The sequence below is a fragment of the Electrophorus electricus genome, chromosome 3, assembly GCF_013358815.1.
Source record: "Electrophorus electricus isolate fEleEle1 chromosome 3, fEleEle1.pri, whole genome shotgun sequence".
In the NCBI taxonomy this organism is placed as follows: Eukaryota; Metazoa; Chordata; class Actinopteri; order Gymnotiformes; family Gymnotidae; genus Electrophorus; species Electrophorus electricus.
Window position 1 is genome coordinate 11,901,373 of NC_049537.1, and position 72,089 is coordinate 11,973,461.

The 72,089-nt window shown below is 38.5% G+C and overlaps 4 protein-coding genes across 9 annotated transcripts; 1 reads left to right on the top strand and 3 right to left on the bottom strand.

Annotated features, from left to right (window-relative positions):
• The first annotated feature begins 385 nt into the window (after positions 1–385).
• On the top strand, positions 386–23,477 carry camk1a (calcium/calmodulin-dependent protein kinase Ia). Of its 3 annotated transcripts, XM_027010973.2 has the most exons (13): positions 386–513; positions 2,240–2,353; positions 8,628–8,759; positions 10,278–10,352; positions 10,478–10,616; positions 10,714–10,840; positions 11,162–11,237; positions 11,420–11,532; positions 11,705–11,783; positions 11,952–12,039; positions 12,461–12,620; positions 15,618–15,716; positions 17,535–17,750. In XM_027010973.2, the coding sequence occupies exons 2-12, from the start codon at positions 2,271–2,273 to the stop codon at positions 15,710–15,712; spliced, it is 1,167 nt and encodes a 388-aa protein (XP_026866774.2). In that variant the 5' UTR covers positions 386–513; positions 2,240–2,270; the 3' UTR covers positions 15,713–15,716; positions 17,535–17,750. The 3 variants fall into 3 exon arrangements, with proteins under 3 accessions (XP_026866774.2, XP_026866775.1, XP_026866773.2); XM_027010974.2 differs by lacking the exons at positions 15,618–15,716; positions 17,535–17,750 and adding an exon at positions 20,901–23,477; XM_027010972.2 differs by lacking the exon at positions 17,535–17,750 and having other exon boundaries at positions 15,618–15,771.
• Positions 23,478–23,769: 292 nt separating this feature from the next.
• LOC113577978 (protein FAM107B) lies at positions 23,770–29,946 on the bottom strand. The gene is given in 7 exon segments (XM_035524101.1): positions 23,770–23,893; positions 24,321–24,366; positions 24,369–24,451; positions 25,566–25,770; positions 25,957–26,014; positions 29,802–29,842; positions 29,925–29,946. Coding segments are annotated over 7 exon segments (579 nt in total).
• A 393-nt stretch (positions 29,947–30,339) lies between these two features.
• On the bottom strand, positions 30,340–33,679 carry si:dkeyp-67f1.2 (uncharacterized protein LOC556106 homolog). Its single transcript, XM_027010934.2, has 7 exons — positions 33,619–33,679; positions 31,922–32,045; positions 31,767–31,825; positions 31,555–31,605; positions 31,368–31,443; positions 31,072–31,198; positions 30,340–30,685 (listed from the first exon to the last, which is right to left on the bottom strand). The coding sequence occupies exons 1-7, from the start codon at positions 33,677–33,679 to the stop codon at positions 30,599–30,601; spliced, it is 585 nt and encodes a 194-aa protein (XP_026866735.2). The 3' UTR covers positions 30,340–30,598.
• A 3,673-nt stretch (positions 33,680–37,352) lies between these two features.
• cfap20dc (CFAP20 domain containing) lies at positions 37,353–60,271 on the bottom strand. Of its 4 annotated transcripts, XM_027010967.2 has the most exons (19): positions 60,207–60,271; positions 59,760–59,808; positions 59,576–59,665; positions 59,162–59,255; positions 58,621–58,693; positions 58,074–58,188; positions 57,780–57,933; positions 57,375–57,518; positions 55,583–55,762; positions 55,005–55,118; positions 53,275–53,406; positions 50,789–50,887; positions 50,550–50,686; positions 44,734–45,096; positions 43,376–43,546; positions 40,046–40,117; positions 39,332–39,393; positions 37,915–37,993; positions 37,353–37,641 (listed from the first exon to the last, which is right to left on the bottom strand). In XM_027010967.2, exons 2-19 carry the CDS (start codon positions 59,778–59,780, stop codon positions 37,534–37,536), a joined length of 2,208 nt encoding a protein of 735 aa, XP_026866768.2. In that variant the 5' UTR covers positions 59,781–59,808; positions 60,207–60,271; the 3' UTR covers positions 37,353–37,533. The 4 variants fall into 4 exon arrangements, with proteins under 4 accessions (XP_026866768.2, XP_026866770.2, XP_026866767.2 ...); XM_027010969.2 differs by lacking the exon at positions 60,207–60,271 and having other exon boundaries at positions 37,920–37,993; positions 59,760–59,860; XM_027010966.2 differs by lacking the exons at positions 59,760–59,808; positions 60,207–60,271 and having other exon boundaries at positions 37,920–37,993; positions 50,550–50,887; positions 59,576–59,674.
• Between the last annotated feature and the right edge of the window lie 11,818 nt (positions 60,272–72,089).

The window sequence follows — 72,089 nt, forward strand, 5'->3', positions numbered from 1 at the left end:
TATACCTTTCATTCCACCTTCAGTAATGACTCTTAAGACAGCAGAAAACTACAGCATTTATCCAACAGTGAGAAAGAAAACTACATGCCTTATGAATGTATTGTTTCTATTTATAGATCATCTCCTACCTAAAGCAAATTGAAAACATATTTTTATGATTTTTATAAAATGCAATAGAATTTGAGATTATCTGTGGAGTGTATGGTGCTGAGACGTTTATTTAAAAGGGCATTTATTTCAAAAGCGCACCCTTAAGATACATCGTTCAAATTGCTCAATTTCAGAATTGCATTAATGCATTAATAAGAACCTTTAAATTGCTTCAAAACATCTCGCTACGCAGAACATTACTCGCTCGTTACAGAACTCCAGCCACCTCAACCTACAGTGGATTCCTGACGTCAGGGCAGGTCTAGTAGAAACAGAACGCCACAACTATTGCATCGAACGTGAAATTGTGGAATCGAGTACGAGCCACGGCAGCAAAATTTGGCTCCAAGAGCAGGCGCACAGGTAAGCTTTTTTTTTTTTTTTTTGACGTTTTCCGCTCAGAAGAGCGGATGAATTTGTAGAGAACGGATTTTCTGATTATACTGCTATTTTTCTCCTGCAACGCAAGCCTGCATAAGTTATGTTATTAACATTCCATACGCAGAACGCAATATAATTATGGTTACAAACATTTCTACATTCGGCACTTGAAACAAATTGATATTTATCATATCAGTTTCGCGCCACTGAAAATCGTCCGTTGAATTTATTGCATGAACGCATTAGACACATGAGGGTCAACCAGGATTAGCGCATTGACCAGAATCTTGCTGGATCTTTTAAAGCATCATTTAAACATGGTTATCATTATTGCCTTAATGTCCCTATTATATACTAACACTTTCGTTACCAATGAACGCATTTCATGTGTAATTATTTAATTTTATGTTATTGCACCTCTGCAAATGAAGTATCCTTGCAGACGTCAGGGCAGGTACACCCACGCGTGCATGTCATTTAATATGGAGGAACAATGTAAAACCGTTAAAAGTCACACGTCAAAATGTGTAGATAGTGGCTGCTATTTTAAGTACTGCAACTCTAGACAGAAAGTTCTTTATTTGTTTAATTGGTAACCAGAATTTTAAAATTATTTTAATGAGTGCAGTACTTGCACGTCATTAGATACCCCATATGGAAAGTGCTATTATTAATTGGAAACTGAGGAAAGTGACTAAACTGGGCTGACGTGGTGTTCTGAACCACATCTACTTCAGCCTCATTCCATCAACTGATTCACTTTGAAGTGCACCAGTCATGCTGAGGATTCTATGCATCATTAACCTATAGGTGCTTAGAATTCTGACCTAATATTTCCATAGGCTCTCCTGGGAGCTAAGGCTTTGTTTAACAGATATAACAGATGACATTAAGATATTTAGACAATGGTGAAGAAATCATACAAATGGTGTATATGTGTATGTAGTTCATTCAATGTTTTTAAAGCTGTAAGTGTCAAATTGCATATTTATCCAATGTATGGTTTATGCATCTGAAGTTACCATTTATATTAGAATTTCAAATTATATTGATTGCACAACCGTCTTGGGTCTTTTTGGCTGCCCTCTTCTATTTCACACTTCTCCTGCCAGACTCTTTGAGCCATGTTCACTGCCCTGCATTGTGCTTATGTGCATCTTCAACCAGTATTTTACATAAATCCCATTAAGGAGGAACAAAATAAGTGACCACAAAAGTGTTACTTTAATAATGAACTGGTGACTGTACATGACAAAGTACTCAAAGACCTTAGGAACTACTAGAACAAATTTAACTATACATTCAGTATCTATTGCATGGATTACATCCAATTTGTGAAATCAAAAATAGTGAAATAAGGCTTGTGAGATTACCTAGCATAATTTTATGTTTCTAGCAAGATAAAGTTTAATTTGGGATTTGACAGAACAGTGACCCAGCAAGCATAAGGTTAGATGTTAGACCCAGAGGTGCTAATATCTAGATTTTTTAGTATCAGAGCCAGTACAGTTGGAACGGAAACCTGAATCCTATCTGTAGGAAGTAACTTTGGCCTTACAAGCATCACTTTTAGTGTCTGTGAAATGATTATATGTGAAGCAATATCCTAAATGTTTAGTGTGGTGATGTTTGTGTTCCCCCTGCCTCTCCCTTGCTCGGGCTAACTGGTTGCCTTTGGGATGTCTGTGTTCACTTGTTCACGCTACAGCTCCCCAGTGGTGGACCAGCCCATCTGTACAATGCCCTTGGAAGATGGAAATGGATGGAAAAAGAAGACAACCGATATCAAGGAAAACTATGACTTCAAGGAGGTCTTGGGGACGTGAGTGTTTGGAAAAATTAATTGCTGTGAAATTCTGTTGCTGGCCAGAGATATAATTCTTCAGACATCACTCCAAATAACTCCTTCTTCCCCTTTGATTATCTTGATTTTAGCAAATGAAATCATGAATGATTGCATTCAGTAGCCTCAGCTGAGGAGTGCACCCTGAAGTTCTTACATCCACTCCCGTCCTGACGAGTGCTTGTGTGTGAGAGTGGATTTATGATCACAATCTGATATGGTGGTACTAAGATAGTGATTTGATGAAAGAGATATCTGATTTTCTCCCCAGCTCTACGCAGTGAACCATGCTCAGGAGCATGTCATGCCTATCAGAAATTCAGCAGTGTGAAAGCATCATCATGCTTCACCCTCAGAAACAGAAAGATTAGTGAGTAGTTTCTTTGATTTTTTTTGGAGAATAGCAGAAGTAAATGGCTCAAGCTGAGAAAGTAAAGGCTCATCCTGTGCTTTTATCCCAACCTTTTTGTTAATTGATTTTTTAATTGGTTTAAGCCATCGTATAAAATAAATAGTAAAACTAAGCATTGTGCAAAGTCATGGTAAAGCACTTTTACATTTTGAACTTCACCTTTCACACCTACAGAGAATAGGAAATAAAGATGTTTTAATCTTTCACTTCTGGAGAATAGGAAATGAAATGGTCTTGATACTAAAGAAATTAAGAACAGTTGTATGTTTCAAGGCATACATAGTGGAATGGATTTTTGGTTTTGTATGTATTTTTTAAATAGAATTCATGATTATGTCTCTTTTGTAAGATTTGTCTCATTCTGGGCTGTGGAGAAAGTTGTCTCACTGCAGCTTTTGATCAGTGAATCTGAAGCAGCCTTTAGCTAAACTCAGCACACTGTCACTCGACAATGGATGTGATGTGTGTGTGTTTCTCCTGAGTGCTGTACTGGCCCTCAATTGCTTCAGCTAAATTTATACTGCAAAGTGTGTGGGTGTGTATTCATTTTCTCTCACTTTGTGTCTGCACTTTGAGTGTGAGTGTGTGCACGTGTGTGTATTTGTGTGTGTGTGTGTGTGTGTTTGCACAAGTGTGTTTGTGTAGGAGAGAGAGTGATGGATGAGAACATAAGAGACAGAGCAAGGTTTTGTGTGTGTGTGTGCACTCTGTCTGAGCATGTGTCCGTATCTGTGTGTGTGTGTGTGTGTGTGTGTGTGTGTGTGTGTGTGTGTGTGTGTGTGTGTGTGTGTGTGTGTGTTTTCATGCCACGTCAGGTCTTTCTGGCACTCACCCATGTCCTTAGAGAAGAATAAGTTGAAAGGTTGAGGATGGCTCAGTGTGGATTGTACTGTGTACCTTTGTCTCATGGGCAAAACTGGAGCAGTAGTGTAAAGCTACACACGCACACACACACAAACACACACACACAATGGCTGCTCTGTCATACTGCAGAGCTTTATCATTTAGGCACTGTTTCTCTTCCCCATTTATGCCGATGTATTGCTTTGTCATGTGTGTTGGTCCCCACACATGTCCACCATACCTGTTCATAGCCTCTGTACTCTAACTAGACTTTACCTCGGTGCTGCTATCACAAGCATTCTGTTTGGTTATGCTGTAGACCCCTCAGGGCTACAGCATAATAGCCAGTGTTGAGAGTATTCATCAGTTTTGCAGTGGTGCATCTGGTGCATTTCTGTTGCTGGGGAACCCAGTGAACCATGCAGACAGGTAAAGGAACAAAGTGCATGGTTTTTGGTGTCATAGTTACATAGTCAGCTAGCGTCAAGACTGGGATGAATCTGCTCTGTCAGCAGAACTAGAAAGACAGAGAGATGTGAAGAGGGTATGAGAGAGATGATGTGCTGCTGTTTGAACCATTCAACAGAAAGTGGAAGAGAAAAGAATCATTTTTATTGTTAAATTGGGTTCAATTGGGTTGTCAGTTACTATTGTAGCAAAGAGAGAAGCAGATAGATTGGACATTTGTTTTTGGTATATATAAATGCTTCGGTCCTTTAAGCTAACCATTGGTTGCAAAGGGTTCTCCCTTTTTGACCAACTATATCTGCACTCTGTCCACTTTTCTCTGCTGATTTAGAGAGGTCTCGTTGTGTGTATTGGCACATCTAGACTCACATTAGGCATAAAGCAAAACATTTCTCTCCATAATCTCTAAAGCTGCACCTTGCTATGTCCTTCCCCGCTGAGGATAACCCAGAGATATCACTGTTACGGCTTTCCCAGAATCCCTTCTTGGACACATTCAGAGGATTTCTCCCAATTGTATGTGTTGACAGAAAGCTTCTTAGTTTTCTAAAGAAGCTTACCAAATTGGTTTAGCCATGAATTCAGCAAGTGGTGTCAATTGCTTTATTCTAGAAATATTTCATTCTCCATCAGCTAATCAAAGTGTTTGATTTTTTGTTTTTAATATGCCAAAAGATAGCTAATAATAAATGGCAGTCCATCATGTCTTTGTCTTAGCTGATAGATCCACTGTATATGAGCTAGGTAGTGAAGAAACCTCGGTGTAAGGCGTTGTGATCAATTTGAGATAATGGTGATATATGGATGTGATGATATGAATCATTTTAAAGTTGAACAGTTTTAAACATTTTATTTTCAGGAAAACATATTGTTTCTTTATTTCACATTCATGTAACATAGTGACATGATTGGCCTCTACATAAACTATTTACTTAGCACAGCACTTTCTCTGTGAAGAACATTTTAGGAAAGGGGTGAACTGTTTATTTTTGAGATCGTGCAAAGCTCTCAGATTTCGGATAGGTTTGACGTCATTGTTTTATCCTGCTGAACCAATCACAGGACTGGGTTTGTTTACAGAATGATTATCATTAGGTCATAGAGGACATGTTTCCTTGGTGACAGGAGGACAGATTTCTCATAGGGCAATAATATTTTGTTTGTTATTAGAGGGCTAGGTAGTGATCAACGAGATGTCTTTGCTAATATGGTCTGCAAGACCCAATTGTCTGCCATGTGCTTTAAGAAAGACTTCATAATATGATTTTCAGCTATTCTAAAACCATACACATAGGTAATGAAGTCAAATAAATATCAATAGGTTTCTTATTTACAGTTGATCCATAACAGGTTAGTTCACTGGAATGTTTGTCCAGGCATTGACAGGGAAAAGACTGCTTCATCAGTTACAATGAATGAAGTCAGTCTTTCTGTCACGGGACGCTCCCCCCCCCCCCCCCCCCAAGTCACGTGATACGGCCTGCCGCGTGCAGGGGGGTTCACCCATGTTTGTAGCCACACCCCCATGAAGGCACGCACCTGTATGGGGTTACATGTTAATGTATGTCTATTTAAACCCCCATCAGTACGTGCCTCACCATTGGTCATTGTTTGTTCGCTGATGTATTTTAGTGTGTGTATAGTCATTTGTTACATGCGATTGTAGTTTGTGTTTAGTTAAATGTATAAGTCATGTCTGTCGTTAGTGTTGTGTGTGAGTGCCATTGTTCTACATGTTTTATGTTAATAAATGTTTCACTTCGAGGGAGTCTGTGCGTCCTGCTCCACACCCACTGGCACTCGGGCCAGCGACAATGTTACACTTTCAACATGTGTTTTCATCGTCTAGCCTTCTATTGACCCCACCAGTGAAGTAGTCTAGCCAGCAATGGGTGAAAAGTATTTTGTGTAATCACAGGAATGTTAAAATACTTTGCTTGATAAATGCAACAGACAGACAGATAGATAGATGAGTGTGGGTGTAAGAGGAAAAAAGAATACAAACAAAACATACAAAAAGAATGAGTATTGACTGAGCCTTAACATAACAACCAATTATGAGTCATCTCTGCATACTTTGCAAAATGCATAAGATGAGTAGTCAGCTGGAGTCAACTGTAAGAATTAAAATAAAGTTAAATAAAAAGGTAATTTTAAATTTAAATTCAGATTTGTAATGCTCTTTAAGTGCAGGAACAGGGCTTGGATTTACATAATTATAAATAAGCAAAAAGTTGAATTAGTTAAATCAATGCAGCACAATACAACAAATACACACGACAGAATGAGATAAATAGTACAACATAAAAAGTTTGCAAGCAGTGCCAAAGTATCAATGTTGGTGTTTTTACTTACAAATCAGTCAAACTCATTCATGTAGTATAATTCAAATTGGAATACTTCAGTTTGGAGTTTCAATTGCTACTTGGAAAATATTTGCTCCGTGAAATAAATGATAAATTATATATATAAATGGAAATTGAAACCAGAAGAGAAAGCTACTATATATCATAAATAGACCAGAATTAAGGATTCTATCCCTGTTCTGTAATCCCCAGATTTTCCCTCAATTTTTTTCTCATTCACGTAAGAGTGGAACCACATGCAAACTCTTTTATTATAATGTCTCATGGCAACAGCTGAACTTACTCTTTCTCTTTCACTCACACACACACACACACACACACACACACACACACACACACACACACACACACACACACACACACACAAAAACAAACAAACAAACAAACAACTTTGCCATTATATTAATTTAAATTTAGCTAAGGTTAGGCTGTCACCAGAACAAGTAAATAGAATTTTAATTGAACCAAAACAGAGTCACCTGTATATGGAATTTGATGTTCAAACACATGCTCATCTAATCATTACATCACATCTATACAGGTCACAATTAAGAAGGTACACAAAACAGTTAATTTACTGGTAAATCCAGTAAACCTTTGATACTAATAGTTTGACCTGTCATTTAAAAGTTTGCAGTTTAAATTGGTTTTATAAAACACTCTGAGTGGTAAAGCAAACAGTAGAAGCAGTTTTTGAATCAGTGCACCAAAGTTTGTTTAAATAGAGAACAAATCACATGAATTTCAAGTTAGAGATTATTTGCTTTTGCTAGTTGTCAATGGTATTCTTTTATCCTTTTTTATTATGCTCTTATGTCAGAGATTATCGCCATCAGCTTTATTGAGCTGTGCTGTAATGAAAGAGATCCATTTTGATTAGGGTTTACTACCTGCTGTTAATATAAAATGAACTTGAAGGTCATGCAAATTTGATAATATCTCAAGAACTCAATAGCTGAGTATAACTTAAGGAAAATATCTTGCACCACCATGCAATATCATTAAACAAACAAATAAATAACGCAAGCCATACATAGATGAGTATGGGAGTAACAGGGCTGTGTGACTCATGAGATCTCCATATGGTGATCGATGGCCCCAATTAGCTGTGCTGGTAAACAAGAGAATACTTCTTCATTTACAGTGCTGTCATTGTGTCAGTGTGTATATGGAGTGTTTTGCCTTGAATCTGCTCAGAACATTTTGTTGTCATTGTACATTTAAGTGTAAATGCTGAATCGCATTGAAAATCGGAGTGTGTCCCTTTATTAGAGATCCTCCCTTTGGGATAACAACAAATGTGTATGCTGTTAATGTGCATAATGGTATATATTACATGGGCAGTGATAGCTCAGTGGTTAAGGTACTTCACTTGTAATCAGAAGGTTCCTGGTTCAAGTTGTCACTGTGGGGCCCCTGAGTAGGGCCCTTAACCCTCAATTGTTCAAGTTGTACTCAGTCATAATTGTAAGTTGCTTTGGATAAAATCGTCAGCTAAATATTATGTTGTATGTTTTCATATTTGTTCGATCTTTTTTTTTCTTGGCTACATAGTGATCTGATAAGATGAATTCAAAATAATTTTATGTTATATACATGCTACATTTGTTTCCTCCTGGATTAGTTTCACCACAGCTTTAAAAACACAGCTTTCTAATAACAAGTTTGAGAATAGATTCTCTTAACCTTTTTAAAACCTGCACAATAAAATCATTAGATTACCACATACAGTTTTTATGTAAGATTGTGATCATATGCAGTATACATCTGGGATAAGTTTAACACTCTAGGTGTTAATTTCACACTGATGTCTTTACTGGGGGAGAGGTGTTATTTGTTCCAGAATCTTCTAGGGATTCTGTAACATTATATCAGTGACAGTCAAATGGTAGCTATAAAAAAAGGGATTTTAGTGTGGAATTACCATGTAATTACAACAGCTGTGAATCAGCAATGTCAATTTCTTCTACAGTCAGCAGAACTGATTCTTCAGTACTGACACCTAGCAACCTTGCTGTCCATCAGCTCTGCCTTTTGTCCTTTAAAGCAGTTCCTGGATCAGCTTCATTATCTGATCTCTGACTTTAACCAGCACAGGAGCAACAGCAAAACTGCTCTCAGCTCAGTAATCATGGGAATCCCCCTCCTCGGCTCTTTTTTTCAGGGGGGCATTCTCTGAGGTGGTTCTGGCTGAGGAGAGGAGCACCCAGCACCTGGTGGCTGTCAAGTGCATCCCCAAGAAGGCCCTAGAAGGCAAGGAGAACAGCATCGAGAATGAGATTGCTGTGCTGCACAGGTCAGACATGAGCACATTACTACAGCACACATGAGTAATGTAGATGTTAAATGGCTGTTTCATAGCCAGACTGAGCTCAATTTAAACTCCACCAGAATGTTATCTTTTTAACAATCTTTGTTTCTCATGGTGTAGTGCTCAGGATTAAAAATGAGCAGGCAGTTGGGTGCTACACTATGTTGTGTGGAATTGAAGATGTGTCAATTGCTGTTTCTGAAGTCCAGCAGTTGTTGTTTTTTGTGTAATGTTGCACGACTTGGTCAGGCATCCACATATAGTTGCAAGTGTTGAATGTTTTCCACAAAGCTGGCCGAGACACTTGACTTACTGATTTACTTACTGATTTATTTTTTAGATACAAATTTGTCATAGCAAATGATGTATTTTATGGGGAACAGTGAAAAGTTTACCTAATGTACATATCTTGCCGTAAAGTAAGGCTGCAAAATTAGGATCACACTTTATGAATAATCAAAGTGTGTAAAAGCTATCATGCAGGTAAACAATGTTGATATCACCATGAAGAACTGGTGGAAGTGTGCACCGGAAATGTCAGGAGTATTAGAGATAGTCCTATTTTTAGTGTCTCTGTTGCTAGGGCAACAGAACACACAGGGGTTGAGACAGAATAGAGGTTTCCCTCAGTAGTACAGTGAGGGGAGAAAAGACACAGAGATAGATAGAGAGAGAGAGAGAGAGAGAGAGAGAGAGAGAGAGTTAGTATGTGAGCAAGTGAGAGGGAGAATAAATGAGCGAGCAAGAGTGGATTGCAGAGAAATAGTTGGGAGAAGCATTGACAGGAGTGTTAAAATGCACAAGAGGGTATTCTACTGTTATTGTGAGAAATACTGTAATTAAGGGCAGAGGGAGAGAGTGTGGTAGAGAGAGCTTAGGGGAAGGAAGTAGAAAGAGAAATAGACATATTAGGGGCTGTGCTGCATGCCAGCAAACACAGCTGAAAAGTGGAACACTGAGGAGCAGAACCAGTAAAGAGCTTACAGCAAACAGATCAGGAGAATATGTAACCCCTATTAGACTCGTCTTCACAGAGAAGGTACCCGTGTCAGCTGAAATATAAATTTATGTCTGGCACATTGTAAATATTTAGCAATTATTTTTAGAATTAAACCCTAACTTAATTTAATTAAGCCCTTATTTAAAGAGGCTAGCCTCATTTTCAAGTAAGAAGTGGTAAAAATTGCAGTACGGTGACAACAAGCAAACAAACAAACAAACAAAAAAGTAACATATAAAAATACATTCAGCCAAATATATTAAATACTTCAATGAGGCAGTATAGCGAAAGGAGGAGTGGGGAGATATAAGTGCAGAGAGGAAAAGGAAGAGGGATTATGGCCAAGCATAGAGAAGAGTACAAATGCATACCAATGACTATTCAGTCCTGCTCATGGTGCAATAGGAAGTAGTCATGGTAAGGACAGAATGTCAGTAGTTATCTGTGTTAAGGCTAGACAAGATGGCATGTCTCATTGGTCGTTCATTTCTTATCTCTTTCAGAATAAAGCACAAGAATATAATTTCACTGCAGGACATATTCGAGAGTCAATCACATCTGTACCTGGTCATGCAGTTGTGAGTCTCAACTATACAAATGCTGGACTCTTCAGCCTCTGTAATTAGTATATGATTCTGATTCTCTTTGTATGTGTGATGTGTGTCTAATGACTGATTTTCTTTGTGTGTCTATGTGTCTTTAGAGTATCAGGTGGGGAGCTGTTTGACAGAATTGTGGAAAAGGGTTTCTACACAGAAAGAGATGCCAGTAAGCTCATTTGTCAGATATTAGATGCAGTGAAGTATCTCCATGATATGGGCATTGTGCATCGAGATCTAAAGGTATGAATTCTACTGCAGAAACATCATTTAAACTGAAACAAAGCCTGCTCAAAATAATTAAAATCACTTTCTGAAAACCCTCTTGCACTGGGCACAGCCAGAGAACCTGCTGTATTACAGCATGGAGGAGGACTCCAACATCATGATCAGTGACTTTGGATTGTCAAAAATTGAGGACTCAGGGACTGTGATGTCAACTGCCTGTGGAACGCCTGGATATGTGGGTATGAACAAGATCTCTCTCTCTCTCTCTCTCTCTCTCAAACATGCACACTGAGTGTTGTGAACTCTCCCATTTAATCAAGTGGGGCATAGTGTCAGCTGTTTTCAGAAGTGCTGTCTGTGCTTTGAGCTCTTTGATGACGCCCTTAGTCTCTTTAGAAGTGAAAATGATTGCAGAGTGAATGGAGACAACAAAGGAAAATTTGAGCACTCAGAACCTCTCCATCTGTTGATTTCTCAACCTCCCTTTCTTACTTTCTTTCTTTCCTTCTCTTTCCCACTTTTTTACTATCTCTTTCTCTCTTTCGATTCCCTTCTTTCAGCCCCTGAGGTCCTGGCACAGAAACCTTACAGCAAAGCAGTGGACTGCTGGTCCATAGGCGTCATTTCGTACATTTTGTGAGTACATGTTTGCTTTCTAAGACTATGTAGATGTGTATAACACTCATAAATGTATATTTAGTAGTTCATATATATAGAAGTTTTGTATTTGTGAGTTTCTCAGCAAAATAGTTAGAACAGAATAGAACAGTAGAATGTGGATTCAAGTGAAAAATACATGTTTACCATGTCTTCCCCAGGTTATGTGGTTATCCTCCCTTTTATGATGAAAATGATGCCAAGCTCTTTGAACAAATTCTGAAGGCAGAGTATGAATTTGACTCCCCATACTGGGATGACATATCAGACTCAGGTTATTTTTCTGTTCAGCACTATTGTGGCATCTTCACTGAATTCAAACCACTTGCATGTGGGACAAGGTTTAATGGCATACACAATCCAGAGTTTATTTAAATGTGCAATGTACATCTTAAAACAACAACTTCTCTTGTTTATTTAATGGTGTTAATTCCAACTCTTCATAGCTAAGGACTTCATATGCCACCTAATGGAGAAAGATCCTATGCTGAGGTACACGTGTGAACAGGCCTTACAACATCCGTGGTAGGAGTTCAGGTCTCTCTATCTTTCAGCATATCCCTTTAGGGTCACAGTTCTTTAAGTCTATGTTCTGACACTACAGTCAAACCTTTGCAAAAGTAAAAACCCTTTTAATTTAGCAGTCTGTGTCATTGTCCTGATGTCTCTTACTGTCTGTGTTTGGTCTCAAAGGATCTCAGGAGACACTGCCCTTGACAAGAATATCCACGAGTCTGTCAGTGCTCAGATTAAGAAGAATTTTGCCAAAAGTAAATGGAAGGTGAGTGTGTCCTTATATTGTCTCTTTCTAGCTTTGAGGTACTCTACTGGAATCAGTTATATGGGTAATAGTAATACTGATACCACAATATACCACAGTGAAAATATACCACAAAGAAAAGTCATTATTAATTTTAGGACTCAAAAATTGTGTCTGTGAAAAGCTGCTGTTAATGTATCCTTATTTATAACTTCTTTTCTGAGGTCTTATGGTAAGGCTTAACTTTAGTCCTGAACTAATTTCTTCATTGTTTACATCATTGTTTAATCTGTAACTAGATTTAATTTAGTGTTGTAGAATCAATTATATACTATAAGATCACAACTGCAGCATCGGCCTCACACTTGTGTAAATTGTTTTTAGACAACTACTCCTGTTGCTGTGTTTCTGACCCTGTCACCTTGTCTTCGTTAATGAGCAGCAAGCCTTCAATGCCACCGCTGTGGTCAGGCACATGAGGAGACTTCAGCTGGGCACCAGCCAGATCACCTCCACCAGCCCCTGTCACAGACATCTGCTCCTGCCTGCCAAGGAGCAGCACCAGGAGGAGGAGGACGATGAAGAAGAAGAGGAGGATAAAGGTGAAGCCGATGCTTGTGTCTCACAGCACTCCAAACAAGTTTAAGCAGAAGACTTTCTCCCCTCAGTTTAATTCATTCTAATTTACCTGACAGCACCATTTTAGGAACAGGTAAACTCTTATGAAAGTGGTGCAATCAAGTGTGCCGGTGGTAAAAAAAAATCACGTCTCAGGACTGAATCAGCAAAATGATTCTTGAAGTGGATCACAAATAAAAGTGAAGTTGATGTACATTAACCATGAGAAGAATTAAAAATTAGGTGGAGCCCAAAACAAAGCATCCATAAGAAAATCAAGCTCAGTAAGGAGGCTCTAATACCTGTCCCTGAACCTGCCTATTATGATTCTCGAGGTGAAAACACATCTACTGAGGTGTGTTCTAACTGAACAAATGGGTATTGTGCTATGGGCAGGGAGGGAGGCTGGCCCTGGAGCTGGACCGTAATGATTAATTTGTATCAAGAATGAACTGCACAAAGGTTTGTAGTCACACGCTATAAAAAGAAAAGATTAGACCTTAAACATATAACCAATTACATGGAATATACTGAATAACACAGAATATACTATGTCTTATGCAAGATATACTGTTGATTATAGAGTATACTGGTTACACAAAATATAATGTGAATATCATGTGTGAGAATTATTAGTTAATATAACATGAGTGAAACTTTATTGATTCCACCCTTCCGTTCCCTCCTTTGAGCACAAGAAGTAGGGCTCATATAATCACTGTGTCTGGTGTTAATCTGAAGAGTCATTGTGGACCAGGGCAAGGCTGCAATGAAAATATATGTATAGATAGAAACCAATCACCACAGCAAATAAGACTAGTCAAGAGATGCTTTACAGGATCCCAAACACCTTAAAAGAGAGAGGAGAACCAGGCATCCCAGCAATTGCTAGCCAGCCCATGTTGTTTTCTGATGTCTTATGGCATGATGAGTGTGTGATTCATCGATTCATCAATTGCCTTTCCTGAACTATACAGACATATAAGTGCAACAGGCACTGCCCATCATCTTGCACACGCTCACCTTTTCTGTTAGTAGCTCTAAGTTTATGCGATTCTATAGAATGACCTTTCTCATAACAACCATTGCATTGTTAATGGTGTTGAAGGTCAGAAGAGTAGAATTAGCTTCTTCTTCAATGCCTAGAACAGGGCAGAAACCTCAGTCTGCAGATCCAAAATAACCTGGTGAAGGAACAAAAATGGCTAGCCACTAATGAGTCTTAGAGAGGGGTAGTTTATACTGGACTGGTGCTAATAGAAGGGGAGATGTAAGCTAAAAAAAACAAAACAATCAGGTTCTGGACAGAGGTGATTACATGGTGACTATAACCATCAAGTGCCATTACAGGCAAGGACATGGTCGTGTAAGACAGTGATATTAGAACTGGAGAACAGAATGCCACGTGGAGCAGACACATGAGTAGCCACAATTGTCTGGTGCTTCCATGTACTAATATGACAGCCTGAAAAGATCAGGGTCAGATGTGTTATATGTGGGAAGGATGGTAAAGCAATGGGCTCAAAGCAGTTGATGAAATAGGGAAAAAAGATATTAACTCTATAGGCTTCAGGCTCAGATACTTGATATGCTAGGCCTTAACAGTTGTGCAACTGAGGTAGATGTGTTGTGTGTGAAGGAGGGTACAAGGTGAACCCCTCACTTATTTTGCCTAATAATGGCAAACTACTAAGCACTTGTACACATAATTTATCAAAATGAATATGTTTTATATAGAGAGCAATAGAACAAACACTGTGGATAGAATGCTAGGATAATCACAGAACAAGTTGAAGGCTTGGTAGCGTTTCTCGTAGCTCAAGATGAGACACGTGGTAGATAGGTCCACGTGGTAGATAGGACATGGTGGAATAGACTCCAGGTGTCAGGAGGTGGGGTTGGTGTTTTACATCTTCAGACCAATGGACATCTCCGTCCCCTAAGGTAGCGACCCTGTGTGAGAAACTCCCTCCACATCAGTGATGCATAGGATGGGGCTGGATTATGCAAACGTTACAGAAGCATACATAAACATAGTAGTTACGTACGCAAAGTAGTGATGTTTGTGGATTTACGATCAAATCAAACTCATTCATGTAGCATAATTCAGATTGGAATAATTCAATTTGGAAATTGATACACGAAAAATGTTGGCTCACTGAAATAAATGGTAAATTATATATAAAAGGGGGAATTGAAATCAGAAGAAAAACAGAGCAAGATACTGTATGACATAAATAGACCAGAATTAAGGATTCTATCTATCTATCTTTATGTATATATACACACATATATACACATACACACACACACACACACAATTGTTTAGACTTCCACTGAATCTAGTAACTAGCCACTTTATTGAGTAGACCATTTGTCTGCCTTAATTATTCATGGCATAGATTCAACAACGTTTCTTCAGAGAGTTTGGACAATATTGACATGATAGCATCACACAGTTGCTGCAGCTGCACATCCATGACGAGATTCTCTCATTCTACCACAGCCCAAAGGTGTTCTGTTGGATTGAGATCTGGTGTCTATGCAGGCCGATTGAGTACAGTGAACTCAAGTTCAAGAAACCAGTCTGAGATGATCTGAACTTTGTGACCATGCCATGTTATCCTGCTGAAAATAGCCATCACGAGATGGGTGCACTGTGATCATAAAGGAATAGACATGGTCAGCAACAATACTCATGTAGGCTGTGGCATTTAAATGATGTTCATTTGGTAATAAGGGGCCCAAAGTGTGCCAAAAATATCCCCCACACCATTACACTACCACCAGCAGCCTCAATTGTTGATATAACGATGGATCCATGCTTTCATCATGTTTACGCCAAATTCTGACCCTACCATCCTAATGTCAGAACACAAATTGGGACTCATCAGACCAGATAATATTTTTCCCATCTTCTGTTGTCCACTTTTGGTGACCTCATGTGAATTGTAGCCTCAGTTGTTTGTTGTTGATGACAGGACTGTCACCCAGTGTGGTCTTCTGCTGCTGTAGCCCACCTGCTTCTACTGCTGTGGTCCATGCTCTTTTTGCATACCTTGGTTGTAACGAGTGAATATGTGAGTTATTGTTGCCTTTCTATCAGCTTGAAACAGTCTGGCCATTCTCCTCTGACCTCTGGCATCAACAAGGCATTTTCATCCAAAGAACTGCAGATCGCCGCATATTTTCTCTTTTGTTGGACCGTTCTCTGTAAACCCTAGAGATGGTTGTACATGAAAATCACAGTAGATCAGCAGTTCTGAAATACTCAGACTAGCCTGTCTAGTACCAATAACTGTGCCATGTTCAAAGTCACTTCAATCACTTTTCTAAACCATTTTGATGCTCAGGTTGAACTCGTCTTGGCCATGTCTACATGCCTAAATTCATTGAGTTGCTGCTATGTGACTGGCTGATCGGATATTTACGTTAACAAACATTTTAACGGGTGTTATCTAATAAAGTGGCCGATGAGTGTATATGTATATTTTAAAAAATGATAATGTGGATGATCCAGAGCAAGGCATTGCCAGGAAGTGAAGCCAGGGGACATATTTCACAAGAGTGCAAGTAGCAGTGACTAGCATAGCAGTAAAGGGACCGTCATACTTACTAAAGAGATTCTCTACATGCTCTTCCCATTTAACATACACTGTATCACCTACTGAACACCCAGGAGTGGGTTTAAAACAATGAACTGCATCGCTCTCCTACTGCTGTGATATAATCAAGACATGAGAATACTGAAACTCTCACTTAACACATTTAAATTAACCTACAAAATATCTCTGAGAGGACCCAAGGGGCTAAAATCAAATGGTGCATCATAGGAAAGTCGCTTGGGTCAGCCCATGCAGATGTCATGAGGAGGTAATCCAGTGTTAGTCATGGCCTGTAAACTCATCGAAACATCATAGTGTGCCCCAGTTTGAACAATACTGATCAATTAGAGCTCTTAGACTGGCCTTAAGAGACTTATTCTGGGATTTCACACTCCCACTACTCTGATGGTGATAAGGGATAAGGAATTATTGTTTAATGTCCTTTGACAGTAAATTGAGTGCCCTGATCACTGTATAGTTGGAAAGGAAACCTACAGTGAGGGAATATCTCAGATAATAGAACCTTCTCAGCATTGTTGATTCTTCAAGAGAAAGCCTCAGCCCATTGTGAAAACAAATACACAGTCACCAGTATGTATTTGTAACCTCCACTAACTGGAAGTGGCCCAATGAAATCAATATGAATGTGTGCTCACAGACTGACTGGTCACGGTTGATGCCTTAGACAAAGCTTAACTTTCTTATGTAGTGGCTATGTTTTCAGCAAGTGACTACAGGTCTGAACTTGGGCATGACACACACTCTCTTTTTGTGACCAAAAGTAAGTTTGCTGCATGTGATGTTTGATCCCAGCTGGTGAAAAAAAAAAAAAATTATGATAGAGGCACAATAAGCTTCAGGCACAGAAGTGAATCACCTAGCCAACAATCCCTAGAAGAGAACCCAATTGCCCCCATTGCTATAGCTCATCTAAGGATAATAAGAATGAATCTTTTCGGTGCTAGGAGTATGGGGGTTAATGGCAAAGGCAGTTCCTACTTTACATAATGGGCATGTCCAAAGTGATTTTTCTAGCTGCTAAATCAGCAGCATTGTTTCCTAGTGCTTCTAATACCTAGCTCACATTGTTTTATGTGACTTTAATGACTGAAATCATATTGGAGGAGCCTTTTCACACAAATTAAGCACATAATTGTGTCTTTGTGTGCTATGTGAGAGTTCCCTACCGTGAAACATTTGCCCTCCTTCCACACAGGACTGTAATGATGTTCTACATGAAAGGCATAAGCACTATATGTTGTTGTTAACCTTCTGCTTCCCTGTCTGTTTCAGAGCCCAATTTAGTGTCTCAGCTAAAGCAGTGAGCTCAGCTGTCTGTGCCCTGTCTTCCCCCAACCTACCACAGAGAATTGTAGAGAATTTCATTTGCAGAAATGGTGGGTACTTCCTCTGGTTCCTCTCCCCCACCTGCCCATTTAGTCCAGATGCACTCTCCCCATTTACAGCCCCCCAGTCCATCAGCCTATGGCCATCAGTGTAGAAACTGGAGCTGTGTACAAAGATGGAGACACAGTCATCCACAAAAGGAGCATTGAGTACATTATTCATGTGTGAGAGGAACAGGCTTTCACAACAGTTATGACGGGTCCTTTGATAGGAAGGTAACCTACAGTGTTCGCCCTGGAGTCTATTGTCCCCACCACATGAGGAGAGAGGAGGACAGTCTCCCACTTAGCCCATCATTGTGAGAACACTGTCTTAGCAGTAGTGTTAAAAAGGAGATATAGGAACCAGTGGTGTCTGTGTGTAGGTGAACTTAACATAGCCTGTTAGAGTACTCACTGCCATCAGAGCTCACCCAATGCTGTTCAGGGCTTTCAAGCACAGCAGCTATCCTGCCATTGCTGCTGGAATGAAAGTGAGGAAGTATTCAAATCTGTCATTCCCATGACAGATCTGTGCTGGAGCTGGCACAAAACAACATAGTATGAGGAGGATGCAATGTGTGTCCACAAATGAAAATCATTGTTTGTATTGATGTGACAGTGCAGGGCTAGAGCCGACCGAGAGACAGTTCAAGCAAAGTTTGCACCCTAGAGTGGACCACTGCTCTAGGAAGACAATTTCAGAGAGACAAACTTGAGCTTTTGTAGTATTGACTAAGACATGGTGCACCTAGTGGATGCAGTCAACAGGTCATCTGCATACTGTGGGATAACAACGTGCACAGACGTTTGCAACCCTAGCAACTTGTTCAGCCAGGCATCTACTAAAAATAGTAGGTTACAATAACACTGGGGTAGCCACCTTTTGTACAGGAATCACCAGGGAGGGAACTACACTCTAACAGTCATAGCTGGCGCCTTCTCTGCTTCCTTTTTTAGGGGATAGTGACACACTGGAGCATGTCCCGCATCACCCACCTGCAAAGAAACAGGCAATGATTTGTGAAAAACATTTCACCTACATAGGCCTTGGAGTGTAGTACTTTGAGAAGAAATAGGAAGAGGTAGGTTAGTGACAAATACAGCATCCCCAGTTGTTAATCTGACTTTGAGACTTCCTGATATTCTAGTTATACTTGGTAATTGGTTGTTACAATGGTGATAGGAACCTTTTTCTTTGACAACAGTCTTTTATCTGTAGCAGGCCTTGTCTTCCCCTCCCCATCCTGGCCATCCCATGAGTTCATCCTGGGGAGAGTGCTGTAATGAATGTAGAGATTAGGTTTTTGAGAACAGTGGCAGTAATTAGGGGCACATGGCCTTTCATGGTACGACTAGCTACAAGGTCATTAAATGCTGCTAAAAAAGCACACAAGATACTGAGCAAAAGGCTCAGTAGGTCCCAGAACAATGCTCATGACGTCAGAGAAAGAATTGCCTATACCTACTATCTGCTGCACAGTACCCCATAACATATAATATTCCTCAGCCTATTCTCCTGCACTAGTGGGGGGGGGGGGAGCCCCTAGTATTGACTCAAATATGTTTGTGTAAGAAGAAGGAGCACAAATCTGAAATATCTCAGTCACATCCTGAGTGAATAAACATGGGATCTGGCAAGCATCAATTCTGGTCCCAATATTCGCTATTTGGGCTGTTAGAAGTGGTAATCTCTGAACTAGGGCCTGTTTACCTCTGATACTGCACACCAAAGTGACCAATCAAAGAGATTTGATCCAAATGTTGCATGCCTAGAGCTGCTGGAACTAGAGGGGCTAGTGATTGCCAACAACCTCTCCAACAGTGGATGAGTTATACATGAGTGGAGCTCCCTGTTCAGCATGCACTGCTGCAGCCACAATCTCTGGGGCCTGATCATTATCCTGCTTGTTAAGGTGCACAATTTTATCCACATCCATCCTCGCTGACTGATACAGTGCGTCCAATTTAGTGCACCACCAGTTTTAGCTGCCCAGGAAGTGGTCATATCTGCAACAAAGTTACCTTTATCTTTTCTATCTTTCAGATCTTCTATTAGACATCTGCACTGCTTAGGATGGACCACAACACATTAAATCCTGCCTTTTCCATTATGGGCCTCACGTTCTTACCCTTAGGCAAGATATCTATCAGCTATGACCTCAGAGGGAGAAACTTTATCTTCAGAACTATCAGAGTCCTTCACTAAGGCATAATTGAAAAGACTCATAATTGAAAAGACTGTTCAATAATAAAAGATCCACAAGCAATTTTTTACAATTTTAAAATTCTAAAATTGCCTTACTTAGGAGGAGGCTCATAGAACATTGTAGGCCTGCAGATTTGATTGGGCTCTATGTGAGACAAATTCTAACCTCACTATAGCAAACCAAAGATAACACCCTAAAGAGGTTTCATGTTAAACACCATGTTAAACACCCCAACCCTGCAAAAAGCATAAGGAAAACTTTCCTCCTTTAATCGAGTGAGTGATTTCAGTTGAACCTCCAAATACTGGTGAATCAGCATGAATAAATGGTGATTCTTGAAGTGGATCACAAATTTATTGTTGAAGAAAAATCAAGTTGATGTACATCATAAGAAACTCAAGTGCAGCCAGAAAGATTTAACACCAGCCCCCATATGTGCCTATTATATGTTGTTCAGATGGTGGAGCCACATCTCCTGAGGTGTTTTGCTTATTCTAACTAAACAAGGGGGCATTATGCCATGGACAGCGGGGGTGGGAGGGGGCTGGCTTTGGAGCTGCACCATAATGATTCATTTGTATCAAGAATGAACTACACAGAGGTTTATTGTCACACACTATAAAAAGAAAGGACTAGGCCTTAAACATATAACTAATTACATGGAATATACTGAGAAACACAGAATATAATATGGCTTTTGCAAGATATACTTTTGATTATAGAGTATACTGGTTACACAAAATATAATGCTACTTTAATGTGATTATGATGTTGTATAATGTATTACTGATTATGTATTAGTTAAGCTATTATCAGTGAGAATTCATTTATTAAGGTCACACATCTCATATTAATTGATTAATAAGTTCTATCCCTCCATGTGGTATCTATGTGGTGTTTTAACAAGAAGGCCAAATCCTTGGCTTCATCTGAAACTGTAATACTTTTTGGATTCTTTTGCAGAAACTTGACTCACTGGTTGATACTTCTAAGGCTTGGAAGAGAGCAATGTTTGCAGCAGTAATGTAGATGCATAACACACTGCTGTTCGCGTCTCTGACTAGGCTCCCCAGGCGATGATGGTCGCCGTGGCAGCGCTGATCGAGACAGTCTCAGAAGCTGTGCATACTGCTGCCGACCAACAAGTAGGATCTGAGAGGAGACCCAGTAGCCTACACAAACCAGTGAAACCCAGCACAACCCATTACATGCTCCTACCACCACCAGTCTGTCTACATGGGGGAGCTTGCAGAAGTGGAGTGAGAAGAGGAAGAGAGGATCGGAGAAGGTTCTAAACATGCTGACCTGAGTGCTTTGTTACAAATTATCCTGTTATGACACCCACTTTCGGTTTTGACTGTTTTATGTTCCGTATCCCAACCAAAGAGTACCATACTTGCATTCAACTTTGAGTCTTTCAGAGCTGTTAGAAATATTAGACCCCAAGTATGTGCTCTGATTGGAGCACAAGCGCTTTAGTAACACAGTAGTCATTTTTTTGTAAGAAATCAGAGAGAGTCAGGCTTCATTAGCACAGACTGTAAAAAAAGACTTAAGAAACTGAAGTTGAAACCTTACTTACGTGGTCTTTGTTAAGCTTTATTTTAAAGTTCCCTTGCCTTAATCTATGGTGTATTTACTTGATGTAAGGTCTATGCAGTGCCCTTATCCCTGTGCCTGTGTTTTGCATCAGACTGGTCTTGTAACATCAGCTGGTAGTGCACAGTTTTGGGCTATAGCCTCTTCACGTGTGAAAGAGACTGTGGTTTCAGTTCTACGGGAGTGAAAGAAAGCTCAAAGGCTCGAACTGAGATCAAGGGCAAAATCTTCACACAATATCAGCACGTGAAGTACAAAAGAGTATGATTTCATTTCTAGATCCAAAGGGATTAAAATTCACTTCTAACAAAGGCTTCTGACAAATCTGAGTCCAGGGAGAGGTCTAATCTTGGTTCCTGACAAAACCTCTTAAAATAGAAAGACATGCATGGATAACCTTAGACCCCAAAGTCTTGTCAAGTGCTGAAACTCCTCATCTGAGTGTTGGAGAGATCCATGCTGGACTTTAGAAGTGTGTCTAGGGCTTGCTCTGTCTTTGAGATGTTTAGGCAGGAATCTCAGATTTGGGTCATTGGATGTAATGCATACTGTACTCCTCTGAGAAAATGTCTAATGTTTGCATGACCTTGTAATTGTTTACATAAGCGATGATGAATATATAGATATTATTATTACCACTATGCTAACATAAGAAAACTGACTGAAAGTGTTTGATGTTGGAGACACCAGCTATTTTGGTACTAGCTGTGGGTCACATTACATGAATTTGAATACTGTGTGAAATGCAATTCCAGTGTCATTTTTATTATTTCATAGTATAAGATTTATTGTTTGTACGCATTGCTAGACTGAAGGTCTCAAAACATATCTTCTAGTTATATGAATTGATACTAAAATATTAAGAATAATTTGATACATTAACTCAATGTTTGGTCATTTTGATTTTATAATCCCATTTTGTGAACCTTTCTTACTTCAAAACTAATTTGACTTGGAAGATTACGAAAACAGCCATTAGATAATCCCATATTTTTAACATTCCTCATATGGCTTTGCACACAATTTATAGTCTAGCACTCATGATGGCAAAAAAAAATATGATTCAACCAAGTAGCACAACTGTAGTTGCAGTACATGGCATCTTTCATTAGAACTGAACAACAAGCAAATGAATAAATCAGTTATGCTTTCTATAGCACAGAAAGCTACAGGCTGATGTGAAGGGAAGACTCAGGACAGTATTAGCACTGAGAAGCAGGAAATGCTACATAGATTTTAACTTATATGGCTCTAATGAATTTCAGCAATGAGTGACAGAACATTTAAGCTCAGACTAGTCTTTTAGTCAATTATCTATGATTTGATTTATTTCCTTTTCAGAATACTAAATTTAATTGTTTTAAGTGAGAACTGAGGCACTTGGAAATTTCACATGAAAAAAAAGAGACAAATATATGTGTTAAACAAGAACAATTGTATATCTTTTCCTAAAACCCATTTTGAATTAAACATATATGGATGCAATGCATCATGGGTTATTAATGGAATAACAAAGAGCTAATGAATACCCTTAAGGATATTGTAGCAGGTTCTGAAATAAACACTCTTGTCTATGCATTGTTTGTTCAGTATGCTTAATATGTACACTGCAAATAAAGTCCACATCAAAGTGCTATGCAAAGCCAGACTATGGCTGGTAATTTCAGGTTAAATGCATATAGCTGAGTATATGCATTTAGTTATATGCACATGCACAACAAGAACTGTTGAGGATTTTATGTTAAAATACCATGACATACCATTTAAATACTGGAGCATTGTATTATTGTGGACAGCTACAAAGGGTAATATAACCTGCCTCAGTGAAACAGTAGAGGCACAGAAAAATTGTTTGTTTACTAGAGAATATAATGATGAACATTAGAACAGTTATTTTATGAACATTAGAATGTGTTAGTCCATTGTAATCATATGCTTATTAGCACAGTGTATGTCAGTAAAATTAAATGTTGAATAAAAATGCAAAAAGTCAGCAGATTGTTCTACCTGTACATTGAATAATTGTAGACTCACAAACCACAAAGGAAGTCTCATGTATCAGTCCAGGTACACAGGTCTAACCAAGCCTAAATAACACATTTAACATACTAAACCTAAAGTTCAACTTCAAAGTAAAAATTTCATCTGTATTTTCAACAAGGATCTGTTATGCCATTTCCACCAGTTACATCTATCATTAGGCACAAATACAGGTCTGTCTGCAGATGATCAGATAGAGACAACTCCTGTCAATAGCTTCTCCAGCATCACTTACTAACTGAAGAGCCACATTTTCAGTAATGGAGGAAGATGGTAGCGCTTATAGCTCCAGGCCTATAGCTCCTTCTCCAAAGCGTTTGGCACCACTGTCCCCTTCAAACTCTCCTTGACTCTGATGAACTCAGCCACTACCTTCTGCTTTTCTCTCATCTCTTCCATTCCTCTCTCTAGCTGGGAAGTAAAAGCAATGCTAAGATTTAAGTTAAGATGAATCTCAGTTACATCTATACATTATGAATCTTATTGGCAAGTGCTTATGTTCACTGGGTGAACTGGGATTTGGAAAGGATGCACAGACATTTCCCATAGGATATGTAAAGTAAGACTTTGGAGGGGGGTTTGATTTTGATTACTCAGTAATAAGTAGAACTAGTCGATTTATGAGACACATCTGACACACACACACACACACACACACACACACACACACACACACACACAAAACAGTTATGTTGTCAACTGAACTCAACTAAACTGGACTAAACTAAACCAAGTTAAACAAAAAATTAATAAATAAACAACAACAAAAAAAGGATCTGAAGAACTTTGGACTTCTCACTAGCATAGCCAAATTAGCATTCAGAGGTTCTGGTGTTTCACCTTATCTGGTCTGTTGCCTCCACTGCAGTTCCTGGTCCAGAGGAGCTCTTTCTCCTGCACGTGTCTCAGAGCTTGAGCTTTGTTTCTCTTGTCTAGAAATTTCTGCAGCTCTGGCTTCTCCTCCACCACGAATCCTCTGACAAAATCACCAACATCACATTTAGACATGCTCTTGCTTCATTAGTCACAAGCATAGATGTAGATAAATACACCGCATTTGAGATTGTGACAGTTTCAACAGTGCCTTCTAGTGGGAGGACTTCATATTATCAGTATATCTAAGAAGGGACTCTCTCAAGCAGTTATGTTAGCGCCATCTGCTGGTTAGGAAAGATAAGTGACGTATAGAGTATATTATCTTTTTGTTTAAAAAGAAACTGAGGACAGATTCTGATAAAAGATTTACAAATATTTAGGTCTGAAAATAATAAGATCATACTGGATAATGGGTCAGACAACATAAACTACCCTCAGCAACCTGTTTCAGTTCCTGAGACCCAGGTCTTGTTCGGTAAAGTGATTGGCTCTAGCAGGAGCACAGAAGGTGAATATGCCAACTTTTACAATTTGACAGCTGTGCAGTAAAATGTTCACTTTTGAAAATGGCCCAATATTTTTCAGAACAGAAATAAAACTCAACAATGTTACTAAATAGTCTTCATTCAGTGTTTAGTTTTTTCTGACTTCTCTAGGCTACATCATAAAATATAAAATATAACTAAAAATATCTAAAAACATCACATAACATGGAGGTTATACATTTTCCACCCACTTTATTTAAAAATACCTAGCACCTACATGTACTGGCCTCTTTATTAGGTAAACCTAACAAATAGACCATTTGTTACCATGCATACTTTATTAACCACCTTGTACCCTGTTCATCACTGACTTCAACTGTCTATTGTAATAGACAATTCTCAACAAAGCAGTGTCAATAACATGGTGGCTTGGTAGTCGGTGTAACCAAGCTCAGCAGTGTTTTCACACATCAGCGCCATTGTGGATTAAGAGTGGTATGCCATACAAATCTTCCAGCCAACAGCAGTCCCATAGTCAAAATCTGATTGATAAAGATCTGGAGAATTCCACCAACTGGACTGTAGATGAGGGGCGATGGTCCCTAACTGGACATATACAAGGTGTTTCCAATAAATAAATGTCTCTAATAAAGTTGGTGCAAGGTGCATAATTGAATTTCCACTCAACAAAAAAACAACTTTTCAATGTATCAAGGTTGAGTTTTGCACCATTTGTAGGTGATAAGGAGCTCACGGTGGAGCTCTTGGTGATTCCTGGAGGCCTTCACTGAACTGAACAATTTTTTTGGCCTAATTAACTCCTCATAATAGCCCTCATCTGTGTGCTCTACAAGCAGCTGGTTCTGATCCAGATCCTCCTCCCTGTCCCACCTCTGATCACAGCCCACCACAGAGCCCAAGTCAGAACCTGAATCTAAAGGAAATGGGGTGGGGAGAGAAAGATAATTTAATTGCAACCTCCACACAATATATCCTGGACAATCAAAAGACCAAAAAGTTGGATTCATATCTTACAAAAGTATAGTTTCTAATACATTTATTATTAATATTATTATTATTAATAATAAATGAACAGCAGAATTAAATTAAGAGGAGGTACCTGGCCCAATGAGAGGTTTAGCATATCCCAAATGTAGATGCTGATGACTATGGTCAGCCTATGGACACCATATCACACAAATATTCTAAACAACATAACAGCAACATGTGGAAGCAGGGGTGTACAGAGCATGTCTGTGGGGTGAAGAGATGGCCCGAGTGAACCAATGGGTAATTAAAATTGGTGGGACTTGTGTGTGGCTAACCTATTTCTATGCTAACGTCTCTTTAAGTAGGTTGCTAGAGCCAGAAAAAAAGAGAGAGAGAGAGTACCCACGATGCAGAGCCATAAAAAATGATGATTAAATGCAGAGACAGATTTCAATCAAGAGAAAATATAAAGTGTTAAAGTGATGCTCTTCCTGCCTCCAATGTCCTGTTTCTCAACCTTTCCAATGGATTTGAAAAAGCTTTTAACATTTTATATATGAACATGAAATTGTTTATCATGAATGTGTTGATTGTTATGCATCTTCAGCTGTTCCAGATTTTCAAAAGTAGTTTCCAAAGCTGTTGACGAAGTGGACAGCTTTGTATGCTAAGAGGAAACTTGCACAAGAGAGGTACTGTGTGTGTGTGTGTGTGTGTGTGTGTGTGTGTGTGTGTGTGTGTGTGTGTGTGTGTGTGTGTGTGTGTGTGTTTTCATGCCACGTCAGGTCTTTCTGGCACTCACCCATGTCCTTAGAGAAGAATAAGTTGAAAGGTTGAGGATGGCTCAGCGTGGAATGTACTGTGTACCTTTGTCTCATGGGCACACACACAAACACACACACACAATGGCTGCTCTGTCATACTGCAGAGCTTTATCATTTAGGCACTGTTTCTCTTCCCCATTTATGCCGATGTATTGCTTTGTCATGTGTGTTGGTCCCCACACATGTCCACCATACCTGTTCATAGCCTCTGTACTCTAACTAGACTTTACCTCGGTGCTGCTATCACAAGCATTCTGTTTGGTTGTGCTGTAGACCCCTCAGGGCTACAGCATAATAGCCAGTGATGAGCGTATTCATCAGTTTTGCAGTGGTGCATCTGGTACATTTCTGTTGCTGGGGAACCCAGTGAACCATGCAGACAGGTAAATGAACAAAGTGCATGGTTTTTGGTGTCATAGTTACATAGTCAGCTAGTGTCAAGACTGGGATGAATCTGCTCTGTCAGCAGAACTAGAAAGACAGAGAGAGATGTGAAGAGGGAATGAGAGAGATGATGTGCTGCTGTTTGAACCATTCAACAGAAAGTGGGAGAGAAAAGAATCATTTTTATTGTTAAACTGGGTTCATTTGGGTTGTCAGTTACTATTGTAGCAAAGAGAGAAGCAGATAGTTTGGACATTTGTTTTGGGTATATATAAATGCTTTGGTCCTTTAAGCTAACTATTGTTTGCAAAGGGTTCTCCCTTTTTGACCAACTATATCTGCACTCTGTTCACTTTTCTCTGCTGATTTAGAGAGGTCTTGTTGTCTGTGTGTTGGCACATCTAGACTCACACATTAGGCATAAAGCAAAACATTTCTGCACCTTGCTATGTCCTTCCCCACTGAGGATCACCCAGAGATATCACTGTTACAGCTTTCCCAGAATCCCTTCTTGGCCACATTCAGAGGATTTCTCTCAATTGTATGTGTTGACAGAAAGCTTCTTAGTTTTCTAAAGAAGCTTACCACATTGGTTTAGCCATGAATTCAGCAAGTGGTGTCAATTGCTTTATTCTAGAAATATTCCATTCTCCATCAGCTAATCAAAGTGTTTGATTTTTTGTTTTTAATAGGCCAAAAGATAGCTAATAATAAATGGCAGTCCATCATGTCTTTGTCTTAGCTGATAGATCCACTGTATATGAGCTAGGTAGTGAAGAAACCTCGGTGTAAGGCGTTGTGATCAATTTGAGATAATGGTGATATATGGATGTGATGATATGAATCATTTTAAAGTTGAACAGTTTTAAACATTTTATTCTCAGGAAAACATATTGTTTTTTTATTTCACATTCATGTGACATAGTGATATGATTGGCCTCTACATAAACTATTTACTTAGCACAGCACTTTCTCTGTGAAGAACATTTTAGGAAAGGGGTGAACTGTTTATTTTTGAGATCTTGCAAAGCTCTCAGATTTCGGATAGGTTTGATGTCATTGTTTTATCCTGCTGAACCAATCACAGGACTGGGTTTGTTTACAGAACGATTATCATTAGGTCATAGAGGACGTGTTTCCTTGGTGACAGGAGGACAGATTTCTCATAGGACATTAATATTTTGTTTGTTATTAGAGGGCTAGGTAGTGATCAACGAGATGTCTTTGCTAATATGGTCTGCAAGACCCAACTGTCTGCCATGTGCTTTAAGAAAGACTTCATAATATGATTTTCAGCTATTATAAAACCATACACATAGGTAATGAAGTCAAATAATATCAATAGGTTTCTTATTTACAGTTGATCCATAACAGGTTAGTTCACTAGAATGTTTGTCCAGGCATTGACAGGGAAAAGGCTGCTTCATCAGTTACAATGAATGAAGTCAGTCTTTCTGTCACGGGTCTTTCTGTCACGTGTCTCTCCCCCCCCCCCCCCCCCCCCCCCCAAGTCACGTGGTACGGTGTGTACACATCATGCTGGGTTAATCATATTGGCCTACAATGCTTGTGAAAATACCTGGCTTCCAGCCATCTCATTAGCGACCCAGACAAACAATTCCTCCATTTTCTTTTGAAAATCTGTATGCTTACTAAACTGCTATTGTTGTGAAGAAGTCATAGTCTCTGAACTAAATTTGAAAGCAAAGTAAGTCAAAGGTGACAGCAGAATTCCATGTCTAAGCCAACAAAAAAGATAAACTGACATACTGTTTCTTGTTGGATAAAAAGAAATACATTAAGGTAAAACAAACACTTTTACAATGTAAAAGTTTGTCAATGTTTTCTGCAGGGATGAACCCAATGTTGTGCAACACCAGTGAATTTTCATGCATGATTAAACTCAGGCTCCAAGAAGCCTGGTTACAATAATATCACTGACCTCCACAGAAAGTACATTTGTACTTGTATTTGTACTAAATGTAAACTTAAACATTATTTTACCACTTGGTAATACATTGTCGACACTGATGTCCACTGCTGTGCTCCTTTCATTGGCTCCCTGTAGCTGCACGCATCAGATTTAAAACCTTGATGCTTGCCTACAAATCCAAAAATGGACCAGCCCTTTCATACATGAGGTCAATGGTCAAAGCCTGACCTGTACCTCGAGTACTTCAAACCTCAAGTACAGCTCGGCTTGAAATACCTTGCTTCAGGTCTCATGGACGACAAGCATCGAGACCGTTTTCTGTCCTGGCTCCAGGATGGTGGAATGAACTCCCACTTGCAGTCCGGACAGCAAAGTCCCTTGCAGTCTTCAAACGCAGACTGAAGACCCATCTATTTGTAGAATATTTAAAGGATAACTGACACTGCTCCCTTATTGACTGATTAATTTAATACTTATTGTAGGGCACTATTTATGCTTTTTAACAAACTCTAGCACTTAGTGTTTATAGCACTTATCATTATTTAAGATAGACCATATGTATTTTGCACTTCTAGGTATCAGCATTCATCCCTGTATTCTACAGTATTCTAGTTCACTGGTATGTTTAATTCTAACCTACTATACTGTACTTGGATATATTCTATAAGTAAATGACAAAGCACTTTTGTAAGTCGCTCTGGATAAGAGCGTCTGCTAAATGCCGTAAATGTAAATGTAATGTTTTCACCTTGATTTAAAGGGTAAAGAAAGGTTTTAAATGTTTTAGAATACAGGTGTCACACATTATGAATAAATGAAAAAAAAAATCCTTACTTTCTTTCCATGTGTCATGCCAATGCGGCACACTCCCCTCACTGGTTACCACTGTAGGATGTATCCAGTGTATTGGGGCTTCCCTTCGGTTATTGCTGACAGGAAAGTGGGCATCATACTGACCAAACTCAGTGCACACATTCATACGCCCTCCAAAGGAACTCAAACTGAATCACAGTATCACGACTGTGCCTTTAAGCCAATGAGAAAGAAGGACAGTTGAGAAAAAAGTAAGAAAGTGGAAGAAGAGAAAGTGAGAAGAGAGGGAGAAAAGGCTAGTGGGGGGGGTGGGAGACAGGCAGAGAGGGACGGACGGACGGACGGACGGACGGACGGACGGACGGACGGACAGATAGATAGACAGATGGATAGACAGATGGATAGACAGATGGATAGACAGATGGATGGTGAGAGGGAGAGAGATAAATGCAAGATCCACTAAACAAAGTAAAAATGAAATGGTGATATTCAAAACACTGCTCTAAGAATATAATAATAAAGAAGAAAGGAATATCAGGACCTAACTGTGAGAGCAAGTTTTTGTTTATTTCTGAAACCCGGTGGACATTTCATATAAACTTTATTCTATATTCTATATACTCAAACTGTAACAGTTCTTTGCAAGTATTAGAACACAGGTTACAAATTGGGGAGAATATGTGGCCATCATATCCATACAGCCACGTGAACACTCCACAAAGTTTTTGAAACTTCAAAGCGTTAACATCCCATGTTTGGTATTCTTAATGTTTTCCTGCCCACCGGCTGGCTGGTTCAGCACACTCATTTGGTGTTGGTCAGATCTTTCTGGGAAAGCAGCCTCCCACCTCCCCCATCTCTGGCCAGGCTCCATAAGCATTAGTCTTCTCATCATTTGTAATGAGCTACACAAGGAAAGAAAAAGGAAAACATCAGACTTTCCAGAGAAACTTTAAAACAAACATTACTATCACTTCCCATTTGTGAACATTTGTTAAAAACATGAGACAATGTTATTGCAAAGTCGGATCTGTAAATTACATTTGTGTAGTTGTTATTAAAGAATTGGTAAACATCTCCCAAAGATGCCTCCTACAATATAAACAATGTACAAAATAGGATATTAATTTAACATGAACTTTACCACATTCACAGTTCATCCTCGTTCCTACATTGTAGTCACTGGCATATGAGCCAGTGTCTAACAGCACTGGAATTCACAGAATGGCTATATAATTATCTCTTAAATTATATAGGTTGTGTCAAATATTTTATCAGTAAAGGTTCAAACCTTTTCAAATAGGCTCTGCTTATTCATTCCAGCTGCCCCTGCAAACACCCAGCTGTCCCTATACTTGACTGAGCGGATCATGGTGCTTCCCATCCCAGCAAAGATCTCCCGGATCTCATCAGTCAACCTGCAGGAAACAAAGCAGGTCCACATAAGTCCCATGACATTCCTATTGAAAATAAATCTATATAACACCTCTTTAACACTGTCTCTTGTGGAATAATTCATTCTGTTGTTCTAGACTGCATGAATGGAATAATTTTCTTTGTAGGTGTAATTTATTTTTCTTTACTCACAATACTGTAGGATCTTCATATGATGCCACTAAAATTATATTTCCTGCTTGTACCATCTTTAGAAAGTTAAGTAATCCTGCAAATGTTGAGAAATATGGTGGAGAATTATGGTGTAGACAGAAAATTGTATTTTTTAATATTTTGTTTATAAAAACTCATAGGCACATACAACACACAACAGACTTACCCCTGGAATACCTATTAAAGTAGTTACATCTCAATAGCTCACCGGTTTCACCTATGTAAATCAGGAAATACAATCCCATAACCTCTGAGTAACTGCTTATATATATATATATATATATATATATATATATATACACAAAATAAAGAGTTATGTACCTTTTAGCAGAGTGAAACTCAAAATTAAGCATTTTTCTTTTTTTAAAATAATCTTACCCTTTAGTAACACAATGTTTAGACCCCATCCGACATTATTCTGTGATCCTCCCATGATACTATGGAAAATGAAACAGTCAATAAACATGAATAACTAGCAAATAATGCATAAATCTATTTTACAAATGGGTAATGCACCAAGTGCCAATACATACATCTTGTTGTCAAAGCATATCTTTGGCCCCACCACATTTGCTGCCCCACTGCGCAGTAAGAAAGCATAGTGGTCTGCAGGGCAGACTTTATGCTGACAGCAACCTGAGTGAGACTCAAACAGACCTGAACATAATGACAATGAGCATACTGAGATGTTAGTGAGCATAAAATAATAATACATATTATAAAATAATATCAAATAATATAATTATAAAATAATTATAAAATAATATAAAAATAATAATACATATACACTCACAAACACATTCTCTCGCTCTCTCTCTCTCCTTTCAAATATGCACTTACCTTAACTACATATTAAAAGGAAGCCTAAGAATATCACAATTAACAATTATGCGGCCAAGCACTATTATATCGTGAAACCAAACACTGCAATGGCAATATGATGACATGTCCTTTTATATTCCTTTCCGAAAGTTAATTGCGTTTTATGAGAGTTGTTGGTGTGCATGACTGTAATGATTACTTTAGGATATATTAGGACATGTGCCAATAAGGAAGTATATCAAACTTTTCTTCTTTGGGCAAACAGTTGAGGATTTACAAGCATTCTGCAGTTAATGAGACTCAGAGATTAAATGACACAAAACTTTTAAATTATTATGTCTTTTGATCTCATGCTAATCAGACTTAGCAGTCAAAACATTTTTCGGTGTTTTGCCATTTTTGACTATTTTACCCCTTTGTTCTAATGATGCAATGATTGTAGTTTGTTCTTTTGGCATGATTCCAAATTAACTTACAAAATTCAGTATAAATACAGAAATGCACTGTCATAATTTTTCCCTTCTTTTTAAGATTTGTTTCAGATATTCTTACTGTATTTCAAAGATTTCTGAAACTCCAAATTACTGATAACTTTTAAACTGCATTGTCTGAACATGATGTGGTCATAATATATTTAAGATTCACAAAAAATATAGGATGATCTTAAAACTGACATTTTTAGTTCAAATAAAAATGTCCACTGCAGTATTGATCTACTTAAAGAATTACAGGAAATACCAAAGATTATGATGATCAGTTCCAGATTTATGACTTGAAATGTAGGTTCAAATTTATTCTGATGGTGGTGGTGGATGATTTGAGGGACAGAATCCAACATTGGTGTAAAGGTTTCTTGGGACCATACCCCATCATTGCACAAAATAAAAAGGGTGTGAATAGGACAAACTCCTATGATGGAACTATAATAATAAGAACAAATGATTCCATTACGATCTTTCACACCTTTTACCCTAATAAGTATATACTTAAGCCCACAACTACATTTGACATAAATTCAAGAAACAGCTCCATGACAAAAGGTCATACTCACCTGGAAAAATACAGTCTGATCTATGAATTTCTCTGCTTTGCACCTCATCTGAATAAGGAGATACATTTAGAAAACAGTACGTCTGAACAGAGTTCAGTAATCATACAAGCAAACAAACTCTTAAGTGAATGTGATATACGAACATTTTGCACCCTCCTGAAGATATTTCTGATTGACAAACAACCAGAGTAGGAGTATTGTGAACACAAATGTAAAAGCAAAGGCAATACCTGAAAACACATCAGGCAAGCTCACTTCAGAAAGCACACTTTTATTACCAAAAACGTTTAATTAGACATGTGCAAAAAGAGATTAACCAATTTAACCAAATATGTTCAGAGGGATTAGGTTTCTTACCTTGCAATCTCATCATGCTTGATTCTTCACTCTGCATTGAATGCTGCTTTTTAACTGACATTTTTCTATAGATGGACTATGAACAGAAACAAACTGCTGATGTCCTGTTGCTTGATTTACTGCTGTGAACAAAACCCCATCCAGGATGTAGTTCAAAAGTTATACACCCTGAACTTAAACACACACTTAAACAAGTTTTCCTGTCCAGACAAACTGCTTCATGCCCACCCACCTATCTTATCAATGTTTTCTACAATGTAAACATTTTTTTTTATTACAGTAGTAATCATTACTAAATTTCATACTTATACCAGCCAAATGAGGCACAAACCATGTGAACGTGTAAATTTATTCTTTATTTTTGTGTAGTGAGATTTCAACAGAAATTATTTCCAAATACTTAAGTCCTTCAGTGTGGCTGACAAAAAGAAGTCTGATTTATTAACACATCATCCAACAAAACACAAGAGGATCAATTTTATTCACATTCTCTGACATCATAAAGCCTTGTGATATAAAACAGGAGACAAAGAACCAGTTCAACCCTTCGTTAATCAAGCTATGCAAACCCCTTCTATTGCACAACCTTGGTCAAACATAACCCATATTCCTTTTGTATATTTCATACATGCATATTTCTTTGCTATTTTGAAATCAATTCATCATTTAATATTCCAAGTTCTCATGTCTGTAACAACAAATCATTGTTTTAATCCTTCTTGCTTCATGGGAAAAAAAAAAAAAAGGTTTCTGTACATCATCAGGTTTACGCACTTAAAAATGACTCATGTAAGCAAGTATGATTAAAAAATAAAAGGCATACTATAATATTTAATATTTTAGCAGTAATTTTGCCCAAATAACCATATATTTCAAATATTAAATGTCACAGTTACTTTGTCACACATATGCGTATCACTGATAACACTGATATTGATGTGTAGTGAAACAGCAGTGAGCTGTGGTGAATGCAACAGAATAAAAGAAAATAAAACTATAGATCCTAATGACCCTAAGTATTCTGACCCTAGTAGTCTGAATGAGTCTAACTTTAGTAATCCTAACCCTTGTGACCCTAATCCTAGTGACACTAATGTCCCTAGTAACCCTAGTGATCCTAACTCTCAGAAACCTATGGCCCTAACCCTAGTCTCCCTAATTTTAGTAACCCTATGACTCTCATGGCACTAACCTTAGTAGAGGGAGGCCCACAAATGAGGTATCAGAGTGCCGACCACCTAGGTGGGATGTAGTTTTCGAATGCTTCAGTAATGTGCGGCCCACTTTGCTAATATCTTATCTAAACACCTAAAAAAGTCATGATCAAAAGAACATTAGAATACAGTTCAAGAGGTCAAACTGAGTGCTGCTGTACAGGTCCCACATTTCTAGGACCTCCCATCTACCTACTTCCTGATCCCATCTACCTAAGGGGGTAGCATTTGTATACATCTTTTGGCCCCTTTGCTGAGCCAACATGCAAAGTTTTGTGACTTTACAACATACTCAATTCCGTACTGAAGCTATTACTAAACTGTCCCATGGATCGTATGATGACATGGCCACGATCCTCAAAACCCATCAAATTTGGGCTTAAACCTAGCAGCTTTTGGTGAAGGTCAACAGCTAGCTAGTTAATAGAATTGGACATATTTCTCTCCCACTCACTACAAATTTGTGTCAAAGTCATTGTAACCTTAACCTACCTAATGTTCAAACAATACAGGCAATTATCTTTCACAAGATAAGCCATTATTTTCTTAGCTAAAACAATTGTAAAAAGATTCACAGGCATCAAATGTGTAATGGTACCCTTGTTGAGTTGTTAAATGTGTCACAGGTGAATAGTTGTCTGCAATGAAGATGATCTGAACTGCAAACATTGACAAATATCAAAAGTTCCTATTAAATTCTATAGTGAATACATATAAGGAATATTTGACCCACGGAGTGATTAAAAAAATGATCAAAAACAAGCTAACTGGGTAATGTGGAATCCTGAAAGATGAAATTAATTTATTGAAAAGATACAGAAAATAAAACACACACTCACGTGGAGTTACTTTTGACCCATATTGTACATCAAAGGGTTAAAGCACAAGTTTCAAGTGAAGTATAATTACATCATAACACAGAACCAGACACTAATGTTATAAGTCAACAATGCTTATTCAAGTCATTGACAAATTGGAAAAGGAAAAATGATCAAAGCAGACATTTAACACATGTTCAAGTTGAAACAAAACTAAACGAAATGTGAAGACTGACTACAGGCAGTTTAAGAACACAACTCTAAAGGAAATTACTGGATTACATAATTTGGTGCTTTGTGTCACTGGTGCAAGGGGAAAGAAATCATGCATCACCCACACACAGAGAGACTAACAAATAAAAGAGAGAAAACTCACTCTTTAGTATAAGGTTTCTTGGAAATCACGTCATGCCTCAAGGTGTACAAAAGGCACATTTAATTATTGTGCTACTGAAGAGGAACTCTGTCTATAGCTCACTTTATCTGAGATTTTGGGGGCAATTTGCCTCGACAGTCCACAAGAAATAATCACAAAAATCATGAGGCCTTTAATTTCCAAAACAGTTAAGCCTATCCAATTTGATATTAAAACGTTTGGAGGGTAGACTGAAAAGCATTTACTAAATTACAAGAGTGACCTTGTGAGCCATAAAAATCCCATGTCGTTGGATTCATCCCAAAAGATCCTGAGAGAAAAAAATATAATTAATAATCACCATTTTTCTCTTAATTTCCAGTCTTATCATGAGATTACAAACTCTGACCTCGTCAGAACCGTCTTCTACTCTGGCGGCGTTCTGCTCTTCCATCTGCCTCAGAACAGAGTATCTATACGTGGCATCACTGTAAACAATTTCTATTAGTTTATCTTTAGACGCACGTTAATCCTTCTTCAACTGTAGCTAGCTAGCTAAAGTACCAACATGCAGCAGAAGTCAACTTCCCTTACCTTTGAGGGAAACAATATTTGCGAATGATAAAAGCAGCAGCCACTATCGCAGCTATTGTAACGATCACCACCGACGCGACCACCCCGGGGTGTAGTCTTACCTAGACATTTTTAAAGAGCGACATTAGCCTAACCTTAATATTTGGTTGCATACAAGGTGATCCATTGTCAGTGCTATCATCGAAAACGGCTGTTACTGACCTGAGGAAGTGTAGTCATAGGTTGGGAAACACTTCGAAAACTCAAGCGTTTAAATTGAATATCTTCAAGTTTAGCCGAAGACAACGTAATAGATGATTCTCTAAGCATAATATAGATAACTATAAAAAGGAGTTTCTTTGTGTAGTCTATCTTATGACTAAACACTATAGCCATTGTTGTTTACTTCCTGGTGAAGTTACGTAAAAACTAATTGTTCCTCTCATTGGCCAATTGGTCGAACTTTTGGCGAATGAAGCATGTAAACGCACAGCAAATAGCGTTCTAAGCAGCGGTGGATTGCAAATTGCAACTGACTAAAATATTTGGACAGTACTTTGTAAAGCTGAAGTGTTCTAATAATTTGCTCAATGTATATGCCTATGCGTAAAGAATAAAAGCAAATACTGTGCTGGCTTTGACTTACTGTCATTAATTATAAATAAAATATAAAATTAAAGTTAACAAGAACCTTTAAAATAGACCAAATATTTATTTATATATAATCATATTTATATTTTTAAAACAAGTAATATAATAATGATTGCTATTTTTATTTATACATGCTCTCAATCAAAATTGAAATTTATATTTAATAAATTCCTCAAATACATCAATCGCAAAATGCTTGAAACTGAAAGAGCTCAAATAATCTGAAATAAAGGCTTCTTTCTCTGTCCACTGCCACAGTATATTTGAAATAAGGTACTTTCTTAATGCATGTCAGATTCTTAAATCAGCTCATAGTACTTCCCAGTCTGAGGATCAAAGTAGCAGTTGAGACAGGGATCATAGTGCAGGCTGAGAAACTCATCCTCCCTGTGGTTCTCCTGTGCCATAGACCCTGTGAAACACAAAGCAAAAGCACATCTCAGAAGCTATTCATCAAACTTTGTGTGTTCTAACCAGTTAAATAAGTTCTGCTACAATAGCCTATTTTTCAAGGTGAAGTCCTCGTTAAAGAAATTTCAGTAGTTGCCCTGTGACAAACAATCATCTCTGTCCACTTCAGTGAAATCTTGTGGAGTCCTTTAAGATCTGATATACATCAACCACACTAGATCCAGAACCTAGGCCTGGGTGTATAAGTATTGATGTAACAATACATGGTGGACACCTTACTGTGATCCCCTGCTCTGTCTGTCAGCTGCTGTCTGGGATGAATTATTGGAGGGCTAAGGATGTCCATCCATTCCCTGTAAGGGGAAAAAAAAAAAAGTCATATTCTAGGCAAAGTACTCCAATAAATGTTTCCAAAACTCTGTGGAACCATTTCATAATAAGGTGGAAAATGGTTGATATCCATTTTAAATTAAAATAAAACCAATATTAAACATCCTCTTCACACAAACCAGACACTCTAAAATGACATGGTGCTAACGCAATCTACACTTTCAAATGATTTATTAATAACAAGAGTATGCAAAATCTGAATGCCTCTGCCAGCATGTATTCTCACAGTTGCTAAGCTAACAGAGCTGGGTATTTTTAGCCTGTTAGTACACCTGTTTTGCACAGTAATCTCTTGAAAAATGTCAGGCTGATTAAATAGAAAACTAGGATGACAATAGGTGGATTACTGTTTATATGGGGACTGATAGCAACTGAAGTTGGTGGAGATGGCACAACTGAAGAAAGGGTCTTAGTTCGCAAGCATGATCTCATTAAAGTTTAAACTTTTTTTGTAGTTTGTCTTCTTATGTGCATGGGTTCCCTCCTTTCTTCACTGTTTTCTCTCTCCCTCATTTACATCAGAGGTTTTCAGATGCACCATGTGGTGCTGACTGGCAGGCTCCCTGGTGAGATGGAAAGAGAGAGAAGGATGACCTCCCAGGGAGCAACCCTGCAGTGGTGACAGCTAGGTGACGTGTAAGCCTTTGACATGTGTGGCAGCACCAGAAACAAGTGGATAATCACCTGCCCTGACAGCTGCGCCTAATTAATCACCTAGCCGGTGCACATTCCTCTTATTGTGTAAAGATTGTGTAGAGAAATATAGCTGTATGGTATAGGATGTGTTAGATGTTAATTCTTTTTAAGTGTTATGAAGTTAATGAACTTTATGTGCATGGTGGAGCCAGAATATGAGGTTTTGTATTCCTGAGGATTAAGGGCATTTTTATGTCACAGTCAGATACTCCATACCTATGAAGCCCTATGCCAGAAATCTGCTATTTAGCCCTGTTATGATTCTGGCAATCAAATGAGGTTCATCATGCTCGCAGTCACTACTGCATGTCAGAGGTTACCATCCTGATATTTCTACAGTGCTCAAATGTTTAAATGTTCTGGAGCTTAATTTTGACATGGAGAAACTTCAAGATAAGAGATTAAAAAAAAGAAGCCCTTGAAGTAACCACTGAAGTTTGCTTTAGAATTATCAACCAGGACACCAAGTAATCTTTTGATCTTGCTGGGAAACCATAGAAGATGGCTGAATAGGAAGCTCAAGGTGCTATTTGTATCATATACTTGCTGAAATCATATGTTGTTTTCTCCCTTGAGCAGGTCAGTATAATGAGCATGCCTCTTACCTAGGGTTAGAGTGCTGGAGAGGATTCATCTCTTTCTGGTAGTACTGGCCCTGTTGAGCTACCTGTTGACCACAGAGACATCTCTTTAAAGCTAGGGTAAATTATAGATGATTGTTATGTCTGGTCTGATGCCCATATGGCTAATTCAGATGTTTTACATCTAGTTTGATAAGAAGCTGCCTATATATGTATGGTGCAAATAATGGTAGCATTCATTTTGATTTCTGCTACTCTGCAAAACGTGTGTGAGATTTTAAATATATATCTATCTATCTGTGATAAAATTATCAAATATGTCATGCCCATTTGCCTGATGATGGCAGTATTGCTACTCTGCTAACAGAACTACTAATGACCATCAGCTTAAACAACTACAATGCGTTTCTTGACAGCCAATATGCTTGGCTAGTAAAATCTGAAAAATACCACTGTGCTTCGCTATTTGTTTAACCTTAGTCTAATCAATTATACCAGCTGGTAGACCATGAATAAATTGATTATGGCTGTATCTTGAATAGCATTTGAAAATAATACTCATGGTTTTATGATTTGCACATTTTCACCCAGCTCTGAGGCTAGAAAGTTTTCTTTTTGCCTAACAATGGAAAGATTTCAAAAAGTCATGTAGTCAGCCCAGCCTAATGAGGCTGACCAGTGAGACATAGCTTACTCCAGTGGACACATCCAAGTACAGATGTACAGATGACAACTCACTAGAGGGATACACTGGGTCCATGTAGAGGTGTCATCACTGCTCATACTCAGACTGACATTGCACTGGTGGAGCTGGGGGGGGGGAAACACATTACACAGAAAGCATCCATCTAAAGCTGAATAACCTTTTCCACCATGTATTATTCTTGAAACCTGCACCGTTAACCACAACAAAACACATTGTGGAGCTGCCCATGCTGCATACAGAGCTATGAGAAATTTTGTGAATTCTTTGGAATTGTCTGGATTCCTGCATGAATAAATCCTCAAATATGATATCTTCACAGAAGTCATCATAAATATCTTATTTAAGGAACAAAGCACACATTTTATATGGCCAAAGCTTTATTGTACTGATTTAAACAATTGAATTCATTGATGGAAAAAAATGTGAACCATTAATGCTAATGAAAAAAACAAACAAAAAACAAACAAAAAAAAAACACACACACAGAAGCTTCATTGTCAATGACCTCAACAAAACAATCTTTGTAGGTACTGATAAGCCCCGGGCAGTGGCTACAAGGCATTTTGGCCTTTTCCTCCATGCTTGGGTGCCTAACTCCACCCGAAGATGTCCAGAGTTGGCTGATTTTACTGCCCTAATCTGCATTCAAAACCTGGTGTTTGAGCAGGGAAATCACCAAAATGTGCTGGACTCCAGCCCTCCAGGACCAGAGTTGGGCCATTCTGCTTTATACAGCACACTTTCAGGTCAAGTGCATTTTTGAGGTCAGGACTTTCTAAAATATGACTGACTGGCTGAGCCTCTCCGTCTTTCATTTACAATATTTTGAATTACCCAGTTCAATGACCTAGATTTTCAGTTTTAGCTCACAGACCAGGGTTTGAGGCCAGTAAAAAAATTGACTGGTCAATCAATGGCCAGTTTGAGTCAGTTTTGGCCATCGACAGTGTTTGCACCCAAAGTCAGAAGTCAGTTCACCTGCCACGCCAACTGTCTGAATTTAGTTTCTCAAAAATTATGGAATTCACGGAAATTTGAAGGCAAATGCGAACTAAATGTAGTAACTTGGGGTGTGTCCCAATTATGTACTACACAGTAATACTATAAGGTATATACTTTATACAGATCTTAATAGTATGTGTACTAAACTGCCAAACCCAAATATTAACATATTACTTCGTTTCATAGTAACAGGAAGTGATGAAGTGTTGCTATGCCAACATGCGTCATTGCACGCTGTGACAGTTACATTCAACGTAGTTACGCGTCATTCTGCCTCATTTACAAATATATATAGGTTAGTAAGTTTGTTTACAAAGGCCAAACACTGAGCTAGGTGCCTACCGTGGCTAGTTAAATTACACAGCTTAACTGTTTCCAACAGCTTTCTTATTACATAGTAACCATTTTTATACATATATATTTTAGTTTACTTATGTAAAAAAAAAAAAAAAACTAAAAGTTGTAGTTACATTTAAGCATTTGTTCTTCTGCCACCATCGCTGCTAAACCTGCGTCATTGTCCGCCATTTTTTTCAAAGTTTTCCAGACGTGAGTAGGTACCCCCTTTTCCGTTTTGTATCACATTATGGGTCAATAGTGTCCGTCCGACTAGTTCTATGCAATGAGGGTTTTCGGGTGTTGTCAACCTTAATATTTTTAACTATACTAGCTACATACTCAAACATACTCTACATACTCAACTAGTGTTTATAGTGTTAATAGTACGTAATTGGGACGCACCCTTAGCCTCGTCAGGCTAAGCAAATAGTCTGCCTTAATGGCTTAATTGTAAGCACAGAACTTCAGGAGACAATGTTGGGCTTTATGCTCTCTCACCGAGATGAAAATGCGTGTCCAAAGTGTATGGTTTTGAGACGTGCGGCTCGCTCTGTGTCATGGAATTATCGATAGACAGCGCCATCGAAACGGTAACCTAGATTAGTTTAGCAAGGTATTGGAGCCTCAACTTCCAAAACATAATAGATGTTTGTAAGTGAAAATCAAAACCGGTAATGTCAGTCTTAACCCCGCCTCCCCTCCCGAGTACTGGGATGCATTGCGCATAGGGCTTCCTGCAACAAGAACAGACCTCAACGTATACAATGTATATACGATTAATAAATTAACACTTTTATGGAAAAAATTATTTTTTCACCCCAATCCAGTAAAAAATATTAAATGGGACCAGTAAAACTCTGAACTACTGGCCCAAAGGGCCATGTTATGTTGGATACTGCAGATATCCTAATATAACTCAATGCAATTCATTGATCCCTTAAAGACTGCATGTTGTCCAGTCCCTGAAGCAGCAAACAGTCCAGTATCATTATATTCCCTCTAGCAAGCTTTTCACTTGCGTGTGGCTATGCAGTGTTTGGTTTTTCCCCCAAAACATACTCCATGTACAATTACCACAAACCTCATCTGTCCACAGAACATTGTTTCAGTGATGCTGTGGACATACAGGTTTTCTTTGGCAAACATAACGTGGGCAGATGCATTTTGTTTTCCCCAGAAAGCAGCGAGTTCCTCTTTGGTAACCTCCCATCTCGTTTCTCATTCATTGTCTTTTTATATGAACAGAGATTTATCAAGAGGTCCTAAGATGCAGCAACTGGGTTCTTTGTCACTTGTTTAAGAATTATATGACTGGCCTTGCATAAATATTTGTATGGTCACATACAGAGAGTAGTAACCATTCTGAATCTACCTGACTATGGACTAATGTTTTTCTAAATTCTGTTTTCAACCCTTTCCAGTCTTATGAGCTTCAATAACCTTTCTTCTCCTTTGATTAGGCCATATTGTATTTACTGCACATAATATAAGAGAATCCTGTTAGAAAGCAGATTTTATATGACAGAACAGAATAAATCCACAATTGAACTAATTGGAACACCTGACTCCAATTACAATATTTTCAAGATGTCATTATCATAGAGCATGGGGGCTGAATTTTAACTCGAGTCCTTGAGATCCATCACCCTGTAGAGTTTTAATTCCAACCCTCATCTAACACACCTGGTGCATCTCCAGGTCCCCCTGTTCTATAGGTCCAAATACTTTTCCTCCAGTGACTTTCAATGTTTACATTATGTATTCAGTAAAGATACAGCAATGCAAAATGTTGTGTTTATTGCTAAATAACTATTTTTTCTTTATTCTGATCTAAAACACATGATCTGATCAGATTTAGCAGCCATTCATTAAGCAATCCAGATAATTCCAAAGGGTTCATAAATGTTTTTCTCAGAACCGAACACAGTATACTGCAATTACAATACTGTCAGGTATCCAGTATATTTTGTGTCACTTTGCACAGGTGTTGTACTGTATCCCCGGCAGCATATTTCTCATACCTGTGATGCGCTAAGACCTGACTCGCCTGTACCACCCTCCTCCTCTTCCTGCTGTCTCCTCAGACTGGCCAGCATCTGCAGCTCCTCTTCCACATCCTCCTCATGCTCCGGTGTCCCGCACAAATCATGCCGGCAGGAGCCTGCAGGCGAACGCCTTGTGCTCTCCCTCACCTGCAGAAGCCAAGTGGCTTCATTACTCTCCCAACACCGCCCTCCAACCAAGTGCACAGGCAGTCATGTGTTGCAGGCTACAACTAATTAGAAACCAATCCATCAGACACTGAAGGCTAATTGGCACTTCATTAGAGCAAAGACATCGGCAGGAGCACTTGCCCACTGCCTAGAGATCCGCTTAGGCAAAGAGCTGGTCAAAGACAAATTACAGACCTGTACTGGCTGTATTGATATCAACTGATTAGTACATTGAGAATGTTGGGTTGATTCATCACTTTGCTCACTGAACAGGAATGCTGCTTTAAATGTGGTTTTAAGTATGAAAGTGTTTGACATAGGAAACACCCAACAGTGTACGAAACAAAAATGATCACCAGGACATTGTGCTAAAGAAATCTGAACAATGGTTAAAGCAAGAAGCAGTTCTCAAATGTCACAACATTGAACAGATTCAGCAATCTGGGCCTAAATGGATTCATAGTAAAAAAAAACCGGGGGAGTGAGAGCCACAGCCAAGCCAGAATTACAATGATCACAGATACACTTATAAACAAACCACTCTGCTCAAGTGGGCCCATTCATTTGAAGTATGTACTTCAGTTAATTTATTTCTAATAACCCCTCCAACCTTTAATAAGATGTGTTCTAGTTAAGACCTGTCCACACATACAACCGTGTTCAACAAGTCTTTTTCCAAAAATTATTTTTTTTAAAACAGCGCTCCTGAAGGTTGGGAGTTGCAAGGTTAATGCATTTTCCTGGTTTCAGACTAAAATGTGCTATGAATGATGATTCTAGTGTTTTGTTTACTGGAGTATTATTCTAGCCTTGACTTCCAGGTGAATGTATTGCCACTGCATCACTAAACTATCACTGAACCTTTTTGAACAGGAGAGTGTTAAAGTCAAGCCGTTTTCACTGGTTGTCTGAGTGCAAATTACACACATCAGAAATGACTTACACGCCTCCACTATCTGTTTTGCCTAATTATAACTAAGCAACACAAGGTCAAACATTGTGGCTGACTCTGCTAGTTAGACAGAATATCTGTAATATGAATATTGTCTTAAAAAGTACACATAATACTAAAAGCCAAAGTTCAATGTTTTTAGACATCTTTGAAAAATACAAAAATGCAAGTGTTAGGCTAAATCTATAGACAATCTTTTGGAGTACATGCTTACCTGGTGGATTTTCAGATCACTGGAGGGAACTTCTTGAACAGATGTTCTACTAATAGTTGTCCCTGTATCTTCATCAGCCGTGGTTCTCCCGAGCCCAAACCTCCTTGGTCTGCTCCCCAAACTACTCTTTGGTTGTGCTGTGCATGGTGAGAGGCAGCGGGCTGGTGCCATGCACCCTCGCTCAGTTCTCCAGGAGCTCACAGCAGAGGAATGTGCAGCAATGGAAGTGGGAGCCTGGGCTGGCCCCCTGCAGGGCCTGGATGAGGTGGTGGGTCTGGGGATGGGAACAGGGCATGGAGTGGTGGGAGCAGGAGCAGAACATGCTGCAGCTCTCGGAGTGAAAAACATAGACAACCTCTCATCCTGATAAAAACAAAACACACACGCACAGTGAGAGAGAGAGAGAGAAAGGACATGATAGAAATAAACCATGAAAACTGGATCAAGACTTAAACCTCTTGAGACCAGTACCCCAAACAAGCAAAAATACTCTAGATATGAAGGCAGAGACACAACATTTTTGTGGCAAGTGGCAACTTCAGATTTCTAAATTACAAGTGCATTTTTATTCTCTAGGCCAGCTTCAAGACTAAGATGTGATCAAGCATCCAACTAAAAGTGACAATGGCAGATGGGATATCAACCTAATAAATGAGCAAAAATCCACTAAGACGAAGCTCAAAATATGACAAACCCAACTGCTCTCCAATTAACCATATTAATCAAAAACACAATGGTGACACTTGAAATCACAAAAAAGCTTCAATTAATGTAAGCCATTTATCAGTATCCCACTGTATTATAATCAAGCCTTTCTATTTTATAAGCATAAAATGAACAAATCATAGAACAATCTCCAGTCATCATGTATACTGTGAAAAATATTAACAATCTCAGGTACTTCAGTCAAGTGTTCTGTGCAATCATTGTTGTTTACAGTGATTTTGTGCAGTGACCTGTAACTAGTGGCACCATTAATTAGTATAAGCAATTAAAGCAATTAGTCAACATATCTGTTAAAAGTGTCTAGCTCTACCAATGACCACTTGCTTCTGTAGTCTTTAAAACAGTGAAGCAAGCATGTAATTACTCTTAAACATTTTTCTACTCAGTATCTACTTTCCAACCTCAAGACCCTCCATTATTAGAGCACCTTCAGAAATACAATTTTGCCCTCAAAATACGAGTTGTGACCTTTAAAGAAAGAATTACAAAGGGTATGATGTAACCCCTTGAAAGAGATCGGAAGCTGAAAGCAGGGACACTGTCGCAGATGAAACACACAACTAACTGTGATGTGACATAGGATGGTGCAGCCAGAACTATATCAGAGTTACCTGCAATTAATAGAGGCACCAAAGTGCCACGAAAGCTGTCTGTCAGTTTTCAGCTTCAGAAGAGATGAGGCATTGATCTAAACTAATGGCCTTAAACAGAGAGATGCTTTACACTAATGATGACATTTGCACCCAAAGACAATAGCCATTTTACTCTCAGTCCGTGTCAGTCTAATGCCTTTTTGGTACAACTCTACTATTTGATACATCATCCATTTGGGTGGTGCCATAACAAATTTTGACATTAAATAAACTTAAATAAATAAGATTATGCCTTGTGTACTTATACCAATACCAAAGTGAATTTGTTTTGGTTGTACTAAGATTTTGGTTGTAATAAGATTAGAACTTATTATAATACATGTAATCAGTACATGTGTTACTGATATAATATAACCAGTACACTCCATAATGCTTACACTTACAACACATATTCAGGCATCATATTAAGCAAATGTTATCACTCTTCTTGTCGGCAAAGAGACATCAGCCAATAATATTAGCAAGTGTCATCTTTAAGGAATGCAACATAAACATGAGGTTATAAAATATCCCAAGGAGATAATTATATTTCTTCTCATTTCCCACTAGTTATGAATAAGAGACACATTTGTCACTAAAGACAGTGCAAAGAAATATAACACATTGAAGTGGGACTGTAGTAGTGTGAGGGTGGGCAGGGAAGCCTGAATGGGAAGAGAAAGAACCAATCAATCTGTCAGTGGCATCAATCAAAAAACACTAATTAAGTGCTGCAAAACATATGTATGGTGGAGATGAGACTGATTTCCCTAGGGCCAAAAAACACACTGCAAGAGGAAGTGAATGATGTGTTCCTCAAAGCATGCTGAACTGAGGAACTAAATGCAGACTCATAAGAAATGAAGTGAACTGATGTTTTTTTCTTCGTGGGCTTAATTGAATCATGTGTCCCTGGAGAAGTAAGCTACGTGTCAGGGAATGGAGGAAAAAAGGTTACTGTTGTATCATCTGTACAAGCCTGTTTCTGAGCAGAAAAGATCAGCCTAAAGACCTTGGTTGTCACTTGAGAATAAAAAATATAGCTTTTAAAATGAAATGCCGTTCTGAAGGTAATTCTGTACATAGAAGTCAGTTGCTGTATAAGGATAGGTCAACATTTATTTTTCTCCATTCTTGCTTTGCTTGGATTGTTTGGAGTGTTCTCAAGTCATTCATGCAATTATTACTGGAATCTGTATTCATGTTCTGCCTAACATTCAGTAACTACCTGGAGCTATCTGTAGTGGGATAAAAAATTGCCAGTTCCTTCTTGTTTCCAGTTATTTTTCTAAAGATGTGATGTCATAAACTTTAGGGATCTCGGTAAACAGCATGGGACCATGATTTTATTCAGCTTTACAAGTTCATTATCACTGTTTAATAATACTGTTTGTTCTGAGATTCAATGGCCACTTACAGTGATATCCCAGTAGAGTAAATGCACAAATTACTTTAACAACACACTGAGGCTTCTGAAATTGGATAATTGGACCCAAGAAGTAAGGATAAATGTGTTAATTGGTGTCAAAGCACTGAACTCGGCCTTGAGCTCGACATCCTTCTGAGTCATTTCCCCACTGAAGGAAATAAACTCATTCTCCTTGGTGACTTCAACCTTCCATCAGACAAGCTGCATTCCTCCTGCATCCTTCCGCTGTTGACAGCATTTGACCTCAACCTCAACCACTCTCCTCCGACTCACAAAGCGGGCAATGTTCTAGACCTGATCTGCACCTGTACCACCACAACATCGGACATCGCAGTCACCCCCCTCCACCTCTCGGACCATCACTTTCTATCCTTCTCTCTCTTCCTTCTTTCTCTTTCCATCCAGTCCTCTCCAACATGTTCCTCCTTCCTCCGTCGCAATCTGCACTCCATAACTCCCTCTTCCCTTACTTCTACTATTTTGTCCACCCTTCCTCACCCTGACTCTCTATCCTCTCTCTCTTTGGATACAGTTACAAATACTTTCATTTCTACACTCTCCTCATCAATTAATCTTCTGTGCCCTCTCTCCTCTAGACCCGATAAGTCCTCCGCACCTGCCCCCTGGCTAACAGAAACACTTCGCTGCCACAGGAGAGAACTAAGGACTGCAGAGAGGTGGTGGAGGAAATCCCGTGTAGAGTCATCCTACTACAGAGAGAAATTCAAATCATCATCATCTGATCCACGCAAGCTCTTCACTATTTTTTCTTCTCTCCTTAATCCTCCCCCAACCCCCCCCCCCCCATGTCTTACTCCGGATGATTTTATCACCTTCTTTGAGGAGAAGGTTGCAGCAATCCGCCAGTCCTTGTCCTCTGTTCCCACTCCTCCAACTAATGTGCATTCCCCAACATCCAACTCTCTGACTTCTTTTTCTCCTCTCTCCACAGATGAAATTCTTCAACTCCTGACTTCCAGCAATCCGACTACATGTCCGCTGGATCCAATTCCTTCTGCTCTGTTCCAGACAATCACAAGAGATCTGCTTCCTTTTATTTCTGTCATCATCAGCAACTCCTTATCTTCTAGATATGTGACTATTGCATTCAAAACCGCCAGGGTGGTACCAATCCTCAAGAAGGCCTTACTTGACAGCTCCAGTGTTACCAACTACAGGCCAGTATCACTTCTCTCTTTCCTCTCAAAAGCCCTTGAACGAGCAATTTATAATCAATTGTCTCTTTTTCTCACCCAGCGGTGACTGAGAAACTTCATGCCGCTAAAGCTGCCAAACAGTCATCTGTTTTGATTCTTCTAGACCTTTCAGCAGCCTTTGACACAGTGTACCACAACATTCTTCTCTCTGTTCTTTCCAGGCATGGTGTGACTGGCTCTGCTTGGAGATGGTTTCAGTCCTATCTGGATGGACGGTCCTATCAGGTGACATGGGGAGGATCCACATCCAAACCGTGTAGACTCTCCACTGGTGTTCCACAAAGCTCAGTATTGGGCCCCCTTCTCTTCTCTTTGTATACTCGTTCTTTTGGTGATGTAATATCTTCTCATGGTTTCTCCTACCACTGCTATGCCGATGACACTCAATTATTTCTTTCTTTTCCACCCTCTGACACGCAGGTCTCCAGACGTATCTCGGCATGCTTGACTGACATTGCGTCATGGATGACAGCCCACCACTTGAAGCTCAACCCCAGTAAAACTGAGCTTCTGTTCATCCCAGGTACTCCTAACCCTTACCATGACCTCACTGTTTCCTTTGAGAACTCCCTGGTATCACCATCCGAAGCTATCTGTAGCCTAGTCGTAACTTTGGACAACCAGTTGTAATTCTCAACTCATGTTTCTAATCTAACCCGGTCTTGCAGATTCCTCCTTTGTAACGTACAAAGGATTCGACCCTTTCTTTTGCAGGAAGCTACCCAGGAGCTTGTGCAGTCTCTTGTGATCCCAAAGCTAGACTACTGCAACTCGCTACTTGCTGGTCTTCCTCTAAGAGCCATCAAACCTCTACAACTTGTCTAGAATGCAGCAGCACGACTGGTCTTCAATCTTCCGAAGTTCACACATGTTACTCCACTGCTGCGCTCCCTTTATTGGCTCCCTGTAGCTGCATGCATCAGATTTAAAACCTTGAAGCTTGCCTACAAATCCAGAAATGGACCAGCCCCTTCATATATGAGGTCAATGTTCAAAGCCGATCTGTACCTCGGGTACTTCAAACCTCAAGTATGGCTCGGCTTGAAATACCTTGCTTTAGGTCTCATGGACGACAAGCATTGAGACTGTTTTCTGTCCTGGCTCCAAGATGGTGGAATGAACTCCCACTTGCTGTCCGGACAGCAGAGTCCCTTGCAGTCTTCAAACGCAGACTGAAGACCCATATATTTTTAGAATATTTAAAGGATAACTGACACTGCTCCCATATTGACTGACTAATTTAGTACTTATTGTAGGGTACTGTTTATGTTGTTTAACAAACTCTAGCACTAAATTGTTTATAGCACTTATCATTGTTTAAGATAGACCTTATGTATTTTGTACTTCTAGGTATCAGCATTAATTCCTGTATTCTACAGTATTCTAGTTCATTGGTATGTTTGATTCTAACCTACTGTACTGTACTTATATATTCTATGAGTAAATGACAAAGCACTTTTGTAAGTCGCTCTGGATAAGAGCGTCTGCTAAATGCCGTAAATGTAAATGTAAATGTAAGTGAGTGCTTGTGCTTTGTGTATGTTTATGTGCATGCAGGGGTCAGCACTGAAACCACCGTCATCATCATAAGCAGGCCTGAAATGTTCCAAAACGGTCAACAATAAGTTAACTTTGCAAGATCTGCTGAAAAGGGCCCCCAGAGATAACCAGCCTTTGCCTGATTTATGGTATGATAAACCCAGATGTAATGGCTATTTAAACAATGGGAAGTCTTTTGGCTTATTCAGACAGTTCCTGTAGTCTAGCGTTGGATTTCCAAAGATCTGTACATGTGTGCATGTGATTGTGTACCTCTTCACCCTCGCTCCCAATGAAGTCATCTTCCAGGCATGCCTCTTTTCGTTCCCCTTCACGGCCAAGGTTGTCATCAACTTTGAGGTCCAAAGACAGTTTCACAAAGGGGTCGCAGAAAGGCTGACCGCTTTTGGCTGAGTGAGGGCACGAAGAAAAAGTAAAGACTTCCTCAGCATCCCCTCCTTCAGCGTCACTAAGGCTGAGCTGAAGATGAGTGCCGCTAGTGTCATTATTACCCTTCCCCAGCGCACACACACGAGAGTGCACAGCAGATGGAGACTGACACTGCAGATGCCTGGAAACAGGCCCAGGAGTATCCAAACAGCAGGCCTCATCTGCAGAACAGAGGTGTGCTCATAAGCATTGTCTGGCACTAATTTGGCTGCAATACATCAACTCTTCTAAGACACCAACAAAGTTAAAAAGACGAAAAAAAAAATCCTGATCACAGAAGTTGCAATCAAGATTTTCTGAAAAACCCTTTCCCTCTCCCTGCAAGGAATTTCTAAAAACAATGAAGATAAAACCATTGACTGTTTTTGAAGTATGTGATGCACATGGCCCAAGCAGAAGACCTTTCATTTTTAGTCAAAAATATGACCTAAGGAAAAACATTAACCACTCATTTCTCCTACAGGAAACTCCCATTGACTTAATGGCATAAAGCAGATCAATAATAGAGATCTAATTACCACTCATAACGTTTTGTCATTCATTTTTCATACCAGAGCTCATATTCTTTCCCTATGTTCACTTTAATGAGCATATGCTAATAGGTGCATAAGCACGATGCTATAGACTGTGACGAATGCTATGATGGCTGCCAAAAGCGGATGAATTTCTAGGACATATCCATTTCTCTTTTCATGCTGCAACATGTGGTAATTGCAACATTATGCTTTAATGAATCCTAAAAATATTTTAAAGTGTGAATGGGGCATTAAAACAATAGTAGTTTATTATAAGCCTATATATTTTTCTTTCAGTCTTCAGAGAAAGCAGGAGAATGTGGGGAAGGAAAACTAGCATTAGCTATTAGTGTGCAAATGTGTGTGTCTGGGGCAGGGGGGGCTGTTGTGGCTTTCCCACTGGCACACAAACAACATCATTAGTAGATGGGGAGCTATGCTGCAGAAACATCATAATTCAAATGCAGCTGTAAGGAAGCCTGTGGGGTCTGTGTGCCCTCATATTAAAAAGAAAAGACACCCAGAGAGCAGGGAGCCAAAGACACCACCGAGACCAAGGTGATGAATGCGGCTGGCTCACGGAAAGCGTATGAGGGTGCAGCAGCTTGATCCCCACGTTTCAGCCAAACGCTCAGCACTTAAGCATATGTGCGCCTGAGATTTCACCTCTTTTGCCTTGCATGAAGTTTGTTGCAAACACCAACTTGTTCAGACTTTTTATTTTCAACTGGGTCTTAACAGGTGCATTATTTAAACTGCATCATGTTTTGGTGCAGCCTCAAAAAGAAATGTCCACCTGGGAATGTGAAACAGGCCAAGATTTGTATTATTGCCTCTTGCTCATCCCTAGAGAATAAATGGGCCTTGGCACCAAATGTGATGCTTTGGCAGGGCTGCACAGATCCCTCCTCTGGTGTGGTTAAACTGGGTTTCATTCCTTCCAAGTTGTAAATATAGGTGCTAATTAGCTAGTTTGTTACATTTGTTCAGTCCTGAGCCGTCTGGTGGACATTTGTTTTCTAAACTTCATGAAAGCAAAACTCCATCTGCTAATCCTTTAAGATGGTTGTTCCTATTGCCAGAGATATGTGTGTCAGAACAAATCTAATGTTTTTTGTTTAAACACTCAATAGCTTTGAAAAACTGCACTGGACAGTCAAACCTAGGACTGTCACTGACAGACAGTTCCACAGTGACAGCTGAATGAAGGGCATGTTATGCTATTAGCTTCCATAAAACCACATTGTGTAAAAACATAATTCTTTGTTCATGAAATCTCAATGCCTCTGTCATCATGAAAATGCTCAGAATCATCTATCAGGCACTACCCAGTCTCACCTTTTCAGCAGTGGCCACATAATTAAACCACACACACTTGCAAAGTGCTTCTCAAGTATAACATTACCTCCAGCTCCTCAAAAGAGCTTTGCAGATTTAGATTCGCAGCACGTTTTTGAAAAGACTTACATTGTAATCACCTTTTCTAATTGCCAACAGTTCACACTGGCCCAAACCCCCGAGACTTCTCCCTGACCCACACAGTATACTAAATGTCCTATTATCACTAATGAACTTTCTCTCTCTGACTGAGGGGAGCTGGTGCTAGTCTCTCTGCTGGAGAGGATTGTTAACTTACTACACTTTGACATTCAGGGTTGGTGCGGCCGGTGGAGGGACGACGTCTACTGCGGCCTTTCATTTATTGAGTTAAACGAAGGAATGCTTGGTTTGTAATAAAAGTGTGGTCCTTGTGGGAGTGAATGAGTGCAAAAGATTTAGGGAAATATTGTAAGCATCTATCTTGGAGTTGTTTCAACCTATGGGTTTGTGGGGATAGTCTTTGAAGAGCTACTTTATAAGCATGAAACCACTTCAAAAATTGAATGTGTGTTTAGTTTAGGTGTACTGACTATGAATAATGTAAATAAAACCAGGCCTGGATGCTTTATGTAGGAAGGTACTGTCTAGGCAGATGCTTAAGCATCACTGAAGTCTTTATTACTAGATGTTACCAGCTGTATACAGAAACTCACCCAGCATATGTGGATTTGATGATGGATTTCCCTCTATGACATTTGAACAATCATATTGTACTTGGTGCAGGGAAGATTTTTGAGATGACTCTACTCCCTCTTGGATTGGAAGAGGTATATCGCCATGATTTCCTAGGAAGACCGGAGTATACATCATTTAATTGTTATAGTAACACATATCCTCCAATAAACAAAAGGACCTTATTTTCATAATTATAACTCAGATTCAACTATAAGGCACAAAGGGATCAGTTTTCATGCAGGAAGAGTGGTATAGCATTAGCCCACTGCTAAATTTCTTGGGCGTTGGCCAGTTTTTCCTCATTCACACTCAGCTGGTTTTTTGGTAGCCAAAAAAAAAAACGTGCATACGTGCACATGCTAGGAATGACACAACAGGGAGTTTGACATTCGAAATCTGCGGGCACAGTGGTGTTTTCAAGCCCATTTTGTTCCAAAATTGTGCTTGTGTTACCGCCCCACTCTTTGTACTGACACAAGTCCAAAACAGTATTTTCCTAACTTCAAACATTTAAAAGAACGAGATGTAACCTTTGTGAGGTTAAATGGCGTAAGATGGTACATAATCTAAATAGTGGTTTTAATCTAAAACATAGTTTTAATGGCAGAATAAGACCTATATATGCCACACACACATATGCCAATAACTGTATAATTGTCATAACTGTACAAAGGGTATAGTTGTGAAAGGCTGAGGCTGTGATATTTTTGTAATAGAATGTTCATTGGAGGCAATTCAAGACAGATTAATGCAGTGACATATACGCCCCATATATCGCTCCCTTAATAGATGAAAACAGATGCATTCTGTTATTCCTATAAATAGTGAAAAAAAACTGGGCATCTTAGATTCCATATATAGTAATAGACGTTACTGGCTGGCTGACATTATTTACAACAAATGCATTGTTTTCTCTTGCATATGCGAGCATTATAGGAAAGTGCATTGGCCAATATCTCTGATGATAAATTTTGTGATTCTGGTATTTATTTTTGTTATACGTCTTTTCTGTGGGCAACGATACAGCAACTGCCAGATTCACATTGGTAGCCACTGCTAAGTTGTTTTTCATCTTAGCAGCTACTACTGAATTGTATGTTCTTATTTGTTGCAGATAAAATAATTCAGTCAGTTGTATTCAGTGGTGTTTGGGTGAAGTGGCTTTGAAGTGAGGTGACATAAAGAGTGTCCATCCACAAAGCTGGGTTGTAAGAAATAGGACTGGCTTTTCAGAATTTGCTTTAAGTCAGGGGATAGTATATCAGCCTTGCATCTCCGCCAAGAATGAGAAGGGGTAAATTAAGCGCAATTGCGGAGCAAAGTATTATAAAAAATACCACTGTAACACATGGCCTATTGTGCCTCTCCACCTATGTAGTTGTAGGCACATTCATTTTTGGTCAGGAAAATTGGGCGGGCATGGATTGGTTTAGCCGAGCCAGATTAACCACACCCCATCATTGTGCCACTAATCCCTGCTCCGGCTGGCAAAGAAACAGTGTCCATAATCAGTTGTTTTCCTGGGTATGCAAGTCACCACAAACACAAATTGATTGCAAAAAGGAAGTAAGTAATATCCTGAATGATGTTATCTTGACTCTTGAATGACAACCTCTTCTATTTACAGAACACCCAAGTGAATAGTCACCTCAGCTAAAAGTGGAATTAAACTGTCATGATTAATCTGATATAAAACGTAGGTCCTTACGTGTAACTTGTTTCTCTTTCCAAGCACTGTGACTTAGCCATGCTCTCCTAGATGTTTCCCTCTCTGAGGAGGCACTCTCAGTTGGGGGTCGAGGCTGTAGATTTCCACTTCTCCCTGTGATCACGAATCCAAATGCACAAGCAAATCAATTAAGCTCAATAAAATTCTGGTAAATTAAATGTACCACTGAGCAATTACAATGAAACTACATCACCAACTCACTGTATCCATATTACAAACAGCAAAGAGAGGTATAGCAATCCAGCACCACTGTTACCCAGTAGGTGTCAAATTAACTGTGTAAGAGTTCATTCACCACTGGTAATTTCATGTCGTTAACAAATTATGGTAAGATGTTGTTAATTGTGTAGTCCTGGTTTCTTTTTCTTCCCTTCAGGCAATCAAACTCATTTTGTGCAGTGTGCTTAACTGTCAAATACAGGCAGGTATCAGAAATAAAATGCAGCTAAGCTCTGCATTAAAAACCATAAACTCAATTCCGAGGGGGACTTTAACCAAAAGCATTAATAGATAACAGGATTCCTGGAGATAAGTCCACATTTGTTAGATGCATTTACCTGACAGTATACTGACACCCATGTCAGTCTTGGCTCTATGCTCTATCCCAATTGCTAATGATCTATCCTTCCTTGCCGTAAGTGGTGGGTGGCATGCAAACCTTGACCCAAAAGCGATATGGGAGCAGTCCTGGGTTTTAGGTCCCCGAGCACTGGCCGCCCTGCCTCTGCCTGCCTGATCTATTGGTCACATAAGCAGACACAAAGCGATTGTTATGCATGCATCACAAATGTCAAATAAATCATAATGTAAAAGGTCTAAGGCTCAGACTGAGGCAGCACATCTAATCTAATAATTTCCTATATCCAGTTTCAAGCTCATTTTTTTCCTTGGAGTCTCAAAAGCAACAAGTCAACAGTGGACATATGTTTTGGGTCAAATTCTAACCACCTTCAAAACAGAGAAAATGTGCCGAGGACAAGTGTGTGGTGGGTGCATGTGGAGTCTGCTCAAGGGCACAAAGGCAGTGGCTTGCCGCACTGCAGCAGAACATCTAGTTGCCGTTTTATTCACTGAGAATCAAACCTGCAGCAAAAAAAAAAGTCAGTAGCTCTAACTACTTTTATAGTCACTGGCTATGCACAACAACACTGATTAAACTCCCACGACTCACCAGAGGGTGCATGCTTCCGTTCTTCAACCTAGTAACTACGTCATTTTTAAATTATCTTCAAAGTAATTGCTGATTAATTCACAGTAGTTACAGTAGTTATTATAATATACCTTTAAAAATATCTAAATAATAAGTTGGGAGTTTAAGAGGTTACAGCCCTCTTAACGTAGCCTTAAAGAGTCAACAAATCAAAACTTTTCTATATGTACTGAAGTTGTCAAAAAACATCTAAAGAGGGTCACAATGCATGTTAGGATTTTACAGCAAGGATTTTACAACAGTTATTGTAACTGCTCTTGATCATTTGTTTAACTTGAAATATCATAATATTTTCAATTGCAACTCACAGCAATATTGACAAAATAAGGCAAAGGAGGAAGGTCAAGGCAACTTGGCAGATGAACACAAAATAGTAGCATCTGTTACATCAGTTTAGCAGCCAGCTCAATTTCCAAGGCTACAAGCTGTGAGGATTGCACAAATACAGACCAAAATGTTTCGATACACAGTTGCTAAGAAACCACAATCCTTTTCCCAAACTTCAGATGTCCAAACACGCTATGAATAATTGAGGGGAAAAAAACAATTTAAGTACATCTTGTCGATATCTACTGTATGATAGCTAGTGGCATCGCTTAAAGGCTGTTTTTAAAACCAGTCTGCTGAAAGCAAAAAGAAGCCATTCCAAGAGCAATTTTTTACAGCCAAAAGATCACATACTTTCAATAACCCAAGATGAAAGGACTACTGCCATATGAGGGTAACAGACGTCTGCATAAACTGATGTATCCCTGAGTGTCCCAGGTTCAGCGGAGAGGACAGGTACATGACTAAAGAGATAGGATTAGAGCTCCCCTGGTAAGAGGAAGTGTGTCAGGTCGACAGACTGAAAACAGCAGGAAGTGTAACTGAGGGGATCAGACCTTTCCCCAGACTCTTTAAGACTGAACAACCTTGTAAACAACTATGGATCCTTATTAATAAACTGACAGAGCTGATTTAGTCCCAGTTATTTGAGTTCTTTTTGAAAGAGATGATCATTAGAAATGAACTCCTTTTTGAAAATGGATGTATAACAATATTTGCTTTCTTCACATGTAAAGAGGTTTATTATATTTATTTTTATAATAAGAAAAAAAATGTTAAACCCAATATAATTACTTTCACTTGGTACTAACCAGATTCTGAGCTGGTTGCACTCATTAGATGGGCTTGACCCAGTCTTTCCATATCCACAAGTTGAGTAACATGCTGAACATCAGGAGGGAACTGGCAACTCTTGGGAATCTCTTCCTTAGGCCCATTGCTCATGTCATAAAGATCTTAAGGAAAAATCACGTAGTTGTTAAGTATTCATCAACTTATCAACTTGTCATTACAGCTGCCAGGTTATAGCTGCCAGATGATGATGATAACTGCAGAACAATTTTTAAACATTTCATAGAACAGTTACCTTTAGAATGTCTCTAAGAACAGTCCCAGATAAGAAAAATACTTGAAGAAAAATTGCAGAGACATAATATGCTTCCTTCTGTTTGAAATAGTCAGACAACTGAAAAGAGTGAGAATGTGGTTTCACTAGCCTCTGTCCATGCAGTCTACAGGTTCAGTCCTCATGGTGAAGATGCGTCTGACCTTACAGCAGGCAGAAATCACAATGCCATCCAGAGAGAGAAACTCAGCCCCTCGGAACAGCTCAGCAGTAAATGTGCCCAGATCGATGCACAGGTTGCACCACTGTGGACAGCCACAGTTAAACTGTTGCAATACATCTTTAACTAGCTTCTAGGCTTCAGCTTTCTTCCATTAGCAAGCTGGCCTCTAATGTGCAGCTGGGAAAATGCAGGGCTGGGCATACGGTGTTTACAAGCACTCACAATATTGCGTCTGAGGCCGATGAGAGGTATTCTGGCATGCAGAGGGGTAGCAGAAAACTCCTTATGCACCGTGGACAAGTAGAGCCTCCGTTTCAGGTGCTCTTGATCTGTTATTCTGACAGAAGCACAGGAACATCAACCATAGCAACTGATTTGGGAAGTAAATGGGAGGCAATTTTAATCTGTTTCCTGTGTCTATGTGTGGGTGTGTGTTAGTGCATGTACATTTGTATGTATGAGGTCACATCCATGATTGTGCGAATAAATTCAGTCTACATGCTAATTCACCTTGTGCACTTTCAGTGAATCTCATTTATCTTATAACCCATGAGACAGGCTTCAGGGAAAGGGTACTAAAATCACCTCACAAACCCAAGAACTCATTATCCACTGTTGCCGATATCCTGTCAACAACACAGCTAAATTGTTTAGGAGATGATATTACAGTTATGTCAATATCTATTTTTCATTAAATGTGAATACTATTTTTGCTAATGAAATGGGTGTACACTCATACACTATACCGTGTTTCTATGGTGACACGTACACAAGCTCAGTAGAGAAGTCTTTACCAAGAGGAACATTCACCTGTAGGACCACGAACCTCTGAATCAGGACAACTAGAGAAATGGGACACATGATCTCAAACTAGGCCAGGCAGAGGAAACAAAGAGATACATTATTGTGAATGATTGGGCTCTCGCCATAAGACGTGAGAATAATGGCTCTATAATGTGGTTTAGTCCTTTTCTTTATAATATTATGCCATGACCTCCTAGAATAAAGAGGAAGATCTGGTTATAAACCTCAAGAACTGCTCATTTCAACGTTCTTGGGCCAGTTTCTCAGACCCAGATTAAATCTGAACCTAAACTAAAATGATTTTTCAATTGTGATTTCCAATTAACACTCCAGTATACGCAATGACTATGTTTAATCCATGTCTGGGAAACCAGCCCTTCATAAATACAATGTTGACTTATATGAATAGAATACAATCTGGTTCTAGGAATCTAGAAATAAAACAGAAGTTTTGATGATCAACAACAACAAAAAAAATGATTCTAAGCATGCATCTCTACACTTACGAGGCATCTTGCCATCCTTAGGCAACTGCATCTTATGTGTTTGACTGCTGCCTTCAAGGTTGTACACAAACCCTTTCACTTGTTTATCAAATACCTGTTTTTAAATGTTAAAACAACAGTAACAGTAATAACAGCAAAAGCATCACATCAATACACGAAACATCTTAAATATATATTTCATGTCATGGCCTTTGTAAGATAGACTGGCTCATTCCTTATGCAGCTGTCACTTTTAGCATGACTTCGTATGTCATGGATCTCCTGATGTTACAGGCAATCTATCCATAGCAGTGTGTGTGTGTGTGTGTGTGTGTGTGCGCTTAGGCGTGAATAAATCTAATATGTAGAGAATGAAATACTGACATGAAACTGTCAAAGTAAAATAAAATCTAGCATACATGGGCTAATACATACTCTACGTATTGACGGTTGGCCACCACTAAGCTTCCATTTAGCCACGGGATCTTTTCCTTGTGCGCTGAAGATCTCAACGAAGGCACCGCCCTGGAACATCGTAAAACAAATATTACACATACACATACAGTAATTTTCCCAAATACAATATTCTCGGAACTGCGTCCAGGTAATCAATTCATACCTGATACTCATTCTTGAACATGTTTCCAACGTCTGTGAAAGCCGGAAACCTAAAGTGAGATATTTAAAATATATAATGTTACTCTGTACTGAACTTTGCAAACATTAACATTAGCTAACGAGTCAGGTTGTAAGTAGCCGGTTTTTAAGGTCGTTTAAGCTATTTTAGCTTCATAGTTTAACACGAAGAAATCGATTAGCTAGCTTGCTGATATTCCTAAAATCGGTTTGTTCGAAGGACTAGTCGGTTGAATATCACGTATCGCTAGCGAGGTATGCATAACGATAATGTAACAGGTCTCTGTTAGACAGCTTGCTATTATTAATTAGCTAGCTGGCCTAGCCACAACAAAAGGTTCAGTGGTTAAACACACAAACCTACCGACCCAAGAAAACACGAAATAAGTGCATAAACGATGCATTGTATGATTTGTATGTCATTTAATACCGTGATGAATTACTTCAACCAAAACAGACTGAAAATTCGGGACCAGCGAGCTAGGCAGCAAGGACCACGCTTGGAACTGGAAAAAGTACCAATAAGCGGCGTTTCTATGACAACGGACGCTACAAGGTAGCTAGTGTAGTTTGCACTCTGTTTTTGTATCTCTTAAAAAGCTGCAGTATAACATGGATTTTAAACAGTTTCCTACAAAAGCGTAATATAATAAAAAGGACAAAGAAACAAAAATAAATAAAAACCGTAAGTAATGCTCTCTTACTCTAGCTGCCATTATGTATTACGTATAAAGTGTAGGCTACCTGTGTCGTAAGCAGTTATCTTATTTTTTCCATTCTGCAGCATATCAAGTCTTCTATATATAAGCAGCAGAAGAATTAGATGAATTAGATGTTTTCCCTATGAACTCTAAGAGTGTAAAAGTCACCTCCTTCCAAAATGAATAAAACTTTGGTCAGTCCCAAACATTCTGTGTCAAAGCACCAGAGAGCATAACTCAGTTTCCCCTTGCTTGCTATTGTGTTGTAGCACAATATCTCAAAAGTAGTTTCTAGTGTGTTCTATGACAATCAATTAATTGGGGATTTTTCATTGTGCTAAAAATGTTTTCCCAGAACACCTCTGATGTTAATTCTGTATCATCTGCCAGTTTTTTAAATGTTTTATATTTATTTATTTTTACTTTTGTATAGCAGAGGGTAATCTGCACATTAATACATTTCCTGTGAAGGAAGATTCAATATCTGTTCTACAAATGGATATTTTCTTTAATACTGATCCCACGGAACCCGACATACTCTTGAGTATAGACAGTTATTCTTTAAAAAACTCCTACAATATACATCAAAAGACAAAGATCTTAAAATAAAATGAGCTATTTTGAATTATTTATATCACAAAGTGTAATAGTACACTTTGATGTCCAAGATACATTGGTGTTTGAACATATCCTGTCAGGTTACATTTTACCGGTATTTCAACCAACTCAACACTGGCAATTTTAGGATGGTTGAAAACACTGACTATAAAAGGACCAAAATTAAGCACACATCTGTTATTGAAAATGCTAGAAATTTTATTTCTGTGTTACAATTCTTATTAGGTTTTTTTTTCCAAAGAGGCACATGATGTGTTCAAACATGTTTGAGGGAACTAATCAAAAAGATTGCTAATAAGACTAACTAGAAAGACTGAAGTATCAGGGGACCAAACCTGAAAGACTGAAGTATGAGGGGACCAAACCCAAAAGACAAGTATGAGGGGATAAAACCTGAAAGACCAACTTTGCTTTTGATGCTGCAACCAGTTTGCTACAAATGCTACAAATAAACCCTATTCTGGGATGTTTCCCATTTCCTGTCTTTCCTTCTTATTTATCCTAAGAAATGTAAGTGATTATGACATGGATATTCATTCATTACATGCCCCAGAAGGGAATATGTATATGGTATTAAGATAAGCTGTAGTCCAAAATTTCTTCTTTTTTGTTTTTGGATGTGTGTTTAGTTATAAACTATGTTAATCTGTTGATTAATGTCCTAAGGAAGTAGAACCATGACCGTGGCTTGGTTTCTGGCTAACTTTATTATTAATCATTTCTCTTGGTAAGAACTTCTTAATCCTTTTATCATTAAATTGAACAGAACTATTTCTTTTATGCTAAAATAAAGGGAAAAGTACATTTTTGAGATAGAGACTAAAGCTTAAGATAAGACTTTGGCAGTGCTGAATCTGTGTAAGGTTTTGTTTTCTGTTAACCTTATTATCTAGAATTTTCTTAAGTATTGGCAAGAATGTTTCAAACTCTTCCTTGTTCATTTGAACACAATTACTAATACTTTCCTATCATATGGAATAAAAAGTTTGTTTTGAGACACAGGACTAAGCTTAACATAAAACATAAAAGAGGTATGAGTGACTGAGGTTGTGATGTATTGGCTGACCCCCCCCCCCCCCCCCCCCCCCAGCAAAGCTTTAATAGCTGTAATAGTATTAAACAGAAAATTTTGGCACCTTGTGATCTGCCATCATTTGTCCTCAATAGTTTTCTTGATAACCTGAGTCTTGCTATTACAGACTGTAGTTTGTACAAAACATTTGGCCTGTCCAAACACCTTTTCTACAGTCAGATGTCAGATGCCTGTGGTACTCATTATAGCTTACCTAGTGACTCTCCACTGCTACATTCAGTAAAGAGGGGGAAGTGAGCTCACTAGTACCACAGTCTTTTTCTCTCAGTGCATGCCATAGAAAGATTCTTCACACCCACATACATTTATTTCAGGTCATTTTCAAGGATGAAATGAAAGCATTTTTAATATGCTTTCTAAGCTCAAACTGCATTATTCGACTACAAGCTGTTGTTTTATGGCTTCCATCACGAAATGTTGCATGATAAATTCAGCTAACAATAAAATAAAATACAATAAAATAAAAACAACTAGCAATAAAACAGAACATCTTGTCCAATGTGAAAGAGTGATAGACGTATGATGATTGTATAACAATTACACAAAGAAAGAGGTCTCACCACTGTAAATCTTTACTTCTTGACATTACAATTTCGCTTCAGGTCATGGTAGGTGGCTGCTAAAACCAAAGCTCTCAATCCAGTCTTCAGGGATCCCCAGTCTGGCCAAGGTTTGGTTTTGTTCTGGCTCCACATACACATGCCCAAGTGATCAAGGTCTGCTGACTTAACCCAGACTCTAATATCCCCAAATCCCCATAAGCAGGTGATGACAGCTTAAAAGAATGCTCCACATCACCTCTATATGACCCATTCCTGCAGAAGCTCATAATGTCCATGGAAATTAGCAGATGGCAATATAATTTAAGCAAATTTTCCCTCTCTTCTTATTATTATTATTATTATTATTATTATTTGCTTTAGTTGTTTCTTAGAAGAATTATTATTAAAGAATATCTGAACTCAAATACATCTTCCTATTAAAATCTGCTTTATTTACCAATGTCTTATTATTGGGTAGTTCATATACATTTTCAATAACAATAACAATGCAGTTGTTAATTTATATGATTTATTTAAATCAGTTCTCTTCCTGCAGTGGTCTTATATTAAGATGAATGACTAAGAGGTTGTTTCTCATAATGTAGAATTTAGACTATTTCATTCTGGTGCTAAACACTCATTTAGGGAACCTAGGCCAATTAGCATTCAAGGAGCAGTGTGCAAAAAATGAAATATTATCTGTTTGTATCTAAGATAATTTGAAGAGGAAAGCATGTCCTGCATTTGCATAAGACAAAGGTTTGGTAGGCACTTCGAGCAGATGGTGCGTCTTTTTATGCATCTCAATACTAATGATGCCGCAACTGCAAACTATTTTCCAAATTGGATTTTGGAAGCTTTTTAATAAGTCTATTACTAAGCAATGTGAATTACGTTTGCTGCTACTGAAGGTCAAATATGCAATTTGATGGAGACTTTAAATAGACATACAGTTTTTCTTCTATTTCAGTGGAAATACACTCCATGTACATTAATTTTTTCACACACTGTGGTGATATAATTGCATTTGATAATATACTGCACACAATATATTGTGTATGCATTTATATGTTGATTTTTTACTGGCAGTTTCCTTCGTCTTAAAAAACACACCCTGAATAAGTGACCCACCATTTGAATTCCAGATTTAATTGTATTCCTATGGCTTTTTCTCTATTTCTGACTTTGTTTCTGATTTAAAATCAAACTGACTAGCTAACTAAAAAACTGAAACAGAGACAGGGGTTACAGAAATGTTATATATGTTGAGCAGATATTCCATTCAAAGGTTATAAACTTGAAACTTTTGCTTAAATAATGAAAGGTCTTAAAAGTGTTGAAATCCTTTAGTCTCTACAGAACAAAAGCCTTTCCACAGAACAAAATGGAAGAAAATGAAGATGTTTTTCATAATTTGTCATGTTATATCATGGGATTTCATAAGGCAAGGATGTAAGACCTTTTAACATCTGCTTTGTTAGGCAGCTGACACAAAGTTAAGCTGTACCAATAAGTGAAACACAAACGAATTTCTTTGAAACGACATTGAATTTTACAATCACAGTAATAGTTCTGAGCCCCCTAATGGATTAGGATTTTGTTCCACCTTATTTTTTGAATATATTTGAATCTGTAGGCATTTCCCTTGAATCTAAAGACATAAAGATAAGGGTTCTCTGACATACTATAGCAGGTCACAACATAAAAGCAGATAATACCAGCTAACACCATAAACCTAAGATAAAATCTAGTCATATTAACTTATTAACACATATTAACTTTGTACATTTTTATATATTTGTGTTCCAAAATATCCTCAGCCTGTATGCAATTTTTTTTTAATATGACAGTTTTTATTGCAATACTCAAAAAGTATTAACTTGAAAGATACCAGACACAGATGGAGAACTGTCACACCACACCAACATAGGGATAAGTCCGCATCTAGGCAACACTCCAATTCCCAAGAGCCTTCATGTACTGCAACTGCCACCAGTCACAGCCTACCTTTGCGTACATTATGCGCAAAACTTCCAACCACACAGACACCATTCACCTTCTCTTGAGTACTAACATGCTACACCTGTAACTACTTTCCCCACACATATATAAACCACTCCTGTCCAGAGATTCAGTGCTTCATGTTAGCCTATTGTCAGTGCTTTCACTACACCATCCTCGCCTTCTCTCTAAACCCAGTATTCATCTTTTTAGTGGGTACATTGTTCAGGACCTTTGCTTTAGTAGTTTGTTCTATTGTTTTGCTACTTGTTCTTGTTTTTTTGCTTGGTTCATTTAAATAATGAGCTTTTGATTTGGACTAATGATTCACCTGTGGTTCCATTGAGAGGTCACAGAACACAAAGTCTATCTTAGCAGGCAGAGCAAGTCTTGACATGCCCAAAGAGGCCATCTCTTTGCGGGGGAAAGTGAAAGGGATGCAGCAACATCTACCCCTTCCATCTCTGTGCATGCTCTGGATCACCCATCTACATTCTCTTCCCTTCCTATAAATTCACTGATCCTCTTATCCCATCACATTCAGTTGGCACACAAAACCCCTTGATTTCATGGAAAAAGTCAGACATCATTCAATGGCCCCTATATTGCACTTCCCACACTTTTAATACCTGGTTATGCCAGACAGCCTCGCAAATACCCCTTCCATCTTCCAGGCTTTCAATAGCGATGTCGTTCATGACTATCTGGGTAGATTCATCATCATCTGTGTCGACAACATTTTAATCTATTTGGCTTCACTGGATGAACACATTCAGCATGTGCAGCAGGTGCTGACCATCCTCTTCAAGAAGAAACTCTTTTGTTAACTATAAAAATGTGAATTCCACACCACTTTCGTGTTATTTCTAGGTTACCATATTAGCAAAGAGGGGTTCAGAGAAAAAGTTGTTGCAAAGTTTTCTTAGGCTTTGAAAACTTCTTTATTCAATCTTTCAGTTCAATAGCTAAACCCCTAACATTGCAAGTACTTTACCTGGCTCAGCTCTGCCATGCAAGCACTTCAAGCCCTTAAAGACACATTCACCTCTGCACTCTTCAACAGCCAAACCCAAATTTGCCATTTGCGCTGGAGGAGGATGCCTCAGACATGGAAGTGGAGGCTTCTTATCACAGCATACAGGACAACCACCAAAACTTCATCCCATAACCTACTTCTCCTGCACCAGAGTAGACTAATGTGAGATGTGAACATTAAATAGAGTCCTCTGAGAGATTAACAGATGCAGTTCCTATAGCTTTCTAGCAATCTTTTTACAGCTTTCCAACTTACTATTCCAGATGTCTTTCTATTCTAGCCAAGTAATCATCATTCTGCAGGCCTCAGGTATCTGATATATGCTAGAATGGAAAAGGTCTGGGAGAACATGCATCCTGAATCTCTGACACTGGTCATATTGCAGTAGAAGGGTGCTGCTGCCTCCTCAGGACCGCCTTTATAAGGCATCAAGGAAACTTACAACTTCCCCTTTACATGCTATTAAACACATTGATTTTGTAATGAAAGCAATAGTAAATAAAGATGCTGTCCAAATTGTTAAATTATTCCAGCATGTTTGTCCCCTGATGAAGACAAGCTGAGCAAAAGCTGTTTTTCTCAACACCACATTGCATATGAACCAACCGCGAATAAAGTGCAAATTATTCAGTGACAGAAAAGCAGACAACATTTTCCCCCCTTTTTAACAGATAGAAGAGTAATCCGGAAGGGAGACATGTCCCTTGGAGAAATTAATCATTTCCCAGCCTGACAAGAGTGTGAATTGCTCCCTCACCCTCCATGAAATCTTTCAAAGCTTGTTACAGACATCAGTTCATGATGACTATTTTCCCACACACCTAGTCAGAAAACTTTGCATGCTGCTCAGCTTCTGACTTCAAAGTGAATCTAAAATTACATCTTTGAAGATGCAAATTTATAGCTGTGATTATGCTCATCCTTTAATTTTTGTTTCTCAGTTGCACTGTATAAGTGTGGAGTATCCAGTAAAATATATAGTGCTAGGATTAAGATGTGTAAAACTGTAAATAATTTTTTGCACCTGATATTACAATGTATAAAGCAAGACAGGGGCATAAAGTGTTGCCTAATGGAAAAGTCACAAGACAGCTAAAACACAACACATAGTGAGCTTCAGGGAATGATTTATAATGTGTATATATACACAGAATCAGTGACATTATATATGTGTGTGTTCCATATGTTAATATAACTCTGCTGTCCTTTTTCCCGTGTTATTTTGAAGCATTGCCCAATATCATGTATTGCGCCAAACGATTTTAAAAATAGCTCTGAACTTGAGAGGCCCACTACAGTGTGGGGTGGCACTTTTGAAGACTTGACAGTAGTTCAATTCAAAGCTGTGATAAAAGCAATTCAGTACTTAAGACTCAAATGGTGATAACTGGTATTAATGAGACGTTCCTCCACATCAAATCGTGTCTGTCTCCTCAAAGATTAAGGGCAATAGATTGTCCCTCTTTCACAAAAATGACCCAGATCTGTCTAAAGATAATACAGATAAAAGAACAATATATTGCGCTTCATCATTTTGTGTCATTCTTTAATTCATTGATTTCACTGGGTTTGTCATTCTGATGAGAGCAGAGATGAAAGCTATGACAGAAAGGATGACAATAGACCAGAGTGAAGAGACATTTCTATTCTGTAGCAAATTAATAGGGGTATGAGTGGGCAGGCGTTTAATTTACAAGAGGGGTTAAATCTTCATGTTTAAATGTCATTGGCTGTTCTACTGAAATAGCTTCAAGAGGTTGCACAACACATATCATCTTGTGGGCCAGTCCAACCAGAGCCAACTATAGGCCAATAGCACATCCACCAAAGGCAGCAGTGACATGTCAATCACATATCTATATCTGACTCATCCCTTTTGCGACAGCATTGCAGAATACTGTGCATGTATTGGGGGGTTCAGGAGATTTACACAACCTCAAAGATGATACAGAGAGGTTTGTGAACATTTCTAATGTGTATCAACAATTACTAGCACACTGGAATATGGTATTAAGGGAATGGCCTCAGGATAGCACCAGATGATGAAACACTCACTTCCAAAACACAGAAATTTAAATATTACAGCTAAATATGGGTAATACACTTAGACGCCATTTTATTAGGTAGCCCAACTAGTACCTAAAAGGTTATTAAATCTGTAACAGTGTTGGTTTTCTTTTTAGAACTTGTTTTTATAGGGTAGCCAAGAGATAAATTCAGGTACAACACCAATCTCCTACATTTTAGAAGTTTTACAAATATAAAATTTGTTGTGGAAAAGGCTGCGTCTTACTTCTATATATACCTAAAACTCTATAAGTAGCAGTAAGTTAAAAATGCTCAAATATTTTCTCTGTGCAACTCATACATGTTTTCCCTAAATTATATCATATATGCAAAGTCAAGGTGAGACATCATCCAATCAAAATTTAATAAATGCATGCCTTTAGCAATAAGCAATAATCTCTGAGTCTCTAAACACCCTGAACATGCATATTTCGTTTACACCATCTTCGTACTAATAATAGTAACAGCTTTGAGTCTTTAGTACCTACATTCACACTTTTACCAAAATCCATAATCTTAGGCCTTAATCAAAGGTGCAGTTTCAGATGTTTCAGTTTTAGTTCATTTATTTGGCAGCTTAATCTTGAAACAGATAATAGATAATAGGTAATATCCTTTCTTACAAAAGATTGTCAAACCTTATAAAGGAACATTTTTTCGTTCAATTCATGTGTAATGCTAGGATTAATGTCCTCCAGGAGCATCCGTCTTTACCTATGAGACATTAGTGATAAACATTAATTCATCTCTGGAAGGCTTGTGTAAACATAGAATCAAATAAAAACGGTAATTACGTCAAATATTTCTAGAGCACATAATGATTATTGAGACGTAAATGTGTTATACAAGGTAAGATTTATAATACACTCCAAATACTAGGTTGTTTCACTCTTTGGCATTATGTCCTATCTTCAAAAGGCTGATGATGTGTTGGTAAATGTTTGAACATTCCCAAAGCATATATCTTCATAGAGCTTTATTTCATATGCAAAAAGGAATTTGGTGCAAACACTAAGGCATGTATCTATCAAAGAGCTTAAAGAAACTGTCTAAAAGTCTGATTTCTTCTCTGAGTGCCAAAAGACTTCTCCACATTTGATCTTGATTTCCCCTGGCCTGGAGCAGGCAGCTTTTGCATTGTGTGAAAACTAAGATAAAAAATTCAGAACTGTCTTACAGTTTTAGACAAAATTGATGTGACACAGCACTTGAAACAAGCAATGTCCACAGAGAAATGTTTTCTTTCTCTGAGATAACTGTGATGATCCTCTGCACAATGTATTTAAGCAAAAGCATGCCTTCTTCCAATAGCTCAGTGCAGAAAAATATTACTTTCAGGGCAAAGTGACAAACCATGAATTCAAGCATTTAAAACTGCCTTTTCCTTAAAAACTTCACAGTGCCATTGAATAGCTCATAACACATGACACATTTACCTTTCAAACATATTTTACAGGTGAAATATGCTTTTATTTAGAAAACGAATACGGTACCAATTACTTCTATAGGTCACAGTTCTTAAAGTGTCATGGTTTCACAAATTGAAGTAAACACACCTTTGGACTGAATAGCAAAGTACATACTCATTTTAGGCCTGGAAATCAGATAGTCCTGCAAAACTGAACAAATGTGGCTCAACCTAAACCCTCAGTGATTTTTAATGATTACCCCACATATAGTTAAACGAGAGTGCAATTAAATGGCAAACATCAATACAGGTGACCTGTCTTCATTTTTGTATTGTGGTTTACCTATACTGCGTATTATCATAAGCAAGTTTGCTTCACATTTATAAATATTGGCTATGGACAGTAAGAATACAATGAAATGTGGCCAAGATATGGTCATGTATTAATAATTGCTCAAGTTCCAGATTGTTTCATTTGTTTTTCATTTTGGAATATGAAAAGGTCAGGAGCAAACCAATACAAAAATGGAAACATTAATCAGAGTTTTCTCAAGGAGAATTAAACTGACCTTTAAGCTGGAACACACTGTAGGAATACTACCACCTGGAAAAACCTCACTCACTCTGGACATAAATTATCCTTACATTTGCATCCTTACAATTATCTTTATAAGGATAGTTAAATATCATAATTTTATATTTGTCATTAAACCATGGGAATTTCACCAACATTTGTTACACATATGGAAATCCGAAAACATTTTTTTTCCTGACGTGATATTACATGTAGCTTTAACCCACATTTATCTTTAGTTTATAACTGTGAGAATTTTAAGTAATTTATTGATGTAATCTTTATTTAAGTTGTAATAAAAGTGATAGTTTTATGATGTTATTGCAATATTGTTTGCCTTATTTAACAAACTACACACAACACTTTACATTGTCATATATGAATGATAAGTTAATTAAACAGTCAAGATCATTGGTGGCCAAAGTATGTGAAAACACATATTAACTACTGGAACTTTATTGTTAATATCCTTTATTGCTAACATCCTTGACCAATTAATTCTGTAGCTGTTAGTCATAAAGCTAGTCATGTAACTGCTAGTCTTGAGTAGCCTACATCACATGACAGCTGGATTTCTTCTGGATTGTGGTCAGGACTGTGACTTGACCATTTTAAACCACAGCAAAGGTGGTTTACATATAGTTGTGATAGGGCAAAGAACACACTGTGCCCAGGGATTTATGGGAACATTCATTGTTTTATTAAAGCATTAACTTAAGACCCAGCAGTGACAGGAAACATGGCAGTAAAAGGAAAAAATGGAAAGAAAAAAAAATAGGGAAAAAGGCACAGTGGGCAAAGGTGTCATTCCTGGTAATGGCCTTGGTCAACCATGGGTCTGCTGAGGGAAAGGGGTAGCTGGCAAGTTTGGCAAGTGTCACTTAGGTTCAGTGACCAGTTCAGCACCTGTTTCTCTGCAACATAGAGAGAAAGGTCAGTTGTGTCGTGCCCCAACTGAGCTTATGGCTCCTGATTTAGGGCTAATGGCCCTCATCAGTGGGGGGAGGGGGGAGGGAGGGAGGATGGTCTGCCTTCCAGCATGTGTCGGGCCGGCTGTGCACAACAGTGGTTCTGAACCCGTGGCATCTGTATTGTGGGTTCAGCACCATGGTTAATGTTGCTGAGCTTGGGGATGGCTGGATTGAAGTTTCCTTTTTGTAGGAATGTGTGTGTGTGTGTGGTGGTGGGGGGGGGGGACGGATCAATACTGTATAACCCAACCTCTTTTACATTTTAGATAACAGAAGTATGTTTTGACACTGTGATGTATATGTATATGTACAGAATAACTTCAGTCTAGAATGAATTCTACAACATACAATTCATTGTGATTGCAAGATGTCTATGACCTAAGGCAACAAAGCAGCCCTGCATTTATATACACCAAGCTTCATGTTTGGAATGAGGTTTTTGTTGTTGGCATGCAGTGTTTTGTTTCTACCAAATATAATATTATAGGCTTCAAATTTTGCTTCAACTGTCCACATAAAAGTTTTTTCAGCCTTTAGCAAACATGAGACAGACAACATTGTTTTATTTTGGAGAGAAGTAGTTTCCTCAATGGTAACCTCTGAAGAATGCTCTCATTCATTGTTGTTCTTATGGTAGACTCATAGATATAGACATTAAGTGCCTTATAAAGTGCAAAGCATGCCTGCAGATCTGTTGCTGTCACCCCAGGGTGCTTTGTCACTTTTGGGAGGATTCAATAGTTTGTCCTTACATTGATGTCCTTGCACTGTAAAGGTTTCCTTGCGCTGTAAAACACATACCAGAAATAGAGGCTATGGCACTGAATTTCATACATTTGTGATCTGTCTGAGTAAATGCCATTTCTTAATGTAACTTCAGTACCATCCATTTGCAACTTTAACTTTTACACTTTTAACAAGGTCCTCTGAAATCGTTTGAATTTTTCAGTTTTCATATACTTTTAAAAAATCAAATTTACAGTTTATACATTCAATAATAATTGTAAAATGTAAAATGTTATCTTTGTTTATTATAATGATTTCCGTGACAATCTGAACACATTTTAAGGGTTCCAAAGAAATCAGTTTCTCACAATAGTTTATTCATAGAATGTATGAATGCATATAATTGTAGAGGGCAGGTTTATGGAATTTGTTCTTTTAGACATATATTAAATACCAGAGCCTGTATCAGGTTTTATCAGAAGTAGCAGAGCTCCCTCACATGCCTAAATCTTTAGGGTAGCATATTTACTGTATTTTGTCCCTTAACACACCAATCACTCAAAGCAAATGGGTCTC

Bases quoted from the DNA above. Each gene is read 5' to 3' on its own strand.
- camk1a (XM_027010973.2), top strand. From the start codon at position 2,271: ATGCCCTTGGAAGATGGAAATGGATGGAAAAAGAAGACAACCGATATC. The intron at 11,533-11,704 runs GTTATTTTTCTG...AACTCTTCATAG, and splicing joins GGATGACATATCAGACTCAG to CTAAGGACTTCATATGCCAC. The intron at 11,784-11,951 runs GTAGGAGTTCAG...TTGGTCTCAAAG, and splicing joins CAGGCCTTACAACATCCGTG to GATCTCAGGAGACACTGCCC.
- si:dkeyp-67f1.2 (XM_027010934.2), bottom strand. From the start codon at position 33,679: ATGTCAGTTAAAAAGCAGCATTCAATGCAGAGTGAAGAATCAAGCATG. The intron at 31,826-31,921 runs GTATGTATTGGC...CATTTTCCATAG, and splicing joins ATATGCTTTGACAACAAGAT to TATCATGGGAGGATCACAGA. The intron at 31,444-31,554 runs GTAAGTCTGTTG...CAACATTTGCAG, and splicing joins CTTTAATAGGTATTCCAGGG to GATTACTTAACTTTCTAAAG.
- cfap20dc (XM_027010966.2), bottom strand. From the start codon at position 59,674: ATGTTCCAGGGCGGTGCCTTCGTTGAGATCTTCAGCGCACAAGGAAAA. The intron at 57,519-57,779 runs GCTAGTGAAACC...TTTTTCCTTAAG, and splicing joins TGTAGACTGCATGGACAGAG to ATCTTTATGACATGAGCAAT. The intron at 55,119-55,582 runs GTAAATGCATCT...TCGTGATCACAG, and splicing joins GGGTGTCAGTATACTGTCAG to GGAGAAGTGGAAATCTACAG.